General features: G+C 34.6%; 3 protein-coding genes, 1 long non-coding RNA gene, 1 other non-coding gene and 1 pseudogene across 10 annotated transcripts in view; 4 read left to right on the forward strand and 2 right to left on the reverse strand.

The window, feature by feature from the left end:
* LOC146921264 (uncharacterized) overlaps positions 1-1,770 on the forward strand; it is a 2,758-nt gene extending 988 nt beyond the window's left edge. The window contains exon 2 of the long non-coding RNA XR_015012063.1: positions 1-1,770. This exon is cut by the window's left edge and continues 748 nt beyond it. This is a non-coding gene — a long non-coding RNA (uncharacterized LOC146921264).
* Positions 1,771-14,742: 12,972 nt separating this feature from the next.
* LOC146921265 (uncharacterized) lies at positions 14,743-15,648 on the forward strand (annotated as a pseudogene).
* A 23,691-nt stretch (positions 15,649-39,339) lies between these two features.
* Positions 39,340-41,496, forward strand: LOC146921266 (glycosyltransferase family protein (DUF23)). The gene has a single exon (XM_085714686.1). The coding sequence runs from the start codon at positions 39,476-39,478 to the stop codon at positions 41,282-41,284; it is 1,809 nt and encodes a 602-aa protein (XP_085570812.1). The 5' UTR covers positions 39,340-39,475; the 3' UTR covers positions 41,285-41,496.
* Positions 41,497-44,209: 2,713 nt separating this feature from the next.
* TRNAK-CUU (transfer RNA lysine (anticodon CUU)) lies at positions 44,210-44,282 on the forward strand. Its single transcript has one exon. It is a non-coding gene; the product is annotated as a tRNA-Lys (tRNA).
* Positions 44,283-44,444: 162 nt separating this feature from the next.
* On the reverse strand, positions 44,445-51,243 carry CCB4 (cofactor assembly of complex C). Of its 2 annotated transcripts, none has more exons than XR_015012064.1 (7): positions 50,776-51,203; positions 49,637-49,736; positions 48,815-48,888; positions 48,225-48,409; positions 48,016-48,086; positions 44,939-45,018; positions 44,445-44,654 (listed from the first exon to the last, which is right to left on the reverse strand). XR_015012064.1 is itself a non-coding variant. In XM_085714687.1 (7 exons), the coding sequence occupies exons 1-7, from the start codon at positions 51,084-51,086 to the stop codon at positions 44,577-44,579; spliced, it is 903 nt and encodes a 300-aa protein (XP_085570813.1). In that variant the 5' UTR covers positions 51,087-51,243; the 3' UTR covers positions 44,445-44,576. The 2 variants fall into 2 exon arrangements, 1 of the variants encoding a protein (XP_085570813.1); XM_085714687.1 differs by having other exon boundaries at positions 44,939-45,022; positions 50,776-51,243.
* Positions 51,244-52,648: 1,405 nt separating this feature from the next.
* On the reverse strand, positions 52,649-57,040 carry LOC146921269 (uncharacterized). Of its 5 annotated transcripts, XM_085714691.1 has the most exons (7): positions 56,957-57,040; positions 56,515-56,825; positions 55,204-55,855; positions 54,884-55,083; positions 54,555-54,799; positions 53,634-53,769; positions 52,649-53,554 (listed from the first exon to the last, which is right to left on the reverse strand). In XM_085714691.1, coding segments are annotated over exons 2-7 (1,485 nt in total). In that variant the 5' UTR covers positions 56,766-56,825; positions 56,957-57,040; the 3' UTR covers positions 52,649-53,553. The 5 variants fall into 5 exon arrangements, with proteins under 5 accessions (XP_085570817.1, XP_085570815.1, XP_085570816.1 ...); XM_085714689.1 differs by having other exon boundaries at positions 52,649-53,769; XM_085714690.1 differs by having other exon boundaries at positions 56,515-57,040.
* Positions 57,041-72,089: the final 15,049 nt, after the last annotated feature.

Consider the following 72,089-nt stretch of genomic DNA (forward strand, 5'->3'; position numbering starts at 1 on the left):
AAGTTTAGGTAATTTATTTTGTAGATTGTGTATATTTAAATGCTTTATGTCTCTAGATTGTAGATATGGGACAGTGAAAGACGAGAGAGATTTCAAATTGACGATGTTGTTGCATTTTATAAATAAGCATATTGTTGTGTTATGGTCTATAACATTCATGTCATGGTATCATTTGAAATGCTTGATAACTGACACAAGAAGTTTCTCACAAAGGTTTGCGAGAAACTCCTTGTGCCAGTTATCAAGCATATCAAATGATTCTATGGCATTAATATCATAGACCAGAACACAATAATCCGCCCCTTAATAAAACGTAGCGACATCATAACTTTGAAATCTCTTTCGCCCTTCAGTGTCCCATATCTACAATCCAGACACATAAAACATTGAAATATACACAATCTACGTGATAAAATTCTTACACTTAATAATAAAAAAGAATATGGAAATACTAATAATGACCCATAATGTAAACTTGTAGAGTAACGAGTCTGTCATCGATCTGCAGTTCTTTAGGGACGAAACCAAGACACCGTAGATTTATATCGGTAAATAAACTTCTTGTGCATGTATCTATAAAAACTCCATTCCACAACTTGCAAAATGCATCAAGTCCTTTCCTTTCACCTGCGTAGACTCGTTCATATATCAAGCACACCCATATCTAATAATTTTTTTAAAATGTGGTATAACATTCAATTTTAACAATAGGATTACATTTATCTAGAGTACATTTTTATCTCTGCCTCCCTTATTTCAGTTGCCCTATTTACTCTGTGTTTTCATATTGTGAATGTGGTCCTTTATTATATATATCTCTCTATCACTAATTCATATAGTGTTTAGCCATGCATCTATTTCACATGTATAGCGAATGAAAAATACCAATTACATCACTAATCATAAATAAAACAATAGGCCTCAAAACATAACTCCAAAATCTACATGAGTTGAAGTTGTTCCCGACTTCACGCACCTTGAGTTAATCTCCATGTAAATTGTCATAAATACAAAAGTGTGTATATTAAGATATGATTTAGCTCAAAAATTGTAGAACCTGGATCTTATGCACAATAAATAAAAAGAATAATACAATAGCTAAACTAAATTTGGAAAAAAGTTCAAATCATATTGGAATGATTTAAATAATAACCATCAAGCTGAAATCTTACTCATGAAAATTGATCTCTTAATTATATTGATACATGAATGATGAATATGATAGGCTTATGCAGGCATCAACTTGTAAGCTCCATAGTAATCAATTCAAATAATTTCAAGTAAGCATACTGCATGAAATCCATCATGTTTTCAACCTCCATCAACACCAGGGTGGGAATTGATTCATCAAAAGGAATGCTAAAATTATATCAAAAAAGTCATTCCACCATTTATAATACTCTCAACATTTAAACTATGAAATTGATGCATCATTTTACCATTGACAGCCTCACCACACCATTCAGATAATTTCTGCAGCATCCAATTTGTATAATTATAAACAATTATAACAGGTCAATTTGATTATATCTCTTGGTTATTCATTGGGGTTCATTGCGTATGAAAGAAAAAAAAAAGGTTCATTGTTTTTTATAAGTTGTCAGTTTTTGGTTATGTTCAAGTTAAATAGCTTTGTTCAAACTACTATAATAGAACTGTTGGTGGATTATGGACTTTGCAAAAATATGGCGTTAAGAAGATTATTGTTTGACAAGATTGGAGACTTCGAAAGATTGTTTTCAGATAAGATCAAGTAACCGACATCACTAAGGCATGCTTTTGAAATTCAAATTGAAAGAACTTTTGTAGGCCGTTAGTGGCAGTTATAGTTTCAAATATCTATGTGTAGGTAGTTTTTATTAGTATAAATAACAGTTTCTCATAGGAAAAAATGGTCACAATACAGTTTTTATTAGTATAAATAACAGTTTCTCATAGGAAAAAATGGTCACAATACATGGTGAGGTCTAGATTACCCTCTCTTGTTTAAGGGGTACCCTTTTAAGATATCAACCAATCAAAATGTAATATACAAATGTAACATTAAATGTTAAATAAACGAGTCAATTTTTCTATAAAAAAATCAATTTTAATAAGGTAACTTTTAATTTTTATTTAATTATATTTAGGTATACAATCTTAATTAATTTACACTATAGGGCTTGTAACAATTAAAATTTCACTTCAAATTCAACCCATAAATATTTATTTTTTAGGATGCAAAATTAATAACGTTTTGGAATGCTTTTAACACATTATTTGTTTTTTAATTAAAAACAAAAAGGTGTAGCCATTTTTTCTCTACAAAAAAAAAAAAAAATTGGTCCTAATTTGTACTTCCACGGATAAGTTGATATAACAAATTTCCACCAATATTTGTATTTTTGTTGCAAAATTAATAAATCTTTGGAATACTTTAAAATTTTAAATATTATTTGTTTTTCTAATCTACTAACATTATATAAAAATATTATTAAAAAAATATATCAAAATAAAAATTCAACAAAATTTCATAATTGTCCTTCTTAAAAGCCAATATATTATCATGATAATTACGGACAACTATTTCTTCAATTCCACACAACAAATTTAAACATCTACTTTTACTACTAATCTACTACTACTAATACTATAATAAGAAAATTAGAAAATCTTACTCGAGTAAAATTTCATAATTATCCTCACAATCTTCTTAATTTTATGGGTTTAATCGTCATTTTACAAAATAAAATACAAATTTATTCATTTTGAAAAAATTATTATATATATTTTTGTTTATCTTTCTAGCCCAACTAATTCTCTATGTATCTTCATTTTTCAGATTTATCACTTCCAAGCCTAACTAATTCTCTATATCGTCATTTTATTCTCATCTAATTTAATCTCTTAATCTTAATAATTTGCATATTTAAAAATTTAATAGATACGATACAATAATGTTAAGTTTTTTAGAATAATCATTAGTTTTCAAATTTTAAGCATATCAACTTCGGTATACATAAAATTTGATTTTGGAGATATAAGCACATAAAGTCTGCAATGAGTGCGGTGTAAATATTTAACGGTATTTTGGAGAAATATATAGTGATGTTGATATTTTAAAAATAGTCACGAGTTTTCTAAATTTTATCATATTGACTATTACATATTGTTAAAAAAAAAACTTCTTCTGCATATATAAGTATATAAAATCTTCAACGAGTGCGGTGAAAATATTTATCGGTGTTTTAAATATAAAATAAAAAGTTATTAAATAGAAACATTGCATCGATGTTGATATTTTGAAAATAGTCACGAGTTTTCAAAATTTTATCATATCGATTTTCTCATATATGTATATAAAAATTTATTTATGCATATATAAACACATAAAATCTGCAACGGGAGTGGTGCAATTCTCATATATGTATATAAAAATTTATTTATGCATATATAAACACATAAAATCTGCAACGGGAGTGGTGCAAATATTGAACAGTGTTTTGCATATAAAATAAAAAAGTTATTCAATAGAAACACTATATTAATGTTTATATTTTGACAATATTAATGATTTTCTACGATTTTATCATTTCAACTTTCTCATATATTAACATAAAAAATTATTTCTGCAGATAAATCACATAAAATCTACAATTGGTACGGTGAAAACATTGAACGGTGTTTTGTATATAAAATAAAAAGTTATTTAATAGAAATACTACATTGATGTTGATATTTTGAAAATAATCATGAGTTTTAAAAAATTATTTTATTGACTTTCTTATATGTGTATATTTTTTTTGAAGGAAAAATAAAAAAATATAAAATATAAAAAAAAAATTATTTTATTGACTTTCCTATATGTGTATATAAAATTTAGTTTTCGTGTACATATAAAATTATTTTAAGATTTAAAATTAAGCGGTTTGTACACTTTGCGGTTGCGATTTACGATCAGCAAATCTTTTATCATCTTTTCAAAGTGAGAGAGTCACCGTATGCGATTTGCGATTTACGATCAGCCCAAATAGGTTAGAAAGTTTTCATATCTCTCGCATCAACTCACCGTCTCTCTCTTTGCGATTGTACACTTTGCGTTGCGATTAAATATATCATGACATCGTTTTCTTAATTTGCAATTGCGATCGCGATTCAATTGAATTCCTTTTTCATAATTCTGCTATTGCGATTCATTATGTTGCAAACATCTTCTGCGACTGCGATTCACCTTGTACAGGAGCAATAGTGCGATAAACAATACAAAGGTGTTATTCCCTTCTTTTTCAATTTTGTTTCAAACAGCAACGTGATCGTATTTGTTCTGATAAACATAAGGCAATCAATCTGCTAGGGCTTTCCATTTGTTGAAGGTTTTCTCTCCGTTGTTGTGAAAGTTTTTGTGTTTCTCTTCTCGTAAGAGTTTGTGGTTCTGGTTTTCTTGAGTGTGGGTACGATGACAGAGGTGCATTTGGATGACTTATCACTGAGTGACAACGAGGGACTGAGTTTCGATATCTAGGAGGAAGAGAATGCTGAACATGATCCTCGTCTATGTTTGGTTGGTCGTTTTCTTGTTAACCGTTCCGTTCGACTTAAAGAGATGAAAATACGGATGTCTGAGGTGTGGCGACCGGTGAAGGGGGTGGCGGTGAAGGAAGCGCAACCAGGGCTATTCTTGTTCCAATTCTTTCACAAATTGGATATGGAGGAGGTACTTAAGGGAGGTTCGTGGACATATGATAGTCACTCATTGGTTTTGGAAAAGCTGCGAATAGGAGTGTCGTTGAAGGATATACAATTGAATTATTTGAATCTCTGGGTTAGGACATAGTGAGAATAAGTGTGAGGTTAGGTTCTCTCATCCAGATGTTACGATTCCAAAACGGTGGTCAAACGCTATTAGGGCAAATCCATGGAAGCCAGGGGGAAGACGTCATCACAGTGGTTGCGGGAAGATGGGGGTTCTAAGGCTGATGTGGTAAAAGAGGGAGGGAGGAGAGCCGAAACAGATGGACAGTCTTAGTCCAGTAGGCAGCAGGCATCTCCGACTTCTGTGGAGAGAGTGACCACGTGTCAGGTTCTGGCGGGTAAGCAAACTGGTTCTACGCTTATGTCAGGTAGGGCCATCATTGGTGTGAAGGAGTTAAGGCATGCAAATGCTCCTTTATTGACTTTTACTAAAGATATAAGCTCGGGTACATCTTCAGTCATTTCCTCAACTATTGATAACCAAAATCAGGTGCACAATACTAGTGAGAAGGAAAATAGTGCAGACATGGAATATCAGTTTCAGAGAAAACGTATGCGAGAGGATAAACAACATGTCAAGGATTCCACAAATCAGACAAACCATCATTTTTTATCGGCACGTCCTGGCAGCCAGGACTGCCAGGACCAATGATTATTTTGAGTTGGAACTGCCGGGGATTGGGCAGCCCGAGTGCAGTACCAAATCTACGAAACCTGGCCCGGGGACACAAACCAGACATTCTTTTCCTCTCTGAAAGGTTGGCTAATACGCGAAGCATGGAAAATATTCGTGTCATGTTGGGATATGACTCATGTTTAGGAGTTGATGTGGAAAGCAGGAGCGGTTGGCTGGCAGTGTTTTGGAAAGATGTTTCTAATTGTCGTGTGTTAAATTACTCTCGAAATTTCATTAATATGATTGTGGAGGATAAAGAAGCTGGTGATTGAAGATTAACTTGTTATTATGGCTTTCCTGAACGTGCTCGTCGTCGTGATGCTTGGGATTTACTTCGGGAGTTGCGGGATATGTCATCTCTTCCGTGGTGTATCATTGGGGACTTTAATGACTTGTTGTCTCAACAAGACAAGGCTGGTATTCATCCTCATCCTAATTGGTTGTGTATGGGTTTCCGTGAGGCGGTTGATGATTGTGCCTTATCCTAATTGCATGGTCACCCATTTACGTGGATCAAGAGTCTGGGTACTAATCGAGTGCTAGAAGAAAGATTGGATATGGCTATGGGAAACTATGAATGGCTGCAACGTTTTCCAGAAGTCAAACTTACAAACTTGCTTACTTCTCACTCAGATCACATTCCAATACTTCTTGATATTGTCCCTACGGTTCATCAGAGGTATAATTATTCTTTTAAATTTGAAAACAATTGGCTCTTAGAGGAAGATATTGAGGAGGTGGTGGTGGATGGCTGGGGTGGGACTATGGGGTTGGAGCTCGGTGATAGAGTTGTGAATTGCTCTACAAAATTGCAAAGCTGGGGTAGGAGGAAGAGAGTTCGGTTTAAAGAAGAAATTAAACAATGTGTTCGTATTTTAGAGGATCTTCGTGCCCAACCGAATGGTATGATGCATACGCAATACGTTGCAATGCGCGAGAAGCATGCTCGACTACTTGTACAGGAGGAGGCCTTTTGGAAGCAAAGAGCGAAAATGCACTGGTTAAAGGAAAGGGATATGAATACTAAGTTCTTTCATACATCAGCAATAGCGCGCGGGAAAGTGAAGAAGGTTAGTAAGCTCCGCATGGATAATGGGAGAACGGCTACGTCGCAAGAGGATATGTGTAACGTGGCTCAAGGTTATTTTGAGCAATTATTTTCCGCGAATGCGGGAGTCCATCAACCGATGCTGGATTTGATGAGCCAGTGTGTTTCGATGGATGACAATATAATGCTTACAACACCTATTACAAAGGAAGAATTGCGTCATGCCCTTTTTTAGATGCAACCGGACAACTCCCAGGTCCAGATGGTTTTAACCCGACATTTTATCAGAGATTCTGGCATGTGTGTGGTGATGATATTTTTCAGGCAGTGGTTTCTTGGTTGGATCATGGTTACTTTCCTTCAAACCTTACAGAAACAAATATTTGTTTGATCCCGAAGTGCGACGACCCGGATAATATGAAGGATCTTAGACCTATATCTCTTTGTAATGTGTTGTATAAGATGGTGTCAAAGTTGCTCGCTAATCGACTGAAACGATGTTTGGATAAATGCGTGTCAGAGGAGCAGTCAGCGTTTGTCGAGGGCCGCTCTATATTGGACAACACGTTAATAGCTACTGAGATAATTCACTCAATGAAGAGGAAGACAAAGGGATGGAGAGGGGAATTGGGTCTCAAGATTGATATTAGCAAGGCTTATGATAGAGTGGATTAGGGGTTTCTTCGTGGTGTGCTTATGCGAATGGGGTTCAGTGAGAAATGGATCCAGTGGATGATGATGTGTGGTAGAAGCAGACGATGTCCCATCTATTGTTTGTAGACGATTGTTTCTTATTTTGCAGGGCCAATGTGGTGGAAGCACAACATTTACTCGTTATTCTTAATACTTATGAGATAGCTTCTGGACAAGAAATTAACTTATCTAAGTCTAAAGTGTTTTTCAGTCGTAATATGAGTGGGGCGGCGCAGGAGGATTTGTCACGCATTATTGGTGTCCGACATGTGATGGGTACCGGAAAGTATTTGGGTTTACCTTCAATGATTGGTCGAGATAAGAGGTCCGTTTTTTCTTTTATCAAGGATCGTATTCGGAAACGAATAAATGCATGGAGGGGATGAGCATTATCGAAGGCGGGCAAGGAAGTTATGATCAAATCTGTGTTACAATCTATTCCTTCTTACATAATGAGTATTTATCTTCTGCTGAATTCAATTCTAGATGATATTGAGAAGATGATCAATGCATTTTGGTGGGGAGGAAGGAGTAACAACCGAGGGATTAAATGGATGGCATGGGAACGCATGGCATGCCCCAAAGAATTTGGTGGAATGGGGTTTCGGAATTTCAAAGCATTTAATCTCGCTATGGTAGCTAAGCAAGGATGGAGCTTTCTGTCTAAACCTGAATCGCTAGTTACTAGAGTCTTTAAATCGAGATACTTTCCCCATTCTTCTTTTTTGGGTGCTAAACTCGGATATAACCCGAGCTTTGCTTGGATGAGTATTTGGAATTCGCGTCAGTTACTTTTATATGGATGTAGATGGACAATTGGAAATGGTCAACAGGTCAGCGTGATGAATGATCCATGGGTTCGAGGTACTCATGGAAACGGGATTCAATCCCCACAAAGTCAAGGTGTCCATAGTTTGTGTGTGTCTGATTTGATAGTTGGCGAGGAACGGGTTTGGGATATTGATAAGCTTGAATCTTTGTTTCAAGATGATATGGTGCAAGCTATTCTCGACACGCCACTATTTGCGGAAGTTTATAATGATAGAATAGCGTGGATGATGGAACGTAGTGGGAGGTATACTGTTAAGACTGGTTATAAACTGGCTTGATGGAGTTGTTACATACTGATCGGTTTCATGTTGATGGAGAATGGCATAGAATCTGGAAGGTGAACTCCCCTCATAAAGCACGTAATTTGTTATGGAGGATCTGCAGGGGATGTGTTCCGACGCGTCTCCGACTACAATCACGACATGTACAATGTGAGGTGTTATGTCCGTGGTGTGATACGGTTGTTGAGGATGATTGGCATGCTTTTGTGGGTTGTACGGTGGCACGTGAGAGTTGGTATTGGGCAGGGCTTTCGACTGTGCTGCATTCACAAGTTGGCATTGCAAGTAGTTTGGCAGATTTTATTTTTGACATATGTTGTTCCAAAAATCGAGCAATGCTGGTCGGGTGGCTTTACTTCTTTGGCAAATTTGGGCTACACGTAATGATGTCATTTGGAATGACGCTCATCACACTTCAACAAGCATTGGGAGGACATCACTGGATGCATGGCAGCAATGACAGGAGGTTCATAAACAACCCTCATCATCGGTTGTGCAACACGAGCAGAATAGAGTGCAAGCTAACAACTCAGTTTAGGAGAAACCGCGTGAGACGTGGTTGAAGTGCAATGTGGATGCCGCGTTTCATGACCGTCAACATATTACATCTTTCGCGTGTTGTGTTAGAGACTCCCGTGGGCAATTCATTCAGGCTCAAACGAAATGGCAACGAGCAAATATGACAGTTTTGGAGGGGGAGGCGGTTGCCTTACTCGATGCCATTCACTTTGCTGTTGGGAACAGATGGGATCGGGTTGTCTTCGAGTCTGACTCAGCTACTCTAATGCAAGCGCTATCGTCTCCGGGCCATGGTGATTCAGAATTTTATGCTATTGTTTCTAGTATTATTTTTCAATTATCTTTACATTCCAACTTCGAGGTGATGTTTGTTAGGAGACAAGCGAACATGGTTGCTCATAGCTTAGCTAGGGCGGCCTGTTCTTGGGCTAGTCGCCGTATTTTTGATTCTTATCCTTTTTGTATTGAACACTGGTTGATTAATGATAATAGTTAACTTTGCTTTGGTCAAAAAAAAATTACTTTTTCTCAAAAAAAAAAATCCACAACATACGCGATTCAAATATTTAACATTTTTTTATATATAATATATGAAGAAAAAAAAACATTTGATAGTACTAACAAAGTAATTATTTTTTATATGATTACCACAATGTTACGTGACCCGTGCGTAATCGCACGAGTCTATTACTAGTTAAAAAATAAAATAAAGCATGGCAGTTTTTTTTTTCAAAGGAGAAAACGTGACAGTTGTTTTATTGAAAAATAAGCTATGAACTTGGTCATTATTTTTTAGGCCATGAACATGTTGTTTTATTAAAAAATGAGAAATGATATTTAAACATCCATTTTTTGGCAATTTTTGTGACAACTTTCTCTCTCATACTCACATTATTTTTTACTTTATCACTCTATTGCTTTGACTTTCGTGCAAATACCTACTTTTTCTTTGTAAATTATGGTTGTCCTATAAGTTGTCCATCAAATGGTTGTTCAAATAACACTCCTCTTAAAAAATAATTAAATTAAATTAAGAGGGTTAAAATTGGAAGAAAATATAAAAAACTACCAGCTATAAGCTCAAAAGCTACTTGAAATAGCTTCTCAAAAAACGCTATAAACAGTGGAAAAAGCTTTTTACTCAACACATCTTATTATATCAAAACAAACTTATAAGCTAGTCCAACAAACTATAAGCTAGCTTATTCGTGTTACCAAACACAGCCATGATGGGTTGAATTTGATGTGAAATTTTAATTGTTACAAGCCCTATAGTGTAAATTAATTAAGATTGTATATCTAAATACAATTAAATAAAAATTAAAAGTTACCTTAATAAAATTCATTTTTTTATAGAAAAAATTGACTCATTTATTTGACATTTAATGTTACATTTGTAAATTACATTTTGATTGGTTGATATCTTGAAGGGGTAAATACCCCCTAAACAAGAGAAGGTAATGTAGAAAAAACCACAATACATTCATACAAAAAACTTACATTCAAACTATCCGCATTTGGAGAGAAACCAGTCACAATGTATGAATCTGTGTAGAAATCTATTTTCAATCAGCTTAATTTAAGTTTGTTTTCTTAAATTCTTTTGCAATTTACTTGTTTCATTAAGTATTTTCTATTAATTTCAATTGGAAATAACTTCGACGAATTTAACTTTGTTAAATTCGACAGGTACTTTCATCTTTTTAATAAGAAATCAAGAAAATTCATCAAATTCTGGAAAATAACAAACACAATATGTCCTATGATTTACTGGTTGATCTTGCAAGTAACTAAGTTTAAAACCAGCGGTTGTTTACCAAAAATCACGGTGAACAAACTGGAACGCCCAATGGGACATTTTGTGCTTTTGTTTAAATTATTTTCTTTGAAATTTGTTCTTTTAAATCTTATGATCTATGTTTTGTATGTGCTTAAGAAGTAATAGACAACTTCCAGAAATGGTACGTCCAAATCATAATGCTTCTTCAGCATCAAATGCTGCTTTCGCATTGAATGCTGCTTCTGCAGCAAATGCGTCGAATGCGATGTCTAATGAACAGAGTTCCCAGCAAGTCTCACAAGAAATGCCAGTCAATAGCACAAATTCTTCGGAGACAGTAGGAGCAACAACGACTATACTATCTTTGACGATTACGCTTGCGATAGCTTTGACTACCGTTGCGACTACGCAGTTTAGTATGATTCCTACGATGCCTTCACGCCAGGGGTTTTCAATCCCTAACACCTCAGTGAATCATAGAAATTATCCATATGGTATGCAAGAATCTTATATGGTAGGCCTTCGGGCGAATACGTCTACTTTTTCAGATAATGAAAATGCTACATTTCCTCCTCTTCGTGGTTCTGCACAGAGTGTTACTGGTCAAAATGCTCAACCATCTTTGACCTCATCTTCCTTGTTGGCATTAAGGCAACCAATGGAAGAAAGTAACCATGATATGGTCAATATGCTAACTCAACAAATTGATACGGTGTTTAATCCATTAATCCAAGATACCAATAATAGTTACCAAGCATTGTCCATAAAAATGGAGAGAATTGCTAATTTCTTTGGCGCTCCGCCTGTGCAAAATACGCCAGCGCCTTAGAATCAAAATGGCAGGCCTGTCGAAATCCATGTAGAAAGGCCCAATAATGGAATTCCTGTAAACCTAGTGCAACAACTCGTTGTCGAACAGCCAGTCCCAAAGGAAGGAGAAAGAATTCCAATATTGGTTCACAAGACCCAAAATGCCGACCAAGTGGTCATTCAAGCCCAACAAAACAATCTTGAGGGTCAAAACAATATAGCAAATGTGGCCGAAGCCATTCTGGCCCAAAATGGCTTTAATTTGGGTTTACATAGGCCTAACTTTGTGTCACCATTGTGTCACCATTTGGGTTTCGGAATATTGCCCAGGGGATGGAAAACCCCTAAGTTTACAAAGTTTGTTAGGGAAGCTAATCAACTGTCGAACTTGTTTCCCGTTATTTAGATGAGGTTGGAGATATAGCACACGATGAGAATTTAAGGATGAAATATTTTCCAAATTCTCTAACTAAAACTGCTTTCACTTTGTTCAAACCCTTACCCCCACATTCCATTTTCAATTGGAATAAATTGGAGAAAGCCTTTCATGAACAATTCTATATGGGCCAGTCTAAGATTAGTCTTAAAGAATTGGCTTGTGTCAGACGTAAAATGGCGGAATCTATTGATGACTATTTGAATAGATTCAGACTCAAAGCAAGATGTTTTACCCAAGTGCATGAACATGAATTAGTCGAAATGGCTGCTGGTGCCCTGGACTATTATATTCGAAAAAAGTTAGATACCCAATACTTAAGGGATATGGCACAATTGGCTTATAGAGTCCGACAAGTCGAGACTTAAGGCTGACAAAGCTATGACTAGTAGATTCAATAAAAAAAGAAAAAAGTTGCTTACGTCGATGACGAATTAGATGTTGTCGAAGAAAGTGAAATTAATCTCGCAGAATGAAAACCTGGTCATCCTTACACATGTAAAATGTTGAGGCCATCTAATGGTAAAAATCTTGAAGAGCCTAAGAATGAAAAATATACACATAAGACTTATACATTTGTTGTTACCAAATGTGATGAAACATCCGACCTCTTGGTCACTGATGGTATAATAATAGTACCTAAGGGCCTAAAAATGTCTCCATTGGAACAACGTAAGAAGGGGATTTTGTAAATTTCTTGGTTTCTTAGGCCATAATACATCTCATTCTGTCCTTTTTAAGGATTTGGTGCAGAAAGCACTTGAAGAGGGTAGGCTGAAATTGTATTTGTGTAGTCTACAAAGTGTCGCATGCAATCTCAGTTAACTTATGTACAGTAATATCAGATTTGGGGATCTCACCATATACTCGATCGAAGGCCTCATTGGTTGGACAATGACCAATTAATATCGGCTTCCCGTCAATGAGGACGATAATGTTTGACCAATTGAAGCCTACGGTACGTAAGAAAGTATTCAAAAATCTCATTTAAACCCGATCCTTTCAAAAGTGATTTTATTTTGTTGTGTATAGGCAAATTTAGACTGAACATTATATTCTCTCTATAATTTGTCATTTGAAAATATTTTAATCTGCAAACGTTGAAAATGAAAAAAAGAAACTGAAATTAAAAAGCTAGAAATAGTGAAAAAAAATGAGTCCAACATAATCTTATTCTATAAGTGCATGTATGTCTATCAATAGATGATCAAATTTCTTGTTAATTGTATTCTTGACAAAATCATAAATTCAAATTCCCATTATAAACCAATAGCAATGATCCTAAATATAAGAAAAAGTCTACTTTTAAAACCATAGGAACCGATGAAATTGTCATTTTAAAGTCATTGGTTTGACACTTTATATAGCCCGTATTTTAAACGGGTTTTTTCGGATCGGACAAAAAACCATGAAAAAAATCCAGGCTTAAATATTTTAAACTGTTATAAAACCTTTCATGTTTTCATATAGAGGAAATTACATTCACCTCCCTTAAGGTTTATACCCCCTCTAGTTTTGAAACATACACTAACCTCCCTTGAGTTCTCATGAAATAGACAGACACATCCCCTACTTGATTACACCGTTACTTTTCCGTTAATTTTCACACATATTGATCCTTCTCCATTAATTTTCACATATTTTTTATTTGAACAACTAAATTATATTAAAGCCAAACAAATCCTCTCAAGGAGAGAAGGATCAAGGCAAGGGAGAAAAAAAAACACATGCCTTGTAATCATGTACACGGTAGGGGAAAAAACAAAATAAAACTCCCTAAAGCTGATGAAGCACAAGCGCTTCCAGTTTTAGACATGTTTGAAAGTTTTGTTCTGAAGCTTTTTGGAGTAAATTAAGATGGATGAAAGTAGTAATTCTTGGATAAGGAGAAAAAATTATCTCTTTGATTGTTCTTCTCTCTGTTTGTTTCTTTGTTAGAATTTGTTTGATTTGATTTTGTTTGGTTTGGTTCTTCTCCTTTCTTTTGATTCAGTTCCGTTTGGTTTGATTTGGTTCCATTTAATTTTCTTTTGTCTGATTGTTTCTGTCTGTTGATTTTCTTTTGTCTGATTGCTTCTCTCTACTGATTTCTTTTGTTTGATGGCTTCTCCTCTCTGTTGATTCTTATGTTTGATTGATTCTTATGTTCGTTCTTCTCCATGTTGATTTCTTCTGATTGGGGTCTTCTCCTCCGATTGATTCTTCTCTTCTATTTGTTGGTTTGGATTGAATTGGTTTTGTTTGACTTGGTTCAGTTTGGATTGGTACAATTTGGTTTGGTTTAGTTTGGATTTGTTTGTTTGGTTCGGTTTCCGTTGGTTTGAATTAGATTGGTTTGATTTTGATTCTCATATCTCTGATGGTTTATCTGTTACGGTTGCTTGTTGATGCTTCAGCAATGCTATTAGTTGGTTTGGTTATACATGGTTAATTTTTGTAATAAGTTGAAGCTTAGTAAGCTTTAGCTTGAGGGGTACTATTAGGATAAGATATTTTGAGTTTATAATGTAAAGTATGTATTTTTCGTTTTTTATTTGACACACTTGTGATGCTTCTTGTTGTTGCATCATGATATTAGGCAAATGATATTAGGCCTTTTAGGTTTATACTTCACTAAGTATTGTTAAATATGCTTTTGTAACTATCTTTTATATAATGCAATTGATATTAGTAAAACCCTAGCCTCCTTTGTTTTCCCTTTCTCTTTGTATCTCAATTAACACATTGTTCATTGATTCTTCATTGATTTCTGTCTTTTGATTTTCTCTTCTGTCTTGTGATTCTATGAATGTGATAGTGTGACTTGTATTGTGATATGAGGTTTTTGGGTTTTGTTTGATTTGTTTTTGTGTTTCCCTTTTGCTTTTCCCTTTTGGGTTTTGTATTGTGATCTAAGGTTTTTGGGTTTTGTTTTATTTTCTCTTATGTCTTCTATAAATGCAGGAAATGAAAAAAGGGTGTAATAAACTACAAACCTTGTCCACCCTCTTGGAAGACCTAGATCCAGATTTTAAAAATAGAATTGACCAAATAATTAATTGTAATGGTACGGGTAGCTCTTTATTAAGACTACTAAACCTTGTTCCATTGGTCAAAGTGGAGTTTCCACCTCCATTGTTGATGGCGTTCATGAACTATTATAGCCGTGATCCCATCAACAATAGTTATAGTTTTGACATTTGTGGTGGTCAAAGAATGAACGTAACATTGGAGGACGTTCTATATTTGACCAACCTGCCCATTGTTGACCGAGCAGTAGTCCCAAACAATAATAAGGACAAAGAATCTTTCCAACGAGTTTTTTTGATTCGTGAAGGTAAAAATACGATTACACTAGCCGATTTGAAAATTTTATGCTTAGATAGGGGATAGAATCGAGGATGAGAGGATCAAGGATGTACTCCTCATGATTGTGACATGTCTGATAGCTCCATATGGGAATGGACATATTTGCAGAACTTTTTATGTCAAATTTATTAAAAATTTGGACAAGGTGGACTCTATGCCTGGGGTGCGGCAATGTTGTCATACCTATATCAAGGCATGAAGCTAAATATGGAGGAGGGGAAGTTGTTTGATGGCTTTCCATGGCTCATAATAGTAAGATCAATTTTTTCTCTTATATCTTTTTTTCCTTATCTTTTGTTTTTGATAACTTTTTAATCAAATGTTTTTTTTTCAAAGGGATTCTTATTTAATCATTTCAAAGGTCTTCTTGAGATCTTCCAAATAAATGTGGAGCAAGTGATGATGCCTCAGGCACCAATGCTTTTATCTTTGGTAAATGCATTGGCTCCAATCGGCGCTAACCACCACTAGAAGAGCCAAAACTTCCTAGATGTAAAATTGACCTTGCTACATGAGCACCTAGGAATAGAGGAGCCTTGCTACATGAGCACCCGGGAACATGAGTACCTCCTTTGTTCTCAGGTGCTCATGTAGCAAGGCCAATTTTACATCTAGGAAGTTCTGGCTCTTCTAGTGATGGTTAGCGCCGATTGGAGCCAATGCATTTACCAAAGATAAAAGCATTGGCGCCTGAGGCATCGTCACTTGCTCCTCACTTATTTGGAAGATCTCAAGAAGACCTTTGAAATGATGAAATAAGAATCCCTACAAAAAAAAACATTTGGTTAAAAAGTTATCAAAAATAAAAGATAAGGATAAAAAGATATAAGAGAAAAAAAATATTGATCTTTACTATTATGAGCCATGGAAAGCCATCAAACAACTTCCCCTCCTCCATATTTAGCTTCATGCCTTGATATAGGTATGACAACATTGCCGCACCCCAAGCATAAGAGTCCAACTCGTCTAAATTTTCAATAAATTTAAGATAAGAAGTTATGCAAATATGTCCATTCTCATTTGGTGCTATCGTACATGTCACAATCATGAGGAGTACAGTCTTGATCCTTTCATCCTCGGTTCTATCCTTATCTAAGCATAAAAGTTTCAAATCGGCTAGGGTAATCGTATTTTTACCTTCACGAATCGAAAAAACTTGTTGGAAAGATTCTTTGTCCTTATTATTGTTGGGGACAACTGCTCGGCCAACAATGTGCAGGTTGGTCAAATATAGAACGTCCTCCAAAGTTACGTTCATTATTTGACAGCCACAAATGTCAAAACTATAACTATTGTTGATGAGATCACGGCTATAATAGTTCATGAACGCCATCAACAAAGGAGGTGGAAACTCCACTTTGACCAATGGAACAAGGTTTAGTAGTCTTAATAAAGAGCTACCCCTACCATTACAATTAATTATTTGGTCAATTCTATTTTTAAAATCTGGGTCTAGGTCTTTCAAGAGGGTGGACAAGGTTGGTAGTTTATTACACCCTTTTGTCATTTCCTGCATTTATAGAAGACAAAAGAGAAAATCAAACAAAACCCAAAAACCTCGGATCACAATACAAAACCCAAAAGGGAAACACAAAAACAAATCAAACAAAACCCAAAAACCTCAGGTCACAATACATATCACACTATCACATTCATAGAATCACAAGACAGAAGAGAAAATCAAAAGACATAAATCAATGAAGTTATGGCTCATGTAGCAAGGCCATTGGTTTATAATGAGAATTTGTATTTATAATTTGGTCACGAATACAATTAAAAAGAACTTTGATCATCTATTGATAGACATACATGCACTTATAGAATAAAATTATGTTGGACTCATGTTTTTTCACTTTTCTATCTTTTTAATTTCAATTTCTTTTTTTCATTTTCAACGTTTGCATATTAAAATATTTTCAAATGACAAATTATAGAGAGAACATGATGTTCAGTCTAAATTTTCCCATGCACAACAAAATAAAATCACTTTTAATAGGATCGGGTTTCGATGAGTTATTTTAATACTTTCTTAAGTGCGGTAGGCTTTAATCAGTCAAACATTATCGTCCTCTTATGGGTGCACTTCACAAATGTTTTGACCGTGAAGACAACACATTCAACCTAAGCCAAACAAAAATCTATTTTGGCCTAGAAGATGTGTTGATGATAACTGGTTTACCCATTGATGGTGAACCAGTTACAGAGCCTCATCACCAGCGAGGAATGCTATGAACATATTGGGATAACTCCATACAATGGTAATCTAGTCGATAATAGGGATTTGATAGAAAAAATCCAAAGGATTAAGGATACATCCATTGATCGAAAAGTGAAGAAAGCATGTCGCGCAATAGCTCTTCTTGGCATATCTTGCACTATTATGCAAGGAATTAGGAAGAGTAAGATTCACACTAGACATCTCTCCTTTCTCAAGGACGTAGATAAAATCAAATTGTATGCATGGAGAGATGCAAGCCTGAATTTTCTTGATAAACTGCATTGGATCTTTTTTGAAACCCAAAGGCTCATCATCATAAATACAATACAACCTTTGGTTTTCAATCAAATCATTGCTAAGATTGTCGGTGATATTCTCCACAGTCTCTTTTTGTTGTATTTCGGCTTCTAACGCCTCTTTTTGTTTATTTTCGGCCACATAGGTTGTAATCTTGTCCCAAACATTGGGCTCAAACATGATTAATTATGAATATCATCCCACCCAATTAGTGGAATAGCATCCTCAGAGCACCCTTCATTCGTTGGCTTTGGGTAAGCAAAGCCCTTGTCCTGAGTAAATTTTCCTCGTCCACAATTTCCCACTCCCAAATGAAACCATGTGTTGGGTGAAGTTTCATGGAACAAAACACATTTTCTTGGTTCTCATGACCAAGATCAAAGGAGGTGCATGGCACAATGTTCGCCAACTGTTTGTCGAAGTTCTTCTTAGTGATGTTGTTGACTTCAGCAATGAAATAACTTGGATCAGCCTCGACATTTTCCAGCAAACCATCTTCCCTCCAAAGGGAAAGTCTCTGATGCATAGTCGAAGGAACTACTCCAATACCGTGAATCCATTCCCTTCCCAACAGTAGATTATAATTTTCCCTGGATGGGACCACTAAGAACAATGTTGATCTTTTTGACACTTCCCAACCCCAAGTCAACTTCAATGGCTCCAAACGAATTGCCAGATTTGCCTTCATAGTTAGAAAGCACAACATTTGTGTGGCTTTAGATCATATTCTAATTTGCCAATCTTTTTGAAGAGGGATTGTGGCAACAGGTTCACAGTAGCACCACCATCTACTAGAAATTTATCCCAATATTGTTAACTTTTGCTTCGATAAACAATGGTTTGAGATGACTTTTCATTTTTAAATCAGGTCTTTCAAACATGGCTTGATGTTCTTCGACACAACCATTATTCATAATATAATAGCATATTGACTTGTGGATAGCCATCTCGTCAGAAAATCCTCTTCGTCTTCATTTACCTCCGACATCATGTCGTCTTCGACTGGAAGGATCGATACAATATTGCAAATAACGTCGAAGTCGGACTCAAATTTCGAGAAATTTGAAGTCATTTCTTCATCTTCTAGGGTAAGACCTTCCTTAACAACCGAAAAAGGGAGAAATATCCTTTCAGTGGCTGGCTTTCTAGCCATTTTGACAGTTGTTATTTGTTTGCCTTTACCCTTGTCAAAATTTCCCACATTTTTTTACGGCTTCAGCCGTTTTCTGGCACTAGAATCTGCACCATTGGGTTTTAGTCATAAGGTTCTTCCCTTTATAGTTATTATTGTAGGCGTTTTGACCCATAGGGTTCTTCAATTTGCAGGTTGTTAAAGGTTCTTCAATTAGTCATAGGGTTCTTCAATTTGGTTAACAATACCAGTACCTCTTTTGACCCATTTTGCAGGCGGGGCAGCATATCCAGACTTCTTTCCACCAAGGAACAGCCATTTTTTAGCAGGAGATTTTGAGCATGGGGTAAAAGTTTTCACCTGGCCTTTCTTTGGATACCTATCTGAAGGTGTAACTTTATAAGGAACACCTCTCTGATTGAAACTGAACTTAGGCCTACTGTCAGCCCATTTCTCTTTTCTCTTCGACAGAGGTCGAAAATCTTCAATGCTTTTGACAGCCTCTTTGTCGAAGATGGTGCTGCATCTGCCTCTTTTTCAACATATATTTTTTCCAAATTTTTTAATATTTATGCGATATTTATTTATTTATTTATTTTACTTTTAAAATTGGTCTCCATTTTTTTTTTAGATATTTGCATTTTTTAGGATGCCAGAACTTGTTAGTTTATGCTATAAGAAACATAAACTCAAGTGTAAGGCAACAAAAGTTCCACTTAGGCGCAGATGGCTGAGAGCAATTTGTGGACCCCCATCATATGACACCAAGAATAAACCGACTGAGGGTGAAATATTAAATTTTATGCAAGAACAGACAGAAAACAGTGTGAGTTTCATTATATTGACTACTTTCCTTTTCTGTTTTTTGTTCTTGTTAATTATTTCTTAATTTAAGATTGTATAACCGAGGTTAAGAGAGCTTGTTGGTAAGGCATTTGTTGTGGTGGTTGTGAGGTAGTGATAGGTTCAATCTGAAAATCTAAAGGAAATAGTAATGTAACAGTAACCGATATGGGAAATATAGTATATTATTGACGAAATAAACCTAGAGTTCATATGGGATCTAGCACAAGTACAGAGAATAATACTGAAAATGGAAAGGAAAATTAGGGAAAAAAGGTATAAACTCTTCGAGAGGCCTTATATCATATGGAATTGCAAACTCAAATCATGCATACCGATAAAATGAACATTCTCCTGCATATATTGCTCAGATCTATATTCTCTCTCCACTATGTCGCCTGGCACTACCCATGTGCTCATAACAAACTTAGTTGTGAGCGGATTTACCTCCTACCTCTCTCTTCTTACGTATCCTCTTATACACTCTACTATAACTATCAATCCCCCCCCCCCCCGTCATCTTATTATTTGGTTGGTAAGTGGCACATTTCTTCAAACTGATCTAGTATGCCATCCCATTCAGCTAGCTTGGAAGTTAGGACCCTCTTCAGCTTTGTTGATCTCCATGGTTTGTAGGAAAAATCCCAACCCATCATCTGTCAAAGCTTTAACCATGACCTTCCATGAAGCTGGCCTAGTACACAGGGCAGGGTCACCTTGAAGCTTTAACCATATCTGTTTTGGTAGAAAGGTTGTCGAAAGCCATAGGAAAATGGATACGGATTCATGTTAGGGTAAGGTGAGGGAGAAAATCCTTGATAATCAACGGGAATAACTACTTGAAAGTGTTGATTGAAATGGTGATAGCACATAGTGGCAAGGTTATTGATCATATCCCTTTTATCCCTTGTATAGGAAGCCAGTAAATAAAGGCTTCCATTCCCTTTGAAAGGATATTGGATCATTCCTAAAGTTTAGTCGTGACCGGGTGTTCATTTCGTATCTTACTGTTCTATCATGTACGTTAGAAAATTTGGACTAGTTGCAATTTATTTTACTACTGATTGTGTCCCCATGTGCTTCTCGCGAGAATTGATTAGTAAATTTAGACATGGCAACAAAATCCGCCCCCATCCAGACCCGGTCGCCCTGCCCCGAATATAACAGGAAAAAGTCTATTTAACTGGGTGCGGGTGCAGGAGAAATATGGGTTTCTAGTATGGGGGCGGGGCGGGGGATGCTTATACCCGCACCCACTTTTTGAAATTTACCTTATTAAATTTTATAATCTTATTTCTATTTTCTGTCAAATAAGAACCAACCTATTTTAATATATTATTACTCTTTAGAAACATGTTTATTAGACTTATTTTGCTCTTTTGAAAAATGTTTATTAGATCTTTAATTATTAATATAATTATTGTTTTATGTTACTATGAAAAAATAAAAAAAATATGCATTTTTTAAAATATTTTATAAAAAATAGAGTTTTTGCGGGTGGGGGTTGGGGCGGGGTTGAGTGTTCAATTTTTACCCCCGATATGGTTTGGGGACGGGGGTCGGTGCATGGAAGTGGGGGCGGTCGTACTCAAACCCGCCCCGTTGCCATGCCTAGGTAGATTAGATATAAGTTTTTTTCTTTTCAGATAATCTTGATGTTAAAGTTAGGAGACCCTATAGATCACAAATGCCTATGGCAAAATCACTTACAAATGTGATTGCAGGAAACGTTTCAGTTTTTCACCGTCCCAATATAGTCCCTAAACAATTTAACTTTCTAAATCATGATCATAAACGATTGAGTTATCCTCACAAGCAATCAGTGTGATGCTAAACAGAGAAACATACCAAAACCAGGACTATAATTTTGAAAGTAATAGGATACCTTAAAAAATTCACCATCGTTGTTGTCACTTGCATGTTCTCACGCTGTATCCATTTTGTACACAACATATGCTATCTTCGTTTAGAGACTGACCTATGAAGTATTCCAATTGTACATAAAAACATATAAAGATTGGTAAATAATAATGATATGGGTTTCTATTAAAATGAAAGGAAAAAGAGATAGACAAATGTGAGAGATGATAAAATTAGTCAATTACAAATAGATAAAGGAATGATGCACCTTGTTTTGTTGTTGTTATTAATTAGGAAAGTCATGTAAATGTTATTTAACTTTCTGTTCTCAACCTCTCTTTTCTCTTATTTTCAATTTTAATCTTACTTTTCCATTCATCAACTTTAGTTTTAGATTGAGTCAAAAAACCTAGAGAAAATGCTTTGGAATTGAAATAAAAAAGAAACAGAGAACGCACAACATATAAAAAAAGAATTCTTTTCAACGTACTGAATTTTGTTCATGTAATATATTTCTTTTCTTGCTGCTATGCCTTAGAATAACAATACTTACAATAGATGATACATTCAAAGTTATTACCTTTCCATCAAAATTTGCCATAGTCTTGCCACTTGCATGTTTTCCGTTTAGAAGGTTGTCGCATTCTCTTCCTCTTCGGTATCAACCTACCTTTCTCCGTTTCAAATTCATCCTCTTTGACCGTCATTTGGTCACTCTCCATCTCTGAAGGAAATCACCTATTGACAACTCACACATACACAAAGAATATCTATTCAATTTCATATCAAAACTATGATGCATCATGCATGGAAATAACCATTGAAAATAAATATCGAAATATGGAAATCACTTATAAGCATTGAAGTGCTAAGAAAAAAAATCAGCACAGCCAAACATGAAATCGAGAACCTGGTCTTATAGAAACAAAGTATATAAGAATTGAAGATTAAATTGATGTATATAATAGAAACAAAAAATGATATTATTTATTGAAACTGAAATCAATAGAAAAAAGAAGAGAAAGGATGAAAACGCACGGAGAAGAGGAGGAAACCTAAAACGTGAAATAAGAAAATTGAAGAAAAGAAAAAACGTTGTGTTGCAATTGAAATTGTGGAAAAAACCTCTTCTCTTCTCGGTAACGGTAATCTGTAACTCATAATTGTAATCGATGGTTATTTTAGTGAGAGTTCAATAACTTGATTGTATTTATTTAATTACAACAAAGACCCTTAATGAAAGAATAAAGCCATGGAATTAACTTTAAAAATTAACTTTAAAAAAGGTTAGATTAGTAACATTGCTAGTATATTATATTAATTAGTACTACCTCCGTCCCTAATTATAAGACCCTTTTGAGAATTTTTTTTGTCCCTTTTTATAAGACCCCTTTGCTATTTCCAACTACATTAATTATTTCTTTACATACATGCCCCTATTTATTATACATCTTTTTCTTCAATCAGCAATAAATAACATGTTGAAAACATAAACCAACTCTCTCTCTTAAAGGATAAAATTGTAAAAACAATAGTAATTACAAACATATTTAATACAAATATCCACTATCTTAATTCCCGTTATTTTTTCAAAAGGGTCCTATAATTAGGGACGGAGGTAGTAGTTATTAGTAGATTAATTGTATGCAAGACTTTAAGCAAATACATTGTTGGCAATGAAAGAGGGTTCCTTTTGGCAGAATTGGGACAGCTTATCCTCAAAGGACAGTTACACATCAAGAACCTAGAGAGAGTAAAAAGTGTAACAGATGCCAAAAAAGCCAATATGTCAAAGAAGAAACTGAACCAATTGTGGCTGTCGTGGGAAAGAAATGAAGTCTCCCAACTACAAGAAAATGTTGAGCAAATTTTGGAAGCACTTCAACCTTATGCCCGTCAATTCATTTGGTGTGGGAGGATATAAAGGTGCATATTTCCCACAATGGATATCTAGCTAGCCCTTCTCTAAACGATTTAAGTTCTTTAGAGATTGTGGATTGCAAGAGTTGTTTAAACCTTCCGGAGTTGTGGAAACTTCCTTCTCTAAAGTATCTAAAAATATCCAACATGATTTATGTTACCTTTCCCATGAGGTTTATTGGCTTTGTAAACTCTTTTCTTGGAGAAGTTGCCAAACCTTATAGGCTTATCAAGGGAAGAAAGAGGAATGTTTCCGTATCTTAAAGCACTTGAAATCACTGAATGTCCTGATTTGTTGGCCTTTGCCCTGTCTTCCAAGGGGAAGGCAATCAACAATTACCAAGTTTAATTCAAAAACTAGGCAATCTTGAATCCCTACATTTCTGTGATAATGAAGAGTTGATTTACTTTCCAGATGGAATCCTAAGAAACCTTGCTTCTCCTTTAAAGATACTTGGTTTTCATAGACAATCTAAACTTAAGATGCTTCCAACTGAAATGATTCACATTCATGCTTTCCAACAACTGTATATTAACGACTGCAAAACATCGAGGAATTGCCAAATGAAGTAATGCAAAGACTACATTCTCTTAAGGAGTTGGATATTGTCGGGTGCGATAAGTTTAAATTGTCATCCGATTTTTAGTATCTAACTTGTCTTGAGACATTGGCCATTGGAAGTTGCTCGGAAGTGGAAGGTTTCCATGAGGCTCTACAAAATATGACTACTCTGAAAACCATAACATTGTCTGATCTTCCAAACTAGAATATTTGCCTGAATGCATCGGAAACCTTACCTTGCTTCACGAAATAAATATTTACAGTTGTCCCAGATTGGCATGTCTTCCTAAAAGCATCCAACACATTTGTGGTCTTGTTGTTTTTGGATTTCCAAACTATTGTATTTGAATTTCCAAATTTTCCTTTCTTTTTCAAAAATATTTACCGAAGTTGTTACTCGGTTGAGTCACGACCAGATCGCTCTCTTTAAGATGTTTCGTGTCACTGTTCAAAGTTGTTCAAGCCAAACTATCAACCAGACCGCCTCTAGGATAAAACAATCACAACTACAACTGTGCGGTTAACTACTGCACTGTAGAAAACAGTTCGAGATTTACACTCTCAAATATGGTACTGAGACCACTCTTTACTACTGAAACCACTTTAATATAGCATTGTTACCACTCTGTTATGGTGTTGAGACCACTCAAATATGGTGTAACCACCATTCAAACTTTAAGTTCTCTAAAATATTAATATGGCACTACGACCACTCAAATATGGTGATAGACAGTTGACGGACCCATTGCTTCACACAACAACTCTGTTGAAATGATAGTTCTTATGATTAGTAAAAGACTAAGGTGTCCTTTTTATATGTATGATGCTTTAGAAGTTGCTGAGTTTGTTAAGTTGGAGATCAAGGATAGTAGTGCACATAGGGTGTCTAGAGTGTGAGATTCATGATTTTAGAAGTAATGGATGAAAGTTTGTGCACATGCTTTGGGCGGAATTCTACTGTTAGTGGAGTGTCTCCCCTTCGATGGATAATAGTGGAGGTATCTTATCTATCTGGTGTTGTACTAAAGGGAAGTATCCGTTTTCTTTTTCAGGAGTCAGGTTTGTGGGTGTCTGTCTTTCTTGGGGTGTGTTTGGATCCCGTTGTTTTATAGTTAAGTTTATGCCTAGTGTTCCCTAGCGGATAAAAGGAGAACGTGGAATCACTTGATTCGCTTGAGAGGGTCCCTTGGTGATTCAGCGTATTTAGTAAGGGATTCAATGGAGGTTCATGATTTTGGTACTTTCATTTCCCATATGGGTCTTTTTGGCCCCTCCTTGTTGGGGAGGCAGTTTACGTGGGAGAGACCTAGTAAAGAGGCTATGAGCTGGCTTGATCACATTCTTCTCTCAAATTATTGATGGGGTCTGTTAGGGGTGGCTAGTGTCTGGGATTTACCTAGAGACATCTCAGATTGATGTCAGGTGATGTTGAGGTATTCTTCTCAGATATGGAGCCCTAAGCCTTTTAGGTTTAATAATTTCTAGTTTAACCACCCCGATTTCTTTGATGTGGTTAATAGTTTTTTGAAGAAAGTGGTAGCTCTTGGTTGATTACTTTCAAGATAAAAGATAAACCAATGCTCTCAAAGAGACTCTTAAAAGATGCAACATTGAAGTCTTTCGAAACTTGGAGTTTCAGATTTCTCAATTGATCGAGCAAATTAAACATTAGAGATGAGGAAGGAGCTCCTTCCATTCCTAATAGTGAGACTCGAGTGAAGGCTTGTGTGGCCTAGGGGTGTTCGTGCTACAGTTTGGATCGGTTTTGAGGCAAAATGTCATCCGATCCAAAATAAAAATCACATGCGGTTCGGTTTGGTTTGGATGACTATTTTAAAAAAAATCCGAACCGATCCAATCCAAATATATGCGGTTTAGTTTGGATCATTTTTTTTATATCCCAAATGCAAATTATATATTTTTTATTTACTTTTTTTAATGAATATAATTTTTTTATTAATATTACACAAACGAGGTAAAATAATAGGTTTGATGCAAAACATAGTTAAAAATTATAATTATTGTACGAAAATTATCAATTATTTTTTAAACATATATAATACTAATATATAAAATTAAATTAGTGTAATATACAAGATTAAAAAACAACTAGCAACATAATAATGCAATATATTACTTTTTTTTTTTGAAGGAAAGACAGCTCATTTCATTTCATCTAAAATAATAGAGTCAATACAATAGGGAGGATGATTGAAAATACTGGGACTAGCATGTAATATAGACGCTCGAGCAAGATTATGAGCGACTCTATTAGCTTGTCTCCTAACATAAGCTAAAACATAAGTAGCATTAGAAAAAAGCAATGTCCTACAGTTAGAGAGTAAACTTCCTAGCTCATTAACATATGGGCTATTACTAAGAACATCATTCACAACAAGCTGACAATCAGTTTCAAAAACAATGCGATTGAGACCAAGATCGAGAGCAATTTGGAGAGCTTGTTGTAGAGCAGTAGCTTCACCCTCAGCTGCGGTTGAAATAGAGGGAAAAACCATTGAGTGAGCTTGGATAAGATGTCCAAGGTTGTCTCGAAAACAGATATCAACACCAAGTTTTCCTTCGGCTTCGAAAAGGGCACAATCAACATTACACTTTATCCAATCTACTTGCGGTTTAGTCCATCCTGGAGTAGCTGACTGCATAGTATCATTGGGGCGGTTGCACCACATGAAATCTCGAACAGTATCCAATGCTAGAACACAAGCTGTGTGTGCATTGACTGGTTTTTGTTCCCATAAGGAAGCATTACGCGCACGCCAAATACTCCATAATATAGCTACAAATTCAGCACGATTTTCCACTTCAAGCGATCTAAGGATGACAAACATAATAGAGGAAAAACTACTGTTTGACGTCATATACGATGCTATCTTACCCCAAAGATTCGATGCTTTCCAGCAATCTGTAGAAAATTTACAATGCATAAACATGTGCATTTCATCTTCCAGGTCGCGACTGCAGACCACACAAGTTGACTGGCAATGAACTCCACGACTTTGAAAATTAGACCATGTAGGTAAACAACCGCGAAGCAATCTCCAGCAAAAATGTTTGATTTTTGGCGGGACACACAATGACCATATCAACTTCCAATCCCCTGAGACATGATAATTTGACCGCTGGTCTGAAATACTCACGCACATCTTATACGCAGATTTAACCGTGTATGATCCATTAGGTGATGCATTCCATATTATGGTATCAGAGTGAGTTCGAGAATGCAAAGGCAACTTACAAATATCAGATGTGTCTTTTGTGTTCATTATAGAAGCAATAAAGTCACGATTCCAAGTGTTGGTTGTTGGATTGAAAAGTTGAGAGACAGTCAGATTGATGAGATTGCTTGCCGGTAATGTGGTAGGCCGCAAATTCTGACGAGTGCGGATCCATGGGTCTTTCCATACATTAATATCATTACCATCACCGATTTTCCACCTATAACCAAGAGATAACATCCGAATATTGCAGTATATTACTAATAAAAGAATAAATATGTATTAACATTTACTTTTTTTCGGTTCGGTTTGGTTCGGTTATGAGAAAGTGATCCGAAATCCGATCCGATCTTAGCGGTTTTTACAAAACATCCAAATGCATACAAAAATATTCAGTTTTTTACGGTGTGCAGTTGTTTTGGATCGGTTTGCAGTTTTATTTTGGATCGGTTTGGATTTGAACACCTCTAGTGTGGCCTACGGGAGTTTGTGAAAGTTAAGGAGACCTAGCTATTTCAAATATCAAGAGTTAGTTGGTTGAAGGAAGGTGACGCTAACACGGGGTACTATCATTCATGTGCAAGGCAACGTTGTAGAAGAAATTCCATTTTGACTATGAGTGTGGGGGATTCTTGGGTAGAGGATGTAACTGGGGTTAGGGGAGAGGTGGTTAGGTTTTTCTCATATTATTTTTCTGATCATAGTCATCATGGGCCTTTAATTGAGGGTTTTGAATTTCTGGGTATATCTTTGAAGGAGAGTTCCTTTTTGACTGCTCCTTTTTCACTTGAAGAGATTGAAGCAGCGGTTGCACTTAGTGATGGTAATAAAAGGCAATGGCTAGATGAGTTTAATATTACTTTCTTCAAGAAATTGATGCACCCTCCTCCAAGAAGAGGTGTGGGTGTTTTTTCAACAGTTTTACTCTAGTGTTTCTCTCCCAAGGAGTTTCGCCTCTTATTGCGTGGCTTTAATTCCAAAGGTGGACACTCTTTAAAGTCTTGGATATTTCCACCCCATCTCGCTCCTTGGGTCCCTTTATAAGTTGATTGGAAAAATCTGACGAAGAGGTCGGCTTCTGTGTTGGATAAACTTATTTTTCCTAATCAAACGGATTTCATCAAGGGTAGACAGTTGGTGGATGGAGTAGTGATGGTGAATGACGTTGTGGATTTAGTTAGGATGTTTGAGAAGGATTATCTCATTTTTAAAGTTGATTTTGAGAAAGCTTATGACTCGATCAGTTGGAGCTTTGTGGACTATATGTTATGAAAGTATTGTCCTTGCTAGTGCAGTGGACTCTATTTTCTCAAATGAATTCTCCTCTCCAATAAATTGATCCGTTCAAAAAGAAAATAGCTGGAAAGAGGCAATGCAAATCATGTTATATGTGTGTGCGCGTGAAACGTAGAGAAAGAGAACATGGTCACGTAAATAGAAAGCGCTTCTGAATAAATAAACAGAAAAAACGGACATTCCCTATTTTCTTTTGAATAGTGTAAAAAAAAATATTACATATATATTCAATTAAAGAATGAGATATTTTACGAATTAACCTATAAAAATATAGCTTTGTAATGTAATTTGATTGGACGCATGTGTAAAATAAACTGAGATTAATTAGTGTACATTGATAATGTAAAATTATTTTACACATGTATCTAATTATGTGACAACATATTATTTGATGCATGTGTAATATTAACTAAATTCAAATAAATTTACAATCTTTGTGCATATAAATTATCTCTTTACGTTTATACTATTCCCTATTCAATTCAATATGTAAAACAATAGAAAAGTGAAAATTATCATTAAAAAAATAAAGAAAAGAAAATGGAAAGAGTAAAATCATTTAAACAATAATTTTATTTTGTAACTAAAAAAACAATTCTTTTGTGGTCAAAATAAAAATATTAATTTGATCAATAATGGACAAAAACCTATAAGGGACTTGGACCAATTTTAATGCAATCCAACTCACTTATTTGGACTTTGCATGTTTCTGCAAGATTGGCAAGGTAGCTTGTTTTACAAATAATGGGATTGTTTGATCAATTTGATTAAAGAAATTCATTTAAAATATAATATTTCAAATGCCAAACTAAAAAAATAGCGTGTTAAACACACTAAGAGGTGGAAAGTACAAAATTACCGAATAATATATTGCCAACAAATATAAAGTAGTGTTTGTTAACAACAATGAAAATTGAGATTGATAGTTCAATTTTGTCACTTTTTTATGACAAGAAATGTTTCTACTACTTAAGTAAGAAAAAGTTCGGCATTGCTTTAGGATAAGGTAAAGAATTTTATCAGTGTCTTCATCCATTTCTGACAACTATGTCATAACTAAATAATTAACAAGAAGTAGAAAAAGGAAAAAGAAACTATCTTGTATTCATGTGGACATCATACCTAGCAAGGTATAAAGCCAATTTTGTTCTTGTTTGTTGTCCCTTAATTTTGTTGTATTGCCAAAAACTTGCATTATCATTATCATTATCATATACATGTATATAAGATTATAACTTGGTAATAATTGGTGGAAAGGACATATAAACCCACTGTCTTTAGGTATTTGTTGGAACAAGTTGTCCATATACTGATTTTTATTTTATCTTATTTTATTTGCATGTAAGAAGAAGACCCCAAATGTTCCGTTTGAATTATTCTATAATATAATAATATTAGAACGGGTCCTTATCTTTTTTTAAAAAAAAGAGAACTGGTCCATATCTATTAACATTTCATCAAGAAGGGAATAGAAGCAAATATCCGAATTATGATAATTAAAGTTTAATTTTGTTTGACTTATATAAATGCGTTCTACCAAAAATTATTAAGAAACAATGGGTAGAGAAATGAGGCTTTGCACGATACAGCAGTCTCAATCAATTTGAATTCCAAATATTAATCAAGATTAAATTAACACGCATTATGTAAAAAAAAAACTCTCAATTGATTTACGACAGCATTTCAACAAAAATGATAAAAAAAAAAAAAAAAATCCTTCATTTACTATATAAAAATGCATTTCGATGGCGAAGGCTGCTATAATTTGTAGTCAGCTTAGCACACTTCAAAACTTGACCATGGGATGAGTACAATCACAATCATAATCACAATTCCATTCATGATCCTTTAAATCCCAATTGGCTTATGGATAAAATTTAGGTGATTTTGTGTTTTTCTATAATGCTTAAATAAACTCAACAAATCATTTCCTCAAATCTATAATTTTTTTCAAAGTTTGTTATAACCACAAAAACTGTATTTTAGTTAAAAAACCATAAATAAAAAAAATAAAAAAAAACACTAATGCAAATGCACTTAAGTTTCACCATTTATTAATTTAGGATCCATTTTCACAATTGTTGGGCAACAAGGGCATGGATGAGAATTAATATAATCATGTTGAGTGTGAAAATAGAAGTCCATTAGAATGGTTGATTTTAATTAAAGGGTTATTTTACTTCTCTCATCTTTAAGAGTGTCCTCACTTGATATGCCCCAAATATGTATCTAATCACATGCATATTATTTGCTCCTCGCATCTCTCATAGTGCTCTCATTTAGTAGAACATGTTTCTAGTCCAATTACTATTTGAGGTTTATACTTACGATGCCTAAAAAAGTAAGACTTATCCTAGTTATGGCTCAAAGCCCCTTGGTGAAAATTCCTCCCAAGGGTTACTACCGGACTTAAATTCTCGCAAGCCTTAAAGTGTGTTAGGCTAAGTCATAAAAGGTGAATTCCTGATCTCTGGACGTGCTTGGGATAGAATTACTCCAATTTATTTGGTCTTCATCATCTGCATTGTACTTGATCTACTAACTTCCATAACTTCCATTAGATGTCTTGGTTGGCTGATATCCATGATCTATAAAAAAATAAAAATAATAATAATAACACCCATAGAGTTGTCTCGATAGAAATGAAAGAGAAATACAATGACTCAAAATAAAATAGGGAAATGTTAACTTGTGCTCTTAAGGCACAAGTTAATGAATCAAATATGGAAATTGTTTATAGGAAGATGTGCATTATATTTAATTCTTAACTTTTTAATGAGTTGAATGCACACAATTTTAGACAATATTTCTTTTTTTTGGGTTCTTAACATGTGCCCTAAGGGCACAAGTTAACACTACCCATAAAATATTACCAAACGTTTCCCAAATCATGAGTAACTCACTATAGAACCTCTAAAAATGCCTCAAATAAGTTGAAAAAGACTCGACAAAACACACAAAAAACATTATATGATGGGGAGTCATCATAAAACCAAAATTAAAATCCCACTTCTCATCAAGTAACAAAATACCTATACATTCAAAATTACAATTACTTAAGTTCCATACCTTTTTGACAGGGTGATCAGATCCTCATTTCGTCCCACCTACGACTTCCGACTAACTTATTGATTCCATTCTCCATGAATTCAATCGGGTGGACTTGGAGAATATGGTCCATGCTTTAAACTACACTCAATTCCCTATTCACTTCCTCGACTCATAGCAAGTAGTGCTGGAAAATCTGCTACATCAACATGTTGATGTCATATTACTGTAAACTTGAAGATATTCTAAACAACCATTCAAAGTCAAGTATCAACGTACATAATTAAAGGTCTTTCTATGCTATAAAATGGCTTAGGTTAAGGTGAGATATATTTTGAAAAAGTAGACTAAACAAAAGAAATGGGGTTATATATCTTCTACTGATCCTTATACATTAAACATGACTCCGCCTTCCACATTTTTGCCACAACAACATGTGTGTTAGTAGAACTACTTATTGAATTATTTTTATTTTTTTTAAGAGACCAAATTTTGATTTCTTGAACTTTTTTTTTGTGTGTGTAGACAATTTTTTGAATGGTTTGGTCTACATTTTCTTTTAATTCTTTTCTTTTTGATAGTAACCTATTTCTACTAGTACTCCACGCCCAAATTTAAGATTTTGTAAATTCCAAAAACAAACTCCAAACTTAGTTTCAAACCAATACTAAATAACATTATAGTACTTCTTTACAACTCCAAAGAAGTCAAACAGATGTAAACATTTTAGGTTCAAAAACATGTAATATGGTTCGTCGTTGAAACAAATAGATTGCATGGAGACTCAAACTGGATTAGAAAAGGATAAAATATAATTAGGGTGGCTTGAAAAGGTTTATAGTACCAAATAACATGTCTCATCTGTATATAAATATGACCAATAGATTGTAGAGAAGCATTGCAAATTCTCAAAAATAAACATTCAAACATGAACGCTCATATGCAAAAGAAACAAGTTAAAAAGTGGTATATATTTGGCTCAAAATCTCACCGGTTATGTTATAAAGAAAAAATATGGTGATTTGATGAATGTATCTTCCGCTGCATCCCCCTCTATCAAAATAATTTTGGAACTTTCGGAAATAAACTAGCCTTTCGCCTTGGTGTCAAGAGCAATTTTCTGAGCAAACCAATTTTTTTCATTTGATTTGTAAAGAATATGATGCTTATGCAAATAAATACATGCAACATTAAAAATTATCAAACATCAAGTCCTAATTAGTTGTATACCTAAGACTATATGGAAAATAAAAATTGACTGAATTGTAAAAAGAAATGCTAAAAGAACCCATGAGTTGTGTCTCATGTAGCATTTATTTAACGTCATTAGAGTGACGCCTTAACCACTGTTAGGGTGACTTATATGAAAGAAAGTTAGCCTTCTTTTTCCTCTTGTTTAGTAGGAATTCCATGAATTTATCATAGAGAAGCAAATGTTCGTATGCTCCAATCAGTAAGCTTTTGGAATTTGTGCTCTCATTTCTTATTGAACTGAAACTCTTGGTGCAAATGCATCTTCCTCTGACTCTCCAATGGTTGAGTCTCAAGTTTTGTATAGAGATCGACATGTCTAACTTGTGACTTTTCTTCTTTGCTTTTATTTTAATTTTTCCAATTTCCTTCTTCTTCTACCATAATGGCATGACACTCAATCTCCATACCAATCAATTTCTTCTCAAACTCATATATTTTGTGATTTTCTTTGCCTACAAAGCAATTATTAGACATGTTATCGGGTTCTTTGGAGAGTCATCCAAGATATTTTGCTAAGCTATTGAAAGGTGCCTCACTATTCTCGTTGGCAGCTTCTTGACTTTTAGCCAAGGCCTCGATGTTTTCTTGCGACACATTCATGAACTGAGCAAGAATTTATTCTAAGTCATGCTCTTGTTTTTGGGGAGCTTATTTTCTTTCGATCAAGGACTTGATGCTGTCTTGTGACACTTTTATGAACTAGGCGAGAACTTCTTTCAAGTTATGATATTCTTGTTGTGGATTCTGAAAAGTGCCTTGATGAGGCATTATGCCTTGATGCTCCCACCAAGTAAGGTAGAATGTGTAACACCCCGAATTTTATTTATTTAATCTAATAAAGAAAATAAGTAGAGTCGTAATTATTATTACGATGAAAATGCAATTTGCTTGATGTTTTATAGTATTGTTGAGAAAAATAGTGTTCTGATAGTTATTATGACTACATAGAAATTTAAATGAAGAGTGGAGAGATGGTAAAATAATAAATAATAGAGATGGGAGGTGAGGAATAGAAGTAATAAAAAAGTGAGGGAGGATGGATTAAATTGTGATAAGTGGAGGGGAGAATAATGATGATGATGATGATGATGATTATGATGATGATGATGATATAAAGTCGATGATAGTATAAATGTTATATGACGACGATGAACAATGAACGACGTAATAAATGATGCTTATGAAAGACTTGAAGGTAAAGTAGAGAGAGTTGTAAGAGGTTAATTCACGAACTAATAAAGATGAAAATAATAGTTAATTAGAGTAAAAGATAAATGCAGCAACGAGTATATATGAAGAGCGAGAATGTAAGAAAGTTGTTAGGTTGAAGAGAAGAAGAGTCAAGGTAAATGGTAATGATAAAGATATGATGAGGTGTAGGTAACCGATGATAGAGGGGAGTACGTTGAATAAAGGGATATGGTGAAGGGTGTCAGTCGCAGTAAGGATGAATGTCAAGTTACTCATGAATAATTGGACAAGATCATAACGGTGTAAATAGCGAGGTCGAACTAGACACTTAATGAAGAAAAGGGGATTGTATTAGGCATAGTTCATAGACAGGAGGTTGAGGTAATAAAAGAACATAGAAATAAAGGTTAAGTCTAATAACATAAGTTAAAATTAAAGAGTACAAAAACTAAGTAAAATAAGCATATGATGTTAGTAGCCTAAGGCAGTAGACGGTGGAGAAGATAAGTCAATATATGAAGTTGCTAGGTGAAGGGATAAGACAAAGGTAATTGGAAATATAAAGGTGTAAGTTAACGTAGGGGATAATGTTAGGAAGAATGATATTGGTGAAGTAACGACCTTAGATTAAAATGAAATAAGTGTGGTCGATTTAAGAGGATAGATGATGTTGAGAGAATTGATAAGACGAAATAGAATTGAAATAGAAAGTTGTGTGTTAATTAATGAATAATGTAGGGGTGATATTAGCGATGAGGCAAGATAACGAATCACTAGAGATATAATGACCTAAGTTAGAATGAATGAAGGATGATAAGAGTGAATGAGGTAATAGTTATAATGTTTGACGATAATAATAATGACCGGTATCGAGAGAATAACCCCTTAAATTATAATGAAGTTTTAGTGAGGAAAGTTGCTTAAGTCGAAAGTAACTATAAGATGAGGAAGTAACTTTAAAATAGAACGAAGTTAAGGTTAAGAGAATGATCGATGTATAGATGACGACGAATCTGAGAACGAGGTAATAAGATATAAAGTCGCTTTAATGGAAAGAATAAGTATGAAGAGTTAATGACGATGGTGGGGAGAACCTAGTTGTATAGAGAGGAGACGATATATGATTAATGATGATGATATTGGTGAGTAAACATATAAATTGATCTGGTGATGTTATTAGTGAGTAATTATATAAATTTTGGTGACGTTTTTGGTGAGTAATTACATAAATTCTGGTGACGTTGTTGGTGAGTAATTATATAATTCTGGTGACGTTGTTGGTGGGTAATTATATAAATTTTGGTGACGTTATTAGTGAGTAAATATATAAGTTATATGGTGTTATATTTGGTGAGTTTTTTCATGCATCATATCATGATTAGGATTCTGGTGACGATTCTGGTGACGTGTATGTTCAGTAACATAACTCTGACATACAATTTTGATGAGTAGAGACCGGTACCGACATGCATATAAGTGTTAGGAAAGAGTTGCATCTTCGCATATACATGATGATATTTTGTAATTTGGTGACGTCGTGAATGATGTGTAATTGTTGACGTTTATGCTAATTGTTTATGTGTGAAAATGATGTGATGTCGTGATTTGTAAAAAGAAGAGATTATACATAATAACTGTTGAGAGTGATGCGATAGTAGAGATTGTATTCCTATAAAATTTATCTAATGTACATGTTTTTCCCTATTATTATGTTATGGCAGGATTTCTCACCCCCTATTTTGTTGTGTTGTTTTATGTATGGTGGTTGTACTTTTAGTACAGATACTCAGGTTGACGAGGAGTAGCGGTGAGACGTTTTAGAAGGTGTGGACGAGGGGATGCCCTCCGTTTAGTTCTGTTATTTGGTAGTTGAATAAGCATGTAGTCACTGTAGTCACTACAAGCTCTGATATTGTAACGAGAAATTCTTAGGTGAACTCTAACCCAACACATCATTCTTACACCCATCCAATTAACATATGACATGTGTTATTAAGCTTAAAAAATGATTTAATTTAATTAAATCAGAAAATGGAAACGGGAGATAACATATTCTGTCGTCAGCCATGGTTTCTCTTTCTTTTCTATCTAACAATGGCAAAACATAGTCCCTACTCCTCTTCTTGTTCCTCTTATCACTTTTAAATATTAATTTTCATTTAATATTTTGCTTGATCGTTGAATTTCTAACCCAACTGAGAAAATTGAATTGTAAAGTGAATTTTGTTTCACAATTTGATCTTATTTATAAATTTCAGTAAAAATTGATAAAGAAATAAACCCAAAGCAAAACTTGTTTGTTGAAGTGTTTCACAACACATACCAAAAATCTGAAGAAAAAAAAATTCAAGAAAATAAGAGAATTCCATAAAAATGGAAAATTTCTCAAGAAAAATTGGGATGGTGGTGCAGTTTAAGAAAAGTGGAGAGAGAAGATTAAAACTAATGAAAAAATATCTGATTTTAAGTTTTTAATTTTTTATTTTAATGACGTGTTGTGTTTTAATTGGATGGATGTAAAACTGATGTGTTGGGTTATAGCTCACCTAAGAATTTCTCTATTGTAACACTAGGGCTGGAGTTGACGTTGTTATCTTTGAGTTTAAATCTTGAGAACTGTTGTTATTTCTATTTCGATGTAGAACGACAAAAGAAATTTTTTAATGACATTAGAGGATTGTTTTGCGCTGTTGAAATTATTATTTAAAATGAAAATTTATACTAATATATGATATCATGTGAAGTTTTGCAACATCCTAAATATTAAATTTATTTTTATTATCTAATAATTATCGTCGGAAAATAGGGTGTTACAAATGGCTCGTCCACATTTGAGGGTAGGCGCTCAGTTAACAATTGTATTGATGCATCGTGCATAACTTTCCTAGACGTTGATCTGGAGTACAAATAATGTCAGCTAGGGCGCTTTCTATCAGGTGAACTATCACAACCCAGATGAATACCAGCCAAATGAGATAGGGACTTGATCTAGACGGGATCTTGAAAAGATATATGAAAGACTTGATCTGATACTAAGATGGAAAAGAACAATGTTGATCACTATGCTCCCCAAGAAAGAAAACAGAGGAGCACAAGAGCAAAAAAATGGTCTACGTGATTCTAACATACACACCGTTATATCAAACATTTCCCTTCTTTTTATGGTGCATCACCATTTACTACTCTCTTTTTTTTCATTTACTCTCTTTGGAGTGCTATTTTTTCTTTTACCTTAGGTAGTGTGGTCATCCTATCTCTTTCTTTTAAATAAGACTCCCTTGGATGAAAAATATTCTTCCTTTCTATAGAATATTCTTTTGAAAAACATTGAAACAATATTCTTTAAATTTTTAACTACAATAATTACCTTTTATCAAAATAACCAATTTGCAATATTGCACTTGTTAAAATAACTAAAAGTAATAACTTTTTATTGAAAAACACAAATTATTTATTGAAAAGTCATATTTTTAATATAAAATGCACAAATTGCAAAACAAGTTTACCATTTTAAATTGTTTAACATGTGCAAAATTTACACACGATAGAAAAACTCATTTTATAATCAAGTGATTCAACTCCAGTGTTTAATGGGTTTCATCAAATAACAAATCATTAAGAGAACTTGAGTTTGATGATTCATGAGTATAACAATTCCTACACGTTATTACCTGATGAATCGTACTCCACATTATCAAGATCCCTTCGATTGAGAACCGTAGGGTTGAAGGAAAAAAAAATATTTTATGTTTTTATGCACAAACCAACAAATATTATAACAAAAAATATTCTCTAATATATAAACATTTTTTTGTAGGATAGATAAACTTAAATAAATTTAAAATAGTAATATCAATTATACTAACAAATTTAATATACTACTCCCTCCGTTTCAAAATGAGTGTCGCTTTAGCCAATTGCACACAAATTAAGGAATGGAATAAAGTAGTCAAATGTCATAGCAATTTTACCAAATTATCCTAATCAACTATTGGTTTGTTTTTCATTAAAGAAAAAATAATACTTTGAAAGTAGTGTAACATAGTATTAATTGAAGGGTACAATTGAAAAGAAAAAGTTATTATTGCATTGAAAACCGAAAGCGACATTCATTTTGAAACAAATTTTTTTGGCTAAAGCGACACTCATTTTGAAACGGAGGGAGTACTAAATATCTACTTTCTTAATTTATTTGGTAAAAGTCAATATTACTTAATTACTTAATATAAAAATTATTTATTAGTTACTATATACTCCCTCCGTCACATATTACTTGACCTATTTAGAATATTTGCACTATTCATGTAACATGCTTTGACTCTATTTTTCTACTAACATATAAAAACAAAATATAGCATATAAAATGTTGTTAGATTCGTCTCGATTAATATTTTCAAAATATCAAATTTTCGTAATTTTTTCTACTAGATTATTAAAGAAATTTAAGTTTAAAATTGTGCATTGGCATACGTGACGGAGTCAACTAAATCAAGTAATATGGGACGGAGGGAGTATAGAATATCATGAACCAGCAAGGATCACGCATCCATAAATAAAGCAAGTATCACGCGCTAAAATGAGTGTAAATGACGAGACATGATGAACACAATATCCGTTAAAGTTTAAACAGCTTCTTCTCTGGAACTAGAATCTCCACTGGTTTTGAAATTTTTTTTTTTTTTACCTCTCTCAATCTTTTTTACTCTTTGGCTAAGGTTAACTTGTGCCCTCAAGGCACATGTTAAGATACTCATTATAGATATACACATATTAAAAGACGTGCATTCAACTTCTTAAAAGTTGTTATATTGTGTTTTCCAATGCAAAATTGTTTTATTTAGGTTGCTTAACACGTGCTCTAAGGGCACAAGTTAACATGATCCTTACTCTTTTATTAAGGAGTTGTTATATTGTGTTTTCCAATGCAAAATTGTTTTATTTAGGTTACTTAACACGTGCTCTAAGGGCACAAGTTAACATGACCCTTACTCTTTTATTAAGGAGAATGTTAATTCATGTCTTCAACTCATTGGTTAAAGTATTAAAATAAATAAATTTATTTCAAAAAGTGTTATAATTATTACCAAAATTTTGATAGTCTAAAATTTTATAGTTTGACCAAAATTGTTCCATCATAAATTAAACTTATTTCTTCCTAATAATTAGTCATGTTATGAAACATATTAATCTCCTCAATTAATCGGTGTAATTCTCCCAATTCAATTCTAACATTTTTTTATTCCACTACTACCCCCATTGGTCCAGTCTAGATAGAGAGAAAGAACCTTCTTTCTTTCTTCTTTCTTCTTTCTTTCCACTTTGGCAACTCAATTTCAATACACCAAAAATTCTTTTTGCTCCTATCACCAACACACCAACACCACAATCTTATTATTAATCTTATTATTTTCATTCATTCTTCCACAAACTCACACAAAAACAAAGAGATTCATCAAAATTCAAAAATGGACACAGAACAAAGACGCAAAAGAAAAAGAGTTGTACCAACAAAACATCTTCACATATCATCAAGGTCACTTTTTCTCTGTTTTTCATTCTTCATCTTCTTAATTTTCCTATCAAATTATCATGGTTTTTTCACTCACAAACCCTCTACTTTATCACTTCTCTATTCTTCAGCAAGTAATTCCATCTTTGACCCTCTTCAACCTTCTACAAAAACCACATCAAAAACCACACTTTCTTTATCTCTTCAACACCAAATCCTCTTCCCAAATCAATACCTCATGATTTTCAACAAAATAAACCAACCCCATGAATCACTTGAGTGTGTTTATTATACTCTAGAAAACAACGGTTCAACTAAACCGGTTCTTGATGTTCATGCTGAACCGGTTTTGTCTATGGATTTTTACGATGAATTTCGATCTATAGCAAGGTGCCCATTTCCTCAAACGAATTCAACTATCTCCGGTGGGGTTAAAGTTGTTGACTTGCGGCGTTCCGGCGAAGTGGGTCATCGGAGTTTTGCTGTTTTGAAGAATCAGACACCTCAATCTTGGGATAGAGTAGCGTATGAAGCTAGTTTAGATGGTGACACTGTTGTTGTTTTTGTGAAAGGGTTGAATCTTAGGCCGCATAAGATCTCCGATCCGACGAATTTTCGATGCCATTTTGGGTTGAGAAGTTTTCATAAAGATGGTGCTGGTGCTGCTTTTTTGCTTAGTACAAAAGCAGTTTCTGTGGCACAAGAGCTTGTGAGGTGTGTTTTGCCACAAAGTGTGATGAATAAGCCCGAAAAAGCCCGTGGCGTTCGCGTTACGGTGAGTCATTTGAGTGGGAATTTGAGGCATCCAGTGAGGACCCTTTTGCCTTCTGTGGCTAGGATTGGTGGTGGAAGTGATTATAGGAAGAAGAATGGTGAAAAATTTGAGCTTTGTGTTTGTACTATGGTTTGGAATCAAGGTTATGCATTAAGGGAATGGATTATGTATCATTCTTGGCTTGGTGTGGAGCGTTGGTTTATCTATGATAATAATAGTGATGATGATATTGAAAAGGTGATTAATGATCTTGATTCTGAAGGGTATAATGTTAGTAGAAAAGTTTGGCCTTGGATTAAGACACAAGAAGCAGGGTTTTCTCATTGTGCTTTGAAAGCTAGAGAGGAGTGTAAATGGGTTGGTTTCTTTGATGTTGATGAGTTTTTCTATTTTCCTAATGAGTTTCGTCGTAATAATCGGATTAGGGAAGGTAGTAGTAGCAGTGTTCCTGGTGAGAAATCGTTGAGATCAATGGTTGCGAATTTCTCGTCTTCAACGACGATTGCTGAGATAAGAACAACTTGTCATAGTTTTGGACCTTCTGGTTTGAATTCAAAACCTAAACAAGGGGTTACTATAGGATACACATGTAGACTTCAGAGCCCCGAGCGGCACAAATCCATTGTGCGGCCGGATATGCTTGACGCGAATCTTCTGAATGTGGTGCATCATTTTCAACTCAAGGAGGGATATGATTACTATAACATGCCTGAAGGTAGTGCTATAGTGAACCATTACAAGTATCAAGTTTGGGAGAGTTTTAAACAAAAGTTTTACAGAAGAGTTGCTACTTATGTTGCTGATTGGCAAGAGGATCAAAACAAAGGTTCAAAGGATAGAGCACCAGGACTTGGAACAGAAGCTATTGAACCACCTAATTGGAGGTTAAGGTTTTGTGAGGTTTGGGATACTGGCTTAAAGGACTATCTTTTGTCTTATTTTGCTCATCCTACAACAGGGTTAATGCCTTGGGAAAAGTCTTTTCTATAATGAATGGATACACATGTAAATGAAGGAAATCATATACTTGTTAGGCATATATTCATTCTTTGCACTGTTTCTGGGGCCTATTATTTGTTACAGAAATTTTGATTTTGTTTTGTTTTTTATTGATTTTATACATATGAAAGAAACTCATAGAGGTTATACGGATGTATATTTGCAGCAATTTGAATGAATTCCTCTTCCATTTTTTGACTTCATACTAGTTTAGTATAATATGTAATGTTCATGCTGTGAAAAGCCAAGATAGATTGATTACTACAAAAGATTAGGTTGGTGTACACCTCTTTAAATTTAGAAAATGATAGATAACGACACAAGTTTTCTTTCCTCATAGTGGAAAAAAGATCAATCATAATCAATTGGTGCCACATTTGTTGATGGGTATCAAAGAAAATATTTTTTCAAAATTCAACCATTCATAATTTAATGGTTCAAGTTTTTTTTGGGGAATTAGTCACTTTAGTCCCTGAATCGGAAGGGATTCGTCACTTTAGTCCCTGAATGCAGATAAATTGCAAAATAGTCTTTGAATGTAGACTTTGTTAGTCAATTTAGTCTCTGAATGCAAACTTCGTTAGTCAATTTAGTCCCTGAATGTAGACTCCGTTAGTCACTTTAGTCCCTGAAATTGACCATGCATGGACTGTTTTGCAATTTCTCTTCATTCAGGGACTAAAGTGACGAATCCTCTCCCATTCAGGGACTAAAGTGACTAATTCCCCTTTTTTTTTTGGGGAATTAGTCACTTTAGTCCCTGAATGGGGAACGATTCGTCAATTTAGTCCCTGAATGCAGATAAATTGCAAAATAGTCCCTGAATGTAGACTTTGTTAGTCAATTTAGTCCCTGAATGCAGACTCCGTTAGTCAATTTAGTCCCTGAATGTAGACTTCGTTAGTCACTTTAGTCCCTGAAATTGACCATGCAGGGACTGTTTTGCATATTATCTGCATTCAGGGACTAAATTGACGAATCGTTCCCCATTCAGGGACTAAAGTGACTAATTCCCCTTTTTTTTTTTGTTAATCCTCCAATTCACAAGGTACATGAGTCATGGTAATATGGAAATTTGTTAGAAAGTAAGTATTGGATATGTCTACCTTTAAATAATCATGCTGTGAAAAGCCAAGATTACTGCAAAAATTTAGGCTGTTTTACACCTCTTTAAATTTACAAAAGGAAAGGTAACCACACAAGTTCTCTTTAACTCATGGCTCACAGTGGGAAGAAAAAAAAAATCAATCACAGTCAATTGGTACCAATTTTGTTAATGGGTATCAAAGAATTCCTTAAAATTTAAAGGTTTAAAGGTGAACACAATGGCATCCTTGAAATTTTGTTGAATATGTACTCATCATCCAATAATTCAATGTGACTCAAATTTTTGTATTAATTTATTTAAAATAAAATTAATTAAAAATTTTGTCTATGGGATGCACCTAGCTTCAGAGTATCAAAAAATTTACGAAATTTAAATCAATTGGTTCAATTTTTTTTTCCTTAACTCTCATCTCCGGTTCTCACGAAAAATGAGTTTGAAAAACCTTAAATTTGAGTTCTCATGAACTCTCAAACGATTGGTCCTAAGTTGAATCAATTACTAATCAATTGAATTCATCTGTTAATGAGCTTCAACTATTTGAGTTTTTCTTTGGTTATCAATTGGTTTATTTTAGTTTGGATTAGTGATTTTTTTGCACTTAAAATCAGAATGGGTTGCTTGGTTTGACCGAATTAACAATGTAGGAAAATGTAGTATCAACTCAATTAAGGGGAATTAGTCACTTTAGTCCCTGAATGGGGAACGATTCGTCAATTTAGTCCCTGAATGCAGATAATATGCAAAACAGTCCCTGCATGGTCAATTTCAGGGACTAAAGTGACTAACGAAGTCTACATTCAGGGACTAAATTGACTAACGGAGTCTGCATTCAGGGACTAAATTGACTAACAAAGTCTACATTCAGGGACTATTTTGCAATTTATCTGCATTCAGGGATTAAATTGACGAATCGTTCCCCATTCAGGGACTAAAGTGACTAATTCCCCCTCAATTAATTATTCACACGCTATTCGTCAAAAACCCTGTACCGAGAATTGATAGAATTGACTTCAGGTTCATTGGTCTCATTCGATGTAGATTACATATGGATAAACATCATAATCCACTTAATTAATTCCAATTGGTTCCTGCATTTATATGTCGACTGAACCAATAAAACATTCCGAGATTTCTAGTCCAAGAAAATGTGGTGGATCACCATAATTTAAATGCCTTAATCACGCCTAGTCATACCTCATTATGACTAACAACCAATCAAACATGTCTAAGAACACGTTTCAGCATATGGTAAACTGAAAGTCAATACCAAATTATTAACTGACAGAATGTTGAAAAAGTCTTTACTAAATTAATTTCATGGAAAAAGTCACAACATAATTATTCATTTTTCACATTTAAAAAAATGAAATACCACTATTAGATGGAAGAAGTCTTTACTAAATTATTAGATGCTTCTACCCCAAAAAAAAATAACATTAAAAAATACTACAATTGGATTTCAGTACAAGAACTAAGAGTTGGAAGACCTTTGGCTTTGTATGTTCACCCATGTTCAAAGAAACAATATTAAATAGATTTTTTTAGTGTTAGAGGGAATCTTAGAATTTTAAATGCAAAATCAAACAGAAGAAGCACTGGCATGTTTCTTTGGGATTATTGCTTAAGAGAAAAACATTCTCTTATGAAGCTGTCAAAAAACCAATTATTTCTCTAAAATAAACATTTTAATAGGCAAATTGTCTTGCAACGTGCTTATGTAGTTATGTCTACGATATGCCAATATTATTGCCAACTTTTTTTAGTCAGTGCTATTACTAATGCACAAATACCAATTACAAACACAACTAGCCCGTCTAGCTCAGTTGGTAGAGCGCAAGGCTCTTAACCTTGTGGTCGTGGGTTCGAGCCCCACGGTGGGCGTTTAACAGCTTTTTTTAACAAGAAAAAAAAATTTGATTTTTTTTTTTAATCAATTTTGTGGTCGTGGGTTCGAGCCCCACGGTGGGCGTTTAACAGCTTTTTTTAACAAGAAAAAAAAATTTGATTTTTTTTTTTAAGGAAATTGATTAGATTGCTCAGGAATCAATTCAAATACTGCTGTAAATAATGAACATAAAAATATACATAATATCAATTTGTGCTTCGCTTCCCAATTAACACTGACATCAAGTATCAACAAACATCAGACAGAGGCTACTTGCAAATCTTTGAAACTTAAGTAAGAGCCTGATGTTGTTTCACATATTTTGAAAGGGTAGAATCCAGCTTCTCTCCGATATAGGTAATCCATGCCTGTAAGCATTTCAATAGTTATGCCACTAATCCACAAATATATGAATGCTACTGAGTTTTTAACAAGGAATAATTTGCAGGACCAACATAATGAATTGTATTAATGTTAAACTGAAACTTGACATGGTAAACATAGTTTATGTGCTTCTACAACAAACATAATTTGTTTTCAAGAGAAAAAAACTCAAGTCTTCTGTTGATATATTAGTATAACATGTAGGCTCGAAAGGTTAAAATATTTTGACAAATTCAGATATATCATAAAAAAGAATAATGAAATGTACCTGATCAGAAGTAGTGAAACCTCGAATTGTGTCACCACCAATAATTGCAATTCCTTTATCTCCAAGTGGTTGTAAAATTACTGCCTAGGAAATAACAATTGTACCAATAACATTTGTTAGTAAAAATCATAATGTTCAGCAAAAGTTGTTGATTACAATGGAGACTAGATACTGTTGCCCAAAAAGAACCAACCCGCCTCACCCCAGAAAAAAGAACCGAGGAAGGAATAGAAGGCTACATAAACAATCAAAAATAGTATAACAATTTTTTTTTCATAAATCAGAAGAAAACAGAGCAGTTTCAAGAGGTCTGGGACAAGGGAATCAAAAAATCCTGATTACTCTAAACAGTTTCCCATCTCTATTCTTTTTCCTCATAAAATTCATCTGATCTGGTGATCCCCCAACCCCACCCCAAAAACTGTTTCTCCTTTTTTTTGGACTGAAACATATGATTCAGTCAGAACTCAGAATGGGTTGCCCAAATCTAGTAACTCTCTTCCAAAGACGAAAATTGCATCATTTAAAATATATATAGATACGAGATCACATAAGGTCGTCACACACCAACTTATAGTTACCATTTATTGTTTTGCTAAAAAAAGGATGCGCTTATAATCCAAATGCTATGTTTCTATATTTATGGTAGAACTAGATCATTTAGAAATAGAAATCAACATAAAATTTGAATTTTAATGATACTGACTCTAATCCATAATTCTCGTGCCAATTTGAGCGAACAAAGAAGAGAAAAAAAATGAGACTATATCCAGGTGTACAAGATTACGAGGGACCTAAACTCTCCTCCAATTGGATTTTCTCAACTACACTACATCCCCCCACCCCCTCTATAACCTCTCCACTTTTCATTTCACCAACTGAAAAAGAGACCAACTATAGTCGGCATTCTGTTCCCAAGTATTCTTGCAGTCTGGCAAATGAAACCATTTAATCAGATTTTTCAAGTTTTCATATGGTCCTACTAGGGGATTCGACACCAGCTCAGGTTGCACCACTAGCTCGCGCTCATCAGGCTACATAGGAGGGAATCGTTGGGGACATGCTTGAGGAGCTAAATCTTTCTTCAGCAAGGATACCTGAAAGACATGATTATTGTTGCTATGTTATGGAAGTTTCAATCAGTAGGCTATCTGTCCTAGTCTCTCAACCACTTAATGCCAGCCATAAAAAAGAGACTCAGGTTCACATTAGACCGCTTAGCTAAAGACTTCAGTTTGTAGGGTTGCAGCTTACAATATATCTCATTTGTTAGCTTGGGCCCCTGATATGATCTTTATGCCTTGAATAGATTCTCCTTTGTTTGTCCAATTGAGCATCCCTATATTCTGTCAACCTGTTCGCCTATTCTACCTTAGAGGGAACATGTTAGGTACCATATATGTATGTGTAAGCCCAATTGTCCTAGGCCCACTTGGAGTCGTCCAAAGAGGAAAATTAGAGAAGGGATAGTTAGTTACAGGAGAGGGTGAGAGAAAGGCACAAATGGTAGTGGGATTCTGTTATATATGGGTGATTAGTAGATAGATATGGTATCAAGTGGAATCATCTAGTTTGTTAGAGGCAGAAAGCATTGGTTCTCTGAGGAGCTTAGCTCAATTGGGATTCTATTGTATTTTTCTTTGATTTTCATAAATAACATACTGTTTCTCACATTTTCTGCTGTTAATTTCATCTTTCTGCACTTTATGATGCTCGGTTCACATCAGAACATGATAGGGACTTGGGTATCATGAGGTACCTAAGTCCCATTTCGAGAAGTATGGAATGGTCGGTGGAGTTCTTAAGTGACTTGATTCTTGCCCCTTAATATCTAGCTTTAAAGGGAGATTTCCCAAAGTAATTGGGTACTTATAATAATAGTGGTTCCTTCAGTTATGTTCGTATTGACTGACCACCTCTGTATGGTTGTCAGTTTGTAAGTGGTAGGCAATAATGAACGCCAGTCGGGTACCTGCCATCAGAAACTGCTTGTTCCATGATTTCCCAAAAAAAATCTGGTCTCTCTGGCACAATGGATGAAAAGAAAACATGCACATGAAACATCGCAGCTAAGTCATTGGCAATGAAAGGATGATGGCTAATGCCTACGAAATAGGAATATTTGGCTAACGAATCAACCACCACCAAAAAAGTATATAGACCCTCTGCCTTCTCTAACCGTCCAATAAATCCATCAAGATAACATATCAGATCAGCCATGGAATACGCAAAGGCTGAAGCTTACCATCCGGGGATAGTATCTTATATTTGTTTGGAAAACATCTTACGCAGCCTAAAATTTATAGATGTCCCTTTTCATACCTTCCTAATACACACCCCTGATATGATTTTGAAATACCCTTGTATGATTTCCAAATCGAGAGCTATGGAATTCTACATATGTGGTTGGAATTCGTGGTGACTCTGAAGCAATTTATAAAACCAACTTACTCATGGTCTACTTCTAAATCCAATATAATTCTATAGTATCGTTCATCCTTAACAATTTCCTCGCTCCAGTCCTTCGTACTTCAGTACAATGATAGCTGTAAAGGTCATCCTTTTGGAGAGAGCATCACCAGCCCTGTTTTCATTCCCTGATTTATAGTATTTTTCAAAGTGAAATTCAGATTAATTTCGAAGCCTATCTAAATTGTTCTTCACTCAATAACTGTTGTTCTGTCAAAACTTCAAGCTCGCAAAGTTGTTTTGCATTGGATATAATTTCACTATTTTTGGCGGCATAAACATAAACTATTCACATCAATTCTCTTTTCATACACTAACTATTTTGGGGTCATTGTGATAATGTTTGACTCTGAAACGTTTTTGGTCTTCCTCCTTGCAGAAAGCCCTGACCCGTCTAGAAGGATCTGTCTCAACCACAAAATGTTGAGAGAAATCCAGGACTTCCAAGATTAGAAGCATTGTGACACTAATTTTTAACAACAGTTTGTGCTTCATACAAGTTTTGAATTATAGAACAAAAGAACTTGTTAAAGTACAAGGTATTGATGAACAGCAAATAAATATGGCATTAGTCATATAAACGAGTTTAACATAGAGAAACGCAATACCTGAGTATTTGAAGGCAGAAATGGCAGCTCAGACTTCCCAGGATAAAGAGATAAATTGGCCAAGTAACTCTCTGAACATGTATAAAAGATTCAAAACATCTTAATTAATACTAAAGCACACCTCAATAAAAAGTACCACATGAGTGCACTATAGTAGCAGCAGTTGTGATGAATGATTCATATTGGACAGTATGTCGTTAGAAACTTACGAGTTCCAGATTTCATAACACCCTGATATACTGATCCTTGCATCAATTTATCGGTGTCCACACTTACAGCCTCGCCATTCCCAGGAGAAGATTCTGCAGCAAAACCAAATTGAAGAACGCAATTGCTCTCGTAAACAATAACAAGTGATCGGCAGCAGGTGACATCTGACAGAGATTCCCACGCCCTGATAAAAGTTAATAAAAGATACTTTTACTATCAACAAACGGAAAAATCTAACTATTTAAAGCAGTAGCTTCCATATTACTGGCTAATCATGACACATGAATTTTCTCAAAGATATAAAATAAGATATCAATTTCTTTTAACAACATTCATATCTAATTTATTTACAACACATGCAGTCAAGACAACAATAATATGAAACCTCCAAGCCACAACTTATCCCTCTTTTTACTGCGCATAATGTAGATTTGAGTATTTCATGATTTATAACCATGAAAGAAAGCCATATTAATGATCCAAATTTTCAAATTTCAATCATTAACTTTTGTACAGAACAAGAAAGTACATGGCCAAGGGATGGGGAAAAATGCCAAGTAAGCTAACAAGTGGACATAAAGTGCATTACCAGAGCAGCTCCGTACATGCAACGTCAGGGAGAGCAGTGCACAGCTTCTTGCATTCAACTCCCTGAGGATTTACCTGGACAAAAACAAGCCTATTATCGGCATCGTTAAGTCAGCTTATTTTGGACAAATAGCTTCTTCTTATGCAACTTCTAGAAAAGTATTAGATTAGGGTTAGATTTCCTGTTTTCACTTTTGGTTACACAAAACTGTCATTGTTTTCAAATTATTCTGTTTTCAAATATACGTAACAACTACACACACAGACATTGTAAAAGTGTTTTAGACAGACGTCCAATTATATCTCGCCGTGCATATATTTTGGAAAATAATATCACAACATGACATCCTAATTAGATGTGATTGGATCTTTGAGTAAAACATTTATGCACTGTCAATGTAAAGTTACTAAAATCTTATTTTATTACTTTTGATCGTATTCGTTTCCTATTTCTACTTAATTGTTTTCGATATTCAAATAAATAATAAAAATAACAAAAGCTATCTTGACAATTTTAAACAAATCTACAAAGGATATAAGATTATAGCAAACAGTTTAAACTAAAAAAATATAAAGTAGAGTATTTTCTCTAACCAAACACAGAGCAAGCCAAGGCATCGACACAACTAAGAACAAACTATGATGCGAAAATAACAAACAGATTCATGATAAAGGACCCGAGCTTTTAGTGCTTCTCGCACGGGCTTGTCGGTTAATAAAATTTGCCGTTTCAAAAAAAAAAAAAAAAAAAAAAAAAAAAAAAAGATTCATGATAAAGGAAAATGGACAGAAGTAAATAACAGTGAAAAGGAATGAGGCTTACCACACTTATAGATTTGGGTTTTATGGAAAGCCAAACGAGGCCAGCCAAAATATTAGTGACAGCCAATCCTAAAGTTAAGAGGTCTGCTCGCGATTGAGAACTGCAAAAAAAAAAAAAACACCCTAATTAACAATCATTAACTCGTTATGAAGTGCCACACTAGATAGATAAGACATTGACATGAACACGTAGACACCAGTAAATTAGAGAGAATGAAAGTGATTAAATATAATCATGATTCATATGTCTCATAACAATGTCTGACACGGATACGTGGCAAATACCCAACACGTCTTCGATCTCAAGTATCGGTGCTACATACTTAACTCAACAGTAACAATGCCCAATACCTAACCACAGCTTCAATTTGAGACAATAAAATATTTTAAATGTTACACTTCATATGAGACAAACACTGACACAAACACTGGACACGACACAAATAATTAAAGAAATGAAGTGATTAAATGTAATCAATCACAAGTGTAGGTGTTGAGTTGGTATCAATGAAGCACTGACACAAACACTAGACACGACGCAAATACTGACACTGGTAATTATTTGAGAAAATTATTGGAGATATAATAGGTTAGTTATTAGTTGGTGTTGGTTACTAGTTAATTAGTGTCTATAAATAGAGTTGAGGTAGTCAAATTGTACTCGTCTTTATCATTTGTAACATTCACATTTACTATCAATACAAAACTCTTGAGCTTTCTCTCAACTTTATCCATGGATGCCATGTTTCATAACAAAAATTACATGTCGGAGTCATGTCGGACACTGAAGTGTTGTCAGAATGCTACAGAGGAATCCAAGAATATATGTAGAACCTACTTAAAACTGTTTGCATTGGCTTGTGTGAGCCTATCTATTATCGAAAGCATTTGTGAGACTGACATGTTCATAAGCTGTTTTCAGCTTATTTTGATAAGTTCACTAAGATAGTATATTGAAAAAGCTTATAGCTTATGCAAAAACAATTAAATTATTGTTATAAGCCGCGAATTAAGGCCTTTACTCAAAATTCAACAAGTACAATGCTCAATCACTCACAACAACTTCAATTTCAAACACTAAACTAAAAGTCGTTGAATTAATCAAAAGCAGAAAAGAGAGAAGAGAGAGAGAATGAGAACCTGCCGGCGTCGGCAACGGGAGCAATGCCGGAGATGGTTCGATTGAAGAGTACGGCGAAGAGAGAAACGGCACCAACGTAGATTGGGAGGGGTCGTACAACGTCGTCGTTTTGAGAGACCCAATCAGGTAGAAAATCGCGTTTGGGGTTTGGGGTTCGGAAACTATGAACAGCAGAAGAATTAGAAGAAGATGAAGAAAAAAGTGTGAACGCTGTTTTTGGTTTTGAAGTGCGATTCGAAAGGAAACTAAGAATGTGAGTTTGAGTGTGGGGGAGAGTGAAGTGGACACGGAGCGCGGTTCCCGCTTCCATGGAAATTTGTTGTTAAACTGTTTGCATTTGGTTTCCGTTTTTGGAGATGAGGCTGATGTCCACAGACAAAACCAACCGTTAAAACTGTAAATTCCTATAAATACCCCTTCCAATCAGAGAAAAGACAAAAATAAATGGTCATGGCTATATATTCTTGCAATCAGTAACACAAGATACGTGAAAAGAAAATACAAGCATATCTCACAAAGAAAAAAGAAAATTTGTTTTCTTCTCCTCCATTTCACTTTCTAGATAAACATGTGACTGGTAAATTTGTGATTCTTACTGTTTTTTTCCCTCCATAACTAGGTGAAGGACTTGTTGAATCATGGGGGGTTTGCGCACATAGAGGCTGATAAATTTCAAGGACAAACCTTATGACGCCTCAGGTTAATACTAACGTGTTCAATTTTGCAGGGTTACTTTCTGGTTCGTCTTGCAGAATCTGGTTTATTGTTATGTGAAGTTGTTGTTTGTGTTCAAATCAATATTACCGACGCATCAAGTAGTTGCTATTTAAGTTACGGTTGTTGTTTGCGTTCAAATCAATATTACCAACGTGTCAGGTGCAACAAAACTTCATAGCCAACTCACAAATTTTCTCCACATTGAGTGATTTGTAATGATCTTTTGGATCTAAAGTTGTACTCAAAGTAAGAAATTCCATCATATTATCACAAAATTTACTATATATTAAGCTCTATAAATTGAGTATATCAAGTGTAGCAATGAACAAATCAACTCGATAAAAATGTTCAACAGTAATATTTGGAGGAGCTCGGCCTCTTTTAGGAACGTACAAGCTATTCATCTCATGAACATTGATTTCATGCTTTCCACAAAATGATACCACTTATTCAGAACAATTTGGTATAATCATGCATACAGAACAATTTAGAATAATTGAAATAAGAGAGCGCCAGAAAAATTGTTTGTCAAGACCAATTTGCATGATTATTGTCAGTTTCAAAGTATTTTGCACAAAAGTGTGAAATTTGAGGGGCTCATAGGTGCGAATGTTTTATTTTATTTGATAGTTTTTGTCATTTTTCACTTTGTTTTTGTGTGGTTAATTTTATATGACAAAATTTCATAGGCATGCTTGTGATTATATATAATCCAAACCGTATTTTTTTTGTTCAAAATATATAATCCAAACGGGGGCAAAATTTTGGAGGGCGAGCGAGAAGTGAGTGTGATGGAAAAGAAACTCTCAAATGGAATAAGCAAATGACTTAAAATACTTTTAGTCCTTCAAGCATCACAATTATACGATTTTGAAGCTTAAGTTATCTCTCTTTATAATTTGGCAGCTCTCCAATTTTCTCCCAAATATATGTTAAGAATACATCATTTATTGAGGGGACGTAAAACTCTTCATACCAATAATCAGTTTTTTCAGAGGACCAATAATTAGTTTTTTCAATGGATAAGTTGATAAAAATGGTGGCAAATCATATTGAGGTGATCAAATTTTTTTAGGTGTTCTTTTGATCAAATACTGTTCCCCACTAATTTCCACTATGTTACTCTGAGGATTATCCATATATATAACACAAGAATTAAGCTCATAATTCTCTCCAATACAATTAGCACCTTATTTCAAGTAATATGCCAGTAATTCTTATATGTACATAACAAGCATATTCAAGAACAAAAACATCAAAGCTAAAAACAAAAGGAAATGATCTATCTTCCTCAGTGAACTAAGCACTTGAAAGGACTTCAAATAAGAAAAATGGATAAAAGATTCAATAAATGAATAGTATTGCTAGCATATGACTACGTTGAAATTAGACAAAAATATTAGTTAATGGCTTCCAACTTTTGAGCAAAACCAACTACTTATCCATCTTACCTAAATCGATGTATCAGAGTTTCCCGGTAATCAATCATATTAATCGTGACAATCTTTTCCGCTTCCGATTCTTCTTATGCATAACAACACTTTTCGTGTTACGGTTAACGGGAGTAGCCAAAATTGAAGATCTTTTGCCATTGTAGGTTCTGCCTTTCTTTGAAACCCATTTCAGAGGCATATTGTTAATTACTGTACCGATATCAGTAGAATTATTCAGTTCAACAAGTTTTTGGATTTGATCTAACATTTGGTGCGTCCAAGCCGATGACACGTCCAGCTCAAACGAATCATCCACTGGTTTTCTCCATAGATCCATCAATACCTCTTCAAACGAACGAAAAGACATTGACGGTTGATAACCTTGAAGATTTTCACAAATCGTGTTTACTTTGATAACATGCTTGCAAAGGTTACCTTGCAATGACCAAGAACAATCACAGAATGAAAATTCAGATCCCGGATTCCACACTATACGTGTTACGCTGCTGTCTTTCTGGCTCGCAACTTTGGCAAAGAGACTGTCTTTATTGTCCAAGATGACAGCGGAGTCGGGAATTTGAAATGCTCGATGCCATGACGTAGAAGTGATATATCCCTCCTTCACATTCTGGAAAGAATCACTTTCGTCAGCAAAACGATCAAGCCAGTAGCTTGAATGCAACTCAGTTGTTAATTTATGGACTAACCAATCTACTCTTTGCAGCGCTCCGAGATGTGAATCATCAAAAAGTTTGGTTTTCAGTTTAACATGGTAGGCTTCTAATGCTCCAGAAGCTTCCTGGCTTGCTAGTGGAAAATTTCTCCTCGTTGAAAGCCACATTTCTGCGCAAGAGAAAAAAGGAAGGGTAAGGACACAAAAAGTTAACATATCAATGACTTTGAAACCCATATATTTCATAAATGGAATAGTACTGGTGTCCAATACGTATTCGATATCAATACACAACCAAAAAGTATCTGATAAACTTTTAAAGATACTTCTCAGATCCATCTTGGGCACTTCTTACCAACTAAAGACACAATTGTCATGTGATGTACATATTTAATGCAGCATCTTACTAACTAAAGACACAAAATTGTATGTTTATTGTGACAGATGCTTAGTATAAGAATATATACTGATCTATATATAGGGGAGGGAAAAATATGCAGCTATGCATGCTTGTTGTGGTCACAAATATATATTATTTAAATTGAGATCACCATTAATTGACTATTCATATTTTTATGTATTAATGGGAATTTACCAATGTAAATGTCTGTCTACAAACATTGAGCATTTATGTTCTCTCTTTCTCGACATACTTGGCCGTGTCGTATCATGATTTTATAAATTTTCCTGTATCCCCATATTTGTGTCGTATCGTGGACTTATTAGTTGGCCGTGTCGTATCATGATTTTATAAATTTTCCCGTAATCCCATATTTGTGTAGTATTGTGGACTTATTAGTCACTGACTAACAAACTACACACCGAACTTCTGAAGCAAAATAACAAAAACATTTCAGCTGCAACATTTGGTTTACAAGTATGCATGAAAATATGCATTCATCCAAACAGGTACATTTTTATGTGTATGCAAGAGAAAAGAGAAGAAAGATCTAACCAATCTTGGGCACCCAGGAGACTCTAAAATATTCCATGAAATCAGTTTGGTCAACAAAATCTAGCATAAATTGTTCCAAGGCAACTGATGTACTAGTGCCTCCCCAAATGTTGTACACTATTGTCCCGAGACGCTTAAACATCTCCCGCTCAACCTCAATATTATTGCATTTTCTAACAATATTCCTTAGCCATGATCTACGAATACGCCAGAGTGAAAATAGGACAGGACAACCAAATATATCTCTGTAAAAGAAAACGGAAGTAAGACAAATAAACACAACTATAGAACATTGAACCAAACTAGTTTTAAAGACAATAAAATCTTGCCTCAAAAGATCAATATCAGCTGCGGCATCGTCAATAAAAAATCCACCGACTTTCCATCCAGGCTCAACACTACGAGCTCGATCAATTAGAGCTTTCAGCCACTTAGACACATCAGGCTTTGCAAAGCTACGTGTAATGATCCATGCCACAGGAAGTGCGTGTTGTCTTGAATCAAAAACAAGTAGTGTAAACAAGGGATACTGCCAACAGGAAAAGATAACTAAGTTAAGTTGATTGACAATATACAAGAATGTGAACAATATAACTATGGTTATCTTAGATCAGGTGTAACTTAAAAGTCGTGAACGAAAAATAATTACTTTAAGTCTCTTCACACCAAAGGATGAGTCTGCTGCAACAACACTGCGATGACCAAAACGAACCATTTGCTGCAGCTGCCATTCTGTTTGGATCCCCAAGATGAAAGGGTCTGACTCTGAAGTATCCTGATTAAAAAACACAGACTTTCTATTGCGTTCGACCCACATGCGGATGCTAACTTCATCATCGAGGTCCAGCTCATGGGTAGACCTTTTGATAATCATGCTTAGCTTGCGAACATGCTGAGAAGCGAGGCTATTGAATTTTACATTTGAACCACAATACCGCTCAATTCCTTCAATGTGTTTCTCCAAGATATTCTCTTCCGGAATGCCAAGATGTATCATTGAAATTGTTTGCTGCTGAATTTCATTGGATATATATGGAATATTTGTGGCCCTTGGGCCGATGGCATCTCTATCAAGTGGTCCATGGCAGATAAAACCAGACTTGTTAACATGACGCCTCTCATTGTATACAATAAGCGCAAGGGATGGACGAGCATAAAGACGTTTGACAACAAAATGACAGGTACAACCCCGCATTGATTGAGGTCTGGGCGCACGATTTCTGGTATTAAGCCGACATCTCCGACTAGGTAGTATCTCTCCACCCTCACCATAATTTTCTGGGCCAAATGAGCACTGGTACCTTCACAGAGAAAAGATATTCAACATGACTGCGAAGAATACCATAAGCGTATACATGAAGCAAAAGCTCATACGAAGTCATTTTGATTAACTAACTCAATTGCACCAACTAATTGAGTAACTAATTCTAAACTAATTCCTAACTGACCCTCTGTAGCATCGACACTTCTTATAGAAAGTGTGTCCGGTGTCCAGTGTCTGACACCGATACGACACCACGCATGTGATTACATTCAATTATGTGAATTTTTTAAATTATTATCGGTTTGAGAGTATCAGTGTCGTGTCTGATGTTAGTTGTCGTAGTTAATTCCTAACTACTAACAGAATATTATTCTCCTAACTATTATTACTAATAATAGTAACATGATTATTGGAATGCTAATCGTACACATGAAGTATCAAACTATTAGTTTGCTAGTATGCCATTGATTCCAAATTCAGGGCACATTAAAAGGAAAATGGTTAAAACTTATGATGATTAGTAATTCTAGGGAACTTAACAACGATAAAATATTCTAAAAGGAAAACATCATGACATCTTTTCACACTACCAATTTGCAATGATCTACCATAAACAAACTACAAAAAGTAATAAAATGCCACAATCTTCTGAATTTGAAAATAGGGTAACTAAGAAGCAGGGCAGAAACTACTCACTTTATGTACTCAAGATATTCATCACTTCGTGGTTTCGTTCGTCCATCGATATGAAACCGAGTCGGGCACAATACATTCGAGCACTCGCCGTTTATAAAATCATCAACTCTGTCATAGGGAATAAGGGCAACCTCATCATGGTGATCAGCATTCCCAAACTTGGTCCAAGTTAAGTCAGCAGAAGAAAACTCTTCCTCAGGTGGGTCTTGCAATGGTATCTTACTTAATGATTCTACTATAGCCATCTCCATAAGGGTTCAACCAAAAACCAAAGTTTATCTCAAAGTTGAGGCAATGAACGGAACACCCTTCTGAGAAAATAACACCCTTTTGAGATAACTGATTAAAGATTTGATTTTGCTAAGTTTTCAGAGTATAGAGTAACAAAAGCTAAGCAATTCAATTGAAATATTGAGAGGAACAACATTTCATATGAAGGTACCTCATTCTTAGGATGGCGGCGGCGGCGCGGTACATTCCTCAAACAACAGCGGACGAGAACTTTTCTTGCATCGTTGCTTTTGGTAATTTAACTTTTTTTTTAATAATAATATAACTATTTGATTTGATAAATTATTTTTTTAGGGAGATTTGATAAATTTTATTGGTGTGCACTATTTAAGTATTTTTAAATTCTGTTAAAAAGCGATTTTAAATTAAAAAATTGTAATCTTTAAAAAAAAAATCCAGATATTATTACTTTCTCGTCTCATTTTAATAGTCAATTTTACGTTGTGTGCGGTTCTAAAGAAAATGATTAACTAAGTTGATTTCAATGAAAAAATTAGTACTGTAATTTACTAACACATTCTTATTAATTTTTTGAGGAAACACATTTTTATTAATTATAATTAGTGAAGTAATTAAGTGGGATGAAATTCAATAGATAAATTAATGAAAATCCCCGTGAGCTTAGCTCAGTTGGTAGGGATATTGCATAATGCAAGAGTCGGGGTTCGAACCCCGGACACTCCACTTCTCGACAATTAAATTGTGTGAGCTCTAGTCACTAGGCTACTTGAAGGCTACTTGACAAAAAAAAAATTAATAAAAAAATAACAATAAATGTTACTTTAATATTTTTGGAGGGGCTACACTAATATTGTAAAGCACCTCACATGCTTGATCTCTAATCAATGGCGTATTGCTTTGAAATTGCAGCAGTTGTTCCCAAACTTGAAGCAACTTGTTGAACAAGTAACTTCATCAACCAAAGACAAACAAGATAATCTACGTGGAATCATAATGCTAATGGTGAGCTCCCCTTCAAAAAGTTTATATGTTCAAGAAGCAGAACTATCAAACTCTAGACTTGGCTAAAGATATTTAGAGTAAGGATTATCCTGAGGTCTCTTTTAGTTTGAAGTGTAAAGACATTTAGAGTAAGAAAATTGCTACTCTCACAACACAACAAAAAACATTCACTCCCGACTGATTGGACGAAAATACTCATGCGTGACTTAAGTCATGCTCGGTACTTTCAGCATGAGTTAACTTATATAACGCCCACTTTGATATTTAATTATTTTTATTAAGTTAGAGTCTATTTATGTGATTTATTTTAAATATGTGAGGTGTTGGTATTTTATTAAGTGTCTTTATTCTATTATTTATTAGAATATGAGAATCATTAGAGTAAGTAGATTTGGGGTTAGAATAGAAAGTAGAAAGAGTTATTGGGCCTAAACAGATTTAGGAAGAGTATTTAGTATTATAAATAAGGAAGCTCAGGTTAGAAAGAGTTTTTACGTTAAACCGCTTTTTGGAAAAATGAGAACAAGGAGAGAAGAGAAGAGAAGACAAAGAGAAGAGAGAAGAGGCTGCATCGATTGTTAAGGTAAGGGTGAGACTAGCATTCAATACTATTATGTGTATATATGATTATAATGATTAGATTTAACGAGTTGTAGGAAGAGTTTGTGAGGATTGAGGAATTAGGGTTTTAAGTGAATAATTAAGGATTAACCGATGAAAAGTTGTTAGATTGATGTAGAAACTGTGTACAGACCTTAGATAATCCATAGGATGATTATTGGATGTAGTTTTGAGGTTAGAACCATGGAATTGGATGAGATGTCGGTGAGTTTAAGAATTAGGGTTTAAGAATTGTAATAGGCTGTTAATAGATTTGAGAACCCTTTGAATTTGCATACAGCGGGTTGATGAATAATTAGTGTTCTAATGATAGGGTAATCATAGGGTAAAGATTAGGGTCAAGTTTGGAGAGTATTGGATCGAAAACGGAGTCGAAAAGATTTCCCAAGGCGAAATCGCAGCTAAACTGCGATTTTGCTGTCAGTGTGCAAAATGCGTTTTTATTGTCTCAGTTTGACAAGTTTAAGTTCCGAACTGGGTTTAGGTGTAAACACGAAAGTTGTAGGTATGGATGTTAGTTTTCTAATGTCGTTGGTCTGGTGTCAAAATGATTTATAGAACTTGAGTTATGGTCAAATTACTGCACGTATGTCACAGTGAATTTTTATGAACTTTCTGCACAACTTTTCCTAATTTAAAACGAAAACTGCTATTGATCGGTACAGAATTGGACTTTGGTGTAAACATGAAAGTTTTAGATAATTTTGTTAGCTTTCCAGTGGTTTTGGTTTGACGTGAAAATGACTTTTAGTTTCTGAGTTATGATGAAAATACTCCAAGGAGGTCTTAGCGAAATTGTATGGTGACAGCATTCTCTGTTTCATGTTTTTGCGTCTGTTTCACATGTTTCTGTTCTGAATTAGTCTTTGGTATAAACATGAAAGTTGTTGATAATTGTGATATCTTTCCAGTAGCTTTGGTTTGGCATGAAAATATGTTGCGGATAATTTATTATGTTTTTATAAAGATGCATGATGAATTGTTGATGTTTAAATACGATGTTATATGCATAGTTTTAAAACTCGGACCGGACCGGCCGGTCGAACCGGTATGACCGGGAACCGGTGGGTAAGCCGGTTCGGTTCACATATTGGATCGGTCATGTTATTGACCCGCAGTGAACCGGTGCAACTCGGCCAGAACCGGAATAAATCGGCGACTCGGATGTCTACTCGAACCGGTCGGGTCAACATTTCACTAGTTTTTTTTTTCAACAAGAAACAAGCGCCTGATTTATTTTTTTTAAAAATTCAATTTGGCCTAGGTGGGTATTCATAGGTAAAAAAAATCAATTTGGCCTAGGTGGGTATTCATGGCCTAGGTGGGAAGGTAAAAAACTTCAATTTGGCCTAGGTGAGTATGGTATTCATGGCCTAGGTGGGAATTGAACCGGCAACTGCATCATGAAGTGAAGAGCAGAATGCTACACCAACACGCCATGCTATCACTTGTTGATCTATTATACTTTTTATTTCTTATATTAAATTCAATTGCAAAAGATCACAATATTTCACATTTTTCTTTTATAAAAACATTAAAAAAAATTATAATTTAATGTTTCAATTAACTTTTTCATAATTTTAGCTTAATCATATATTGGAAAATTATATACTAATATTATTAACACAAAAAAAATACACTTGCTTGTAAATATTGTTGTGATTAATAGCATATTTCTTTTGTCAAGAATAAAAATATCGAAATTTCTTTTTATGAAAATAAATTTAAAAAAATGAACTTGTAAAATTATGTTAATTTTTTGACTTTAAGTGTAATAATTTTTTTAGAGAGCAATATCATACAATGTAATACGAGATTTTCATTATAAAGACCGAGTGACACAATCGAGTCAACCGATTTAATCCGATTCTTTCATGCGGTTCGACCAGTGACCCAGTGGTTCGACCATTGACTCAGTGACCCAATACCCTTACCGAGTCGATTACCGATCCGAGTTTTAAAACTATGGTTATATGATGAATTGTTGATGTTTAAATACGATGTTATATGATGAATTGTTGATGTTTGAATACGATGTTATATGATGAATTGGTGATGTTTGATAATATTTAATGATGATATGTTATATATGAACTGTATATATGTTGCTCATGTTGCTGTTGAACTTTGATTAAGATGACTAAGAATATTAGTGATGTGCGATTGTTATATATGCACTATATGTGTTATTTATGATGTGTATGATGATGTGGTGCTTAAGATGCTATTGATATCATTTGATACTGTTATGTTATGATGTTGATATGATGTGACTTATAAGTGTTGCATATGTTGTTGTTGATCTTATTTAAGATGTAAATGTCGGTCTAAGTCAAAGAGTTGTAAGATGTTCATGAAGTTTCTAAGACGTAAGATGTTGAGTCCATGCATACTCATTTAAAGATGAGGGCTCATGCCCTGGAGCTTTTGCTCAACGACGACGAGGGCTCATGCCCTAGGAGCTTTTGCTCAACGACGATGAGGGCTTATGCCCTAGAATGGTACCATATGCATTTGCATTTCATGATGATTCGAGATGGTCTAAGACGTTAGGAGTTGCATAGTCGAGTCTAGATGCATTGTCAAGTCAAGTTGTTAAGTGATGTTTTACAAATTACCTTGTGATGTCTTTTAGTATGATGATATATGATGTTATGATTATGATGATATATGATGTTATGATTAAGACGATATATGATGTTATGATATACGATGATATATGAGATTATGATATACGATGATATATGATGTTATGATTAAGATGATATATGATGTTTATGTTTATGATTAAGATGATATGTGATGTTTATGATTATTATGATGATGATATATGATGATGCTTATGACTAATGTTTGATGATATATGAAGATGTTCATGAATACTATGTCGATGATATGTGATGATGTTTGTGATATTATTGATGACCTGTGATGATGTTTATGACTAATGTAGGGAGAGTAATGATACTAGTTAATGAAGTTTAAGATGTTAGATATAATTGTTGAATTATATGCTTAATATTATTGATTTTTGAATCTCACCCCTTCTGCTTGAAAATGTTGCTCTTCGTATGGGTAACTTGCAGGTAATTAAGATTAGGTGTGGTCGTGAGTGGACTCCTCACAAGTGTGTCTTTAGGTGCTCTGATACGTAACGGGGTGGGAGTTTTGACATTGTTTTATATTCCTTATGTATTGTTTTAAGAGATTTATAATGAAGTTGTTGGATTTGAACTAATTATTATGTTTTAGACTATTTATAAGACTTTTATGAGGAGGCCTTCATGCCAAAGACTATTTTAGATGATGAATAATTCCGCTGCAAAGTATTAATTAATTGTTGATTGAATTTTGAAGGATAAATATTAATTTATTCCATTTATGATTTTTAAGAAATGTGACATTCCGCTTGTGATGAAAACCTCTGGTAATTGTTATAAAATTTTTATGTTGGGAAAACGGGGTGTTACAACTTACATAGGTTGTAACTCAGTGTGACTTAACTCCCGTGGGTTGATGTACTGTTTTGGTACAAAACGCATCATTCCCACACTCCAACATCCATTTTTTCCCTTTTCACTTCCAAAAACCCAAAAAGTGCGAATTTTTGGGTCAAAATCTTCATTTCAAATCATTGCAAATTGCCAGAAGTAAGTTTCTACACTCATCAAGCATAAAAAATCAGGTAATGTATCATCTTAACTCATTTGATTTTGTTGGTTTTTGGGCTATGTTCGTTAGTCTAAAATGAAGGTTGAACGTGAGTTAACTCACGTTGGGCCAATGTGAGTTAACTCACGTAGTTGTAAAGCCCACGTGACTTAAGTCACACAGGGGTAACACCCAATTTTGAAATTTTACGCCAAATTTTTTTTTAGTATTACTTTTCCCCCCTGTGGCTTTCCTCGCGCGCCCTATTTTTTTCAAAAATACCCCTGGTCCGGATTATAAAATCCGAACAGCTTTCAGAAAATAAAATCCGGATAAATTCGTGGATTTTGGCCCTTCAACCACCTTGATGGTTGTTGGTACCATTTTTGAATAGATGGTTTCAGATTACATAATTCGGACTGTTTAACAAATTCCGGATTATGTATTCCGAAATGTGTAAATCACCATGTTGAAAGTCAACAAATGGGGTCGGATATGATGCTTCTGGATTACATAATCCGGAATTTGTTAAACAGTCCGGATTATGTAATCTGAAATGCACCAGAACACAGGCAGAAGCCATTTGTTTTGGTTTATCCTCTGTTTTGGCGCATTTTGCATGCTTCCAAACAGACATATCATGTCGGTGACATGTTCTAACAGTAAATCGAACTTATAACATTAAAATTATCAACACAACATAAGTTTCAAACAAAACATTAATCAAATATAATTAAAAATTATCCAAGATTACATAACATTAAAAATTATCCAGGTGTTACATAATTCAAAAGCATCCAAAATATTCAAACATAAACATAAAATACAATACTATCAGCCCCTAATAACTACACCCATACCACCTCTGGCACCCCTGCCACCCTCAGTAGCTCCCCGATGACGGTAAACTTTCCCATCATGCACCTGTCTTAATACCTCCTCCAAATGTTGCCATTCCTCATACCCTTGCGGCACCAGACCATTGGACATCACAACACATACATGGTCTCTGAAGCGGCTCATCCTTCCGCTAAGCTGTAAGTACCCAACATCTCCATCCTCCTGAGCAGCTCGCGCATCAAGGACCTCACGCTCCGGTGGCATCGGCACTGGTACCTCCATGTCAGGAAGAATCATGCGTGGATGAAACACCTGGTAAAACCACTCGATGTATCCATACGCTGTCTCCACACCATGAACTGCATGCTGCCCTAACTGCTCAGGAGTCAACGTATGATCAAGAGCACGCTGAAAGCGGAGTGAGATCTCCCCCAAATTAGTCTCAGGAGGTGCAACCTCAACTGGATGTCTCGATATGGTCTGAACCCTCCCAAACTGGCAAAGAACCCACTCTGGCATATATCTCACTGTGCGGTTTCCGTATCTAAGCCATCCAGTGAAAAGGCTGGCCCGGTCAAATGGACATACCTGACGGTGCTCTCCATATGGGGACATGACAATGCCACTCAGATCCAGCCTATCCAGTAGGTTTCTGTAGCTGTCTGTTGTGCCCAAACCAGACAGTGGTATAAAAAGCATATCGCGTGGATCCACATATCCTGCCCAGACATCCTTGCTTCCCATACCTTGAAAGTGCTGAAACACCCAAGCCTGCAGCAATGACAACCACATAAAAATATACAAACAATAAACACTTGCATTTAATAAAACAAAACATGATTTTTAATTTATACCTGCAACAAAGTCAGGTATCCCGACAACTGACCACAATTCCACCGCATGGAAGGTCTCCATGAAAAACCTTATATAAGTGAGCTAGTGCCGCAGCTCTCCATGAAAAACCAGCAATAATATCAAGGTCTCTAAAGTACTTGAGGTAGACAACATCCATAACAGTGACGCTATTATCAGTGAAGAGCGTGATCCCCACCAAGTATAGCAAATATATGCGGACAGCCTGGTCCCGCAACCTATGCACCTCCTGAGTCACACCATACTCAGTCTCCAACACCAACTGCTCTAACATACGCTACTTGAAAATCTTCCTCAAGTAGCTGAATCGACAATGTGCACCTTTGGTCTAAGTCACCTCAGCTACAACTGCAACCGGATCAAACCCCAACTGCTCCACCATCCACTCCACATAATACTATGGGACAGAAGCATGCCATCAATGGGGAGATGCAGCAAACAGGACACATCATCAAGTGACAATGTCATCTCCCTAAACGGAAGGAGAAAACTGGAAGTCTCCTCGTGCCACCTCTCCACAAAAGTACATATCAACCAGTGGTCAATCAGGCTGTAGCTGGTATCCTGAAGCCAACCAAGACCGGAGCCCTGCATTTTAGCTCGCCACCACCGTGAATTCATGATAGGTCTGGTATCGTCATCATGCATCGCCTCTATCTTCTTTCTGTTGTTGATGCATTTTATTTTGCTACACCACTGCAAATAATAAAAAACAATACCTAAACATCAGTTTACACTCATGGCTTCACAAACATAGCAGTTCAACAATTTATTAAAGTAACATTAATAAACTATAGGTTTCACGAATGTAAACATCATTTTCACAAAGATTAATAACATATTAAAGTAAGCTTAAAATTAATAAATACCACGCCATTAGACGTCTTCCTGGCCACGTGCACATGGTACCTCCACAGCAGGCTAGTGTCGTGTGGGCCACCGGGATAGTCTTGAAGTGGTTCAAGGTCCACCACACGCTTCCTCGTCCGCCTTCGCTGCGGCTGCTCCTCCATATCCTCCTCCATTGCCTCATGCTCCTCCTGAAACTCCTCCACCTCGATTTGTTGTTGTTGCACGTCCATCATATCCTTATGCTCATGCTCTTGCTCATACTTCGATTTCTGCTGAGGCTCGACATTAGCACGCCATCCTCTGCCACACCGACGCCTAGGAGGAACAACACCTTCCTCCTCCATCTGTTGGGTAGGCTCCCTCCTACGGGAAGCATGCCCTGCCTCCCTTAAGCGCCGAGTAGAGGACGAAGGTTCTACAAAATACATATTAGGGCAATCAACTTAGGGTATTCAAACAACATAAAACATAAGTAAATTCGTGGATTCTGGGTGTCTCCGGATTTCGTTTTTCGGATTGCAACAACTCAGTCCGGAAAACGAAATCCGGATTGCGTTTTCACCAGAATTCTAAAAAATATCGGACAAATTAACCATGCATGTGTACAGAAATCGAACTAACCTTCCATGATGTTTGACAAGGGTTGAAATGCAGTCCTTTTAAGCAAGAAAACTCCAAATTTGGTGCAGATCTATGGTTTACGAATTTTGGGATAATGTAGAGAGAGAGAGAGAGAGATAGAGAGTTTTGAAAGTGAAACTGTAAAACTGTAAAAATGGGGGGCGAAGTTGCTTTTATACTTCGCAGTTGTCCGGATTTTAAAATCCGGAGTGCATATAGGTATTTCGGATTATATAATCCAAAAGGGCATGTTGGTAATTTGTGTAGGGCGCGTGAGAAGGTCATAGGGTGGGAAAAGTAAGACTCATTTTTTTTCTTGGTTAGCTTGTTGCACAAGTTATTTATATGTTTTTCCTTGTTATTTTGTTATTCAATATATTATAGTGATGGTTGAAAATATGACGGACGATGGCGTTGAGCCAAAACCGGCCATAATTGAAGCTTCCGGCGATGTCAAACCAACCGTTAATGTGAAGTTGAAAGTTAAAATTCCCTTTCAAGATATCATTGAAGAAAAACCTAAATCGGTACCTATCGGTGTTGCCAAGATTTGCGGTTATGAAGTAGACACCGCCTAATTTTTTTTTAACAAAGGAAAGATGGCTAGAGCGAGACGATGTTGTACCATAATACTTTTTGTATTATTTTCCCGTTGTCCTCATTTGTTTGAACATAATTTCTTTTGATGCAAGGATTGATAGATAACCAAATCATTATTCTTCAAAAGATATTTCAGAGGATAAGACTTTCATATAGCTTTATGAGTTGATCTTCAATTAGAGAATCTTGCGGAGGATAAAATTTTGTCTTGTTCGGAGAACCAAAGCTTTAACAGTATGTTGTAGTGTTAATCAAAAGATTGATCTTTTTTATCTTCTGATGAAGAGCCTTCAGAGGGTTTTCGTATTGAGAGGATTGACTTTAATTTCCTTATGTGTTGACCATTTAGAGGATTTCTTAGATCACACGGTTGGTCTTCAATTTCTCTTATAAATATCATTCAAACGATCGCTTTGCTAAGAGGATTAATCTTCATATTCTTCTGCATGACCCATTCAGAGGATCACTTTGCTCACACCATTCTTTGGTTTCATTTTGACTTTGTGTTGGCAAGATGGAAACTAACTATTCATACATGTATATATTCATACACTAACAATTATACGATTTGTTGCATGAATTTGCTTGATCAACTTGACTTGTGCTTTAAGAGCCATTTGTCCAGAGGATGAATTGATGTGCTTCTGACATCCATGCTTTCTTGATCTTCTAGCAATCTAGTGTTTAACTATCTTTACTTGATGATTGTTGACATACTTGTATAGCACACTAGAACAAATTGTTCATTTTCTTTGTCGTTTGCTTTGCTATCATCAAAACATCAAGTGTGAAGTATTATAACTAAATTAAATTGGTTCTTACACTTGTGTGTTCAGGATTGATGTGGCATACCACACTTTTTTGGTGGTTTCGCTCGTTGTTAGCCTTGCCATTTTTTTTTTTTTGGATTTATTGAAGTTCTGATCTTTTGCAAGAAAAGACTAGGAAAACTAGTTTTCCACAAATGGAATCACTGATCTGATTTGATCAGAAGAATGGTGCCCAATAAGAAGCGACGATGTTGAAGCGAGTTCGATGGGAGGGGGTGGAGGTGGGGGGATACCTGCAAGCACTCGAATTATGTCTTTTATCAACGAGGTGCTGAGCCATTGGAATATTGATGGGGAAACAATTACATTTGGCACCCATCAATGGTTTCGACGTTGTTCGTTAGGAGAGGTTGGAACGTTACAACATCAAACCATTTGATGTCGACCAATGAGGTGCCTTTTAAAGGATTCTAATTTTATTTGTTTGCATGTTGTGCTCGGAATTGAGCATATTTGGGCTTGACCATATTTGATCTTAGAAAGTTGCTTTTTTGACATCAAAAGTTTCCTAATAACACGTGTAAATGACGAAATTACCCCCAACGGTAGTTAACTACCGCTGGAAAAACCGACAACATTTAACTATCGCTGGCCCCAGTGGTAGTTAACTACCGCTGAATTCTTTAAAAAGATAAGCTAGAGAATCATGAAGAACACTACAACAGTTTTCTTAACCAACGAAAGTCTTTTCTTCATAAACCTAAAAAACAAAGATTATAAATAACTCAACATCAATTTTCTTTTTATTATTTAATTTGGTTTTGTAAAACAAATTATCTAGTTAATAAAAGAAGAAGAGGAAGAACCCAAAAGAAATTCAAAATGGATCGAAACTCAAAACTCAAAGATGGATCTGCGTTCAACTTAATTTTTCAGTCCAGAAGAAGAGGAAAAAGATGGATCTGCTTAGGAAACTTTACATGCTTAGAAGAAAAGAAGAACCCAGATTTTAATTTTTGGAGAAAACTACTTTGTTTAATAATATGTTTATGTTTTTCTAGCTTGGATGAACTGAGAAAGAACCACGGGAAGAAGAATATGTTTATGCTTTACTTGGTTTAAAACACAACAACTACAACACATTGGTTTCCGTTTTTTTATTACTAATATGTTGAGGTTCCTGAGTACAGGCTAGTATGTGAAGAAAGGAATTTAGCGGCGGTATTTAACTGTTGTCGGTTTTCCCAGCGGTAGTTAACTACCGTTGGGGGTAATTTCGTCATTTACATGTGTTTTTAGGAAACTTTTGATGTCAAAAAAGCAATTTTCTTGAGCTTAACCATATCTGGGCTTGAAATTAACCTTATATCCGATGTAGGACTATCAAGTATAAACATTTGGACAATTCAGAACATGATGGCTTCTTAAAAGAAAAAACAATCATACACCATTTCTAAAATTTGAAAACCGATAGAGCGCAATTATAATATATAAAAATTGAAGTATTTTCAATTTTTTTAGGTATGTAGATTTTATAATTTCAGATACTTTTGCTTAATAATTATGTTTTTGTTTATTTCTTATTGCTTGATTAATTAATATTATGTTCATATTTTAAAAGTTTATATCGGACATAACTCAACTCTTAGGAAATCAATTTGAAATGTAAGGGACACCAGACTATATGAATTTATATTTTAACATTATTTCATCCAATATAAGACTCTTTGAAACCAAGGCCGTATCTGAAACATGACGAAGAGGCGACCATCCTAGGCCTAAAAAATAAGTTAAAATTTGTGCCCCGTAATAAAATAAATAACTAGGGGGTCCATGAAGCCAAAAAAAGTAACAGCACTTAGGTTTAACAAAATAGAAAGGGAGTTCAAATCCCTAATTTGCAACAACAACATTGTATGAGCATATAACAAAATAGAGAGGCACAAGAGTGAAAGACAAAGTTGCAGCAACAACTTATTAAGGAAGAAGAAAAAGGATTTTAGTGGCAGCTTTAACGACGAGCACTGTTCATCATCTAATATTCTATTCGTTTTGTTTCATTATTTTATCCTATAATGTTGCCATGAAAACATGCATGTGGTAGTGAAAAAAGGAAGAGGAAAAAGAACGAGTGTTAAAACCACCATAAATATTTTAATTGAAAATGGTTTATTAGAGAATTGAATCTCACGTTTCCTACGGACAAACTTTCTAGTCATTTTTCATATTCTTATTTTTTTTCAAAAAGTTGAGTAATTGAGAGACTTTTGAAAGAAAGTGGTTGGTTTACATCAGGTGGATAAAATATATTGTTTTTGTTGTAAATTGTTCACTTTTCAAACTAGTAGCGACAAGATTCTTTTAGCAAACGATAGAGTGAATGATTGAAATCATTTATGTGATAACCTTAAAGAATATGAGAATAATGTTGAGCATATCACTAATATTCAAGAACTACTTGAAATCGTCAGTGTCACAAGAAAAATCAAATGATCTAGCCATTTTATATTGAGAAATATATGATAGAATATATTGATGTAAATACAATATTGGTAAATGACTTTGCATTTAGAAATGATCATATGAATTATTTTCTATGAGCATTTAGACATTAAATAAATAATTCAATGTTTTTTATCTGAAGTCTGATTTTTTTTTTTATAAGATTATTTCTTAACTATTTTCTTTAGACAAATCATTTTCACGGATAGGATTAAACTTTTCATTTATTTTATTAATTAAGGCTCAAATTGTAGGTTGGACCTTAATACCACCTATGCCCAAAATGTTAGCCTCTTATGCCACTAAGTTATTATACTATTTGGTAAGTTATAGTAATATTTTGATTGGTAGATTAGTCACTTTAATCCCGGAATAGAAAATAAGTCGTTATTTTAGTCTCTGAATTTAGATAAATTACAAAATCGTCCATAAATGTAGTCTTTGTTAGTTAATTTAGTCCTCGAATGCAGACTCCGTTAGTCAATTTAGTCTCTGAATGTAAACTTCGTTAGTCACTTTAGTCCCTGAAATTGACTAACAGGGTCTACCTTCAAGGACTGTTTTGCAATTTCTCTCCGTTCATGGACTAAAGTGACTAATCTTTTCACATTCAGGGACTAAAGTAACTAATTCCTTGATTTGAATCACCCATTTAACGTGTCCATTTTAGATGACTTTATGTCCTTTTGTCGCTGAATCACACCATCAAACCACTCAACTTTCAACGCCATTGATAACCTTATCAAAGTTGAAAACTAGTTAAAGCTAACTATCTCTCGTAAAAAAAGGTGCCAAGTGCCAACCATATTGTACAAAGCCACTATCATGAACGAGTCACTACCACAACCACATAAAAAAGCTATGTAGGTGATTTGTGGGGTCCATGTTTGCTTATCAATTATCAAATTATTCAAGTATAAGAATAAGACCATACCCACAACTTTGGATGATTTTAACAAAACGCAAAATGCTAATATTTATAACGTACGAAGACAACCAAATCTTTTTCAAAGTATCGAATATGCTCAATTCACGGTTCATATACACCTTCATTCTCCACCATCACCTTCTTTTTTCTTTTTTAATATAAAGTATCATTTGCTTGCATTAACATGTGGATTAAATATTCAATTATTTAGTTTTAAAATAAGCTATATACTTTCCATTCACACGCTGACATTTCCCACCAATTTTATGACCGGCATAGTGACAACTTTCAACATCAAGGATCAATGCATCTCAGATATTTTAAGTTTATTAATCATGTAAGTTTAGCCTTTTATGATATATATATATATATATATATATATATATATATATATATATATATATATATATATATATATATATATATATATATATTGTGAGGCTTTTGTTTCCCTACTCATAGTTTTGAGAAGAGGTCAATTTCATATCCAAGCTAGCTGCAGTACTCATATCCTAACCACATTCCACACCTACCAATAAGCCTCTTAATTAGAACTGTCTTTCTACTAAACATATATACTCATGCATTATTCTAAAAACAATTTTTTTTTATGAATTAACAATATCGCAAATTCAAAAAATGTATTAATCAATATCATTGATACTGAGTAAAAAAAAAATCAATATCAATACCATAATTTTATCATTTATTTAATAGCAATCGTAGATATAATTCTTCTTATTTTAATATTTTACATTTTACAATAACTAATATATGGTCTTTTTATAATCATGATATAATTAAGTATGAAGTATATGCATAGAAATAGAATTCTATTATGATATGCCTTATGATCTTGATGCTAAACCCTATTTGATTAATTTGGATTATCTGTAACTGCTACAAAGCCATTGATTCAATATCATGATGTAATTTACAACAATGGAGACCCTCACATCTTATTCAAAAAAGTACCTAACATCTTTGTAGTCATTAAACTTTTGTAAAAAAATCTTTGCAGTCATTAAATTAAACCTATATACAACAGCGGTAGATGTTTCAAATTATAAATAAAACATTAGCAAGGGTATGATAGTACATTAATAAGAACTCTTTAAGTGACCCCACATGCACACATTGTTTATTTATATATTTTTAATAAAATTATATTAAGGACTCAATGACTCCAATGACAATACACTAATAGAGACTCCAGTAAAAGGTACTTAAATAGACCACATTAACTTTACATCATTATACAAAATTAATTTATTTATTAAATTATAAATTAACTCATAAAATATTAATTCTTTTGAAAGTATAACCAACTTGTACATATTTTATTACTTCTTTTAAATGTGGGACATGTTAGTTGCTCACGAGAGAGAGAGTCCTTATATAGTTGCTTGTTAGAGTATCTTCAATGGGGGTTCCTTTACTTAACAAGGACTTCTCCCTCTTAAGGACCCCATTGGAGAAAGAAAAGATAGGTACTTATTAGGTGTCGGACAACTATATAAGGATTCACTCTCCTGATCAACTAATGAGTCCTACGTTGAAAAGAAGTAATAAAATATGTACAAGTTGGTCCAATTTTCAAAAGAAGTAATATTTTAATAAATAAATTACTTTTGTATAATGATGTAGAGTTAGTAAGACATATTTAAATATTTTTCATTGAAACCCTTATTAATGTATTATCATTGACGTCATTAAGTCCTTAATAGATATTTTTATTAAAAAAAATTATAAATAAAGATTCCTTAATTGGACCATATGATTCATAGTTAGCTGAATCACATGATGAACAACATTTTTAGAACTCTCTTTAGTAGAGAAATTCAAATAATCATTACGGTTTACTGTCATTCCTAAAATATTGTTCAATATATTTTTTCTTTTATCAAGTGATAAATATTGTTCGATTAGTACATGTGATATGTGTATAATATTTACTTTTGTCCTTAGGTAGTCAATATTTGAGTTTAAGGGATTAAAACAAATGCTTACATCCACAAATGATCTTAGCTAAACGAGTCAAAATCAAAATGTTAAAATTGTTA

The sequence above is a fragment of the Medicago sativa genome, chromosome 5 (genome assembly GCF_051527215.1).
Source record: "Medicago sativa cultivar Bolivia chromosome 5, Bolivia_mono, whole genome shotgun sequence".
In the NCBI taxonomy this organism is placed as follows: domain Eukaryota; kingdom Viridiplantae; phylum Streptophyta; class Magnoliopsida; order Fabales; family Fabaceae; genus Medicago; species Medicago sativa.

Coding starts and splice junctions, on each gene's coding strand:
- LOC146921266 (XM_085714686.1), top strand. CDS start 39,476: ATGGACACAGAACAAAGACGCAAAAGAAAAAGAGTTGTACCAACAAAA.
- CCB4 (XM_085714687.1), bottom strand. CDS start 51,086: ATGGAAGCGGGAACCGCGCTCCGTGTCCACTTCACTCTCCCCCACACT. Junction 49,737..50,775: donor CCCGTTGCCGACGCCGGCAG/GTTCTCATTCTC, acceptor TTTTTTTTGCAG/TTCTCAATCGCGAGCAGACC. Junction 48,087..48,224: donor TGTTATGAAATCTGGAACTC/GTAAGTTTCTAA, acceptor ATACATGTTCAG/AGAGTTACTTGGCCAATTTA.
- LOC146921269 (XM_085714688.1), bottom strand. CDS start 56,765: ATGGAGATGGCTATAGTAGAATCATTAAGTAAGATACCATTGCAAGAC. Junction 55,856..56,514: donor GAATATCTTGAGTACATAAA/GTGAGTAGTTTC, acceptor TTCTCTGTGAAG/GTACCAGTGCTCATTTGGCC. Junction 55,084..55,203: donor TTGGTGTGAAGAGACTTAAA/GTAATTATTTTT, acceptor TCCTGTTGGCAG/TATCCCTTGTTTACACTACT.